This window comes from Medicago sativa, chromosome 6 (assembly GCF_051527215.1).
Source record: "Medicago sativa cultivar Bolivia chromosome 6, Bolivia_mono, whole genome shotgun sequence".
NCBI classification, from domain to species: domain Eukaryota; kingdom Viridiplantae; phylum Streptophyta; class Magnoliopsida; order Fabales; family Fabaceae; genus Medicago; species Medicago sativa.
In genome coordinates, this window is record NC_140754.1 from 89,453,452 (window position 1) to 89,525,540 (window position 72,089).

Consider the following 72,089-nt stretch of genomic DNA (forward strand, 5'->3'; position numbering starts at 1 on the left):
CTGGTCCAAATAAATCAATATGGAGTAATTCTAAAGGTCTTGAGGTTGAAACAATGTCTTTGGTTTTAAAAGATGATTTCACAATTTTCCCTCTCTGACATGCACCACAGAATGCATCTGAATGATAGTCAATGTCTGGTAGCCCTTTCACAAGTTGTAACTTACTAAGCTTAGAGATTAACCTCCAGTTAGCATGTCCCAACCTTCTGTGCCACATCCATTTCTTATCATTCACTGATAGTAGGCAAACCACCTTCTGATCAGCCAGTTCAGAAAAATTGATTTTATAGACATTGTCAACTCTCTTTCCCTTGAACACAATGGATTTGTCTTCCTTGTTGATTACTGTACAGTTGGGTTTTTCAAAAAGCACATCATAACCATTATCACAAAATTGACTAATGCTCAAAAGGTTATGTTCAAGACCATCTACCAACCATACATTATTAATTGAGGTAGAGGAATTACCAATAGTTCCTGTACCTATGATCTTGCCTGACTGGTTGCCTCCAAATTTCACATTTCCTCCCTCTTTCATTGTTAGGCTGAGGAACATGGACTTGTCTCCTGTCATGTGTCTTGAGCAACTGCTGTCTAGGTACCATGATCTTTGCTTTGGCACTGCTCTTAGACATACCTGCATCATTGACATTTTTAGATTTAGGTACCCATTGTTCTATGGGTCCTGGAAGGTTAGTACTTGAGGCTTTACTCTTCACTTCTTGTACCTTGTGCTGTGAGTTGGGTTGCTTCTGATTAACCATCACCTTAGGTTTTGGTACTTCAGAAGCAGTAACTATCTTCTTCTGAAACTTAGACTTCAGAACCCCAGATTTTGGTTTCACCAGACTCTGAGGAATAGGTTCTGATCTTTTCAGGATCCTGACCTTTGAAGTCTTGGAATCAGATTTGATCATAGCCTTTGACTTAGAGTTCTTTGGCTTTGAAGTAACCTTAGCCTTAGAACTAGAAGCTTCAGGTTCTGATTGAACAACAGTTTCCAACTCAGCCCCTTCTGGTACAAAGAATGTTTTCAGACCTTCCTTGATGCATTCACAACAAGATTTTAGATTGGTTTTCTCAAGTTTCACTTCTGGAAAACCAATTCCTCTGCCATTGTTCTTGTAAATGCTATAAATCATAGAAGCCACTCTGCTTCTGTCAATGCCAGATATAATAAAATCTTCAAGAGCAATTTCATGGTTACTTAAAGGTTTTTCATTACACTTTTCTTGTAGCTTCTGACATAAGAACCTGAGCTGATCTTCATATGTTTTACACATGAAGTCAAAGCCCCTAAGTCCTTGTTCAGAAGCTTTCAGATCCAATAGAGTTGATTTTTGCTGTTGTACCAAATCAGCATATTTTTCTTTTAAATCCTTCAACTCATTGGTTCTTACTTCAAAATGTGTAAGAAGTTCTTTAAGTGACTCAACAAGTTCATTTCTGGGAATTTTGGAATATACCTCGTTTTCATCTTCTGAGTCTGAATCTGATCCAGCTTCTGAAGTTGCTGTTGCTACCAACCCAACAGCTACCTTTGCATCTTCATCAGCTTCCTCTTTATCAGATCCAGATTCACTACCCAAATCATCCCAGGTTGCCATTAAACTCTGCTTAATCTGCTTCTTGAGTTTGCTTGGTTTGAATGTAGACCTCTTTGACTTGTCCTTTGACTTTTCTCTTTGAAGATCAGGGCATTCAGCAATGAAGTGTCCAGGCTTCTTACAGTTGAAGCATCCCTTCTGATCTTCTTTCTTTGAGCTTCTGGAGTTACCCCTTCTGGAGAGAAACTTTCTGTTCTTTTTGGCCAGATATTGAAGCCTGTTTGAGAGCATGGCCATTTCAGCAGCATCTGGTTCAGAATCTGAACTTGACTGTTCTTCCTCTTCAGATTCAAGTACTTTGAGAGCTTTTGATGACTTGCCTTTGGATGGGAGAGCTATTGATTTACTCTTCTTAGTAGACTCATGTTCATTAAGACTTAACTCATGAACTTTGAGAGAACTAACAAGATCTTCGACACTTAAAGTGTTTAAATCTTTAGCTTCCTCAATGGCAGTCACCTTTGGTCTCCATCTGGCAGGTAAGCTTCTGAGTATCTTGCTTACATGATCAGAAGCAACATAGCTCTTCTTTAGAATCTGTAGCCCAGAAACTAAGGTTTGAAACCTTGAGTACATCTCCTCAATGGTTTCATCATCCTTCATCTTGAATAGCTCATACTGATGTACAAGCAGGAGAGCCTTTGCTTCTTTGACCTTCTTGCTCCCTTCATAATTTGAACAGAGAGAAGCAAACATAGCTTTAGCAGTGGATTTGTCACTCATCTTCATGTATTCTGCTTTGGGTATGGCAGTGACAAGAGCTCCTCTGATAATATGATGCTTCTTGTAGAGTTTCCTCAGTTCTGGAGTATGTTTCTTTCTATCCACAGCAGCTCCTTCTTCATCAAGGACTAAATCACCAACACCATCTTCCAGAATATCCCATAATTCTTCATCCAGGCTCATGATGTAACTGTAAAAGTTGGTCTTCCACCAAGAGAACTCTTCAGCATCTCCATTGAACTTTGGAACTTTTCCAACACTGGTTTTCTTACTATCACTATAATCATGTGAGACATGTTTATAGCTAGTATCACTAGAACCAGTAGGAGGAGGAGTAGACATGTTTTTCTCAGATCTTTGACTGTTGCACGGTTAAGTGTTACACAACAGACCAAGGCTCTAGATACCAATTGAAGGTGAGAAAAAACACAAGAAGGGGGGTTGAATTGTGTTTTTGAAAAAAATTCTTCGTTTCTCCTAAAAACTGAACACACTGATCAGAAGCTAAGCGAGACAGCTTCTGAAGTGATAATCAGAATCTAAATGCAGCGGAATAAAACAGAGAGAGAGAAGAAGAACGACACAAAGCAATTATACTGGTTCCTTCCACAATCCGGAAGTAGTCCAGTCCCCCTTGCACTTCCAAGGAGATTTCACTATGAGTAATATCTGATTACAAATGCTCAAGCACACAAGCAAGAGACTTCCAATGCTCAAGCACACAAGCAAGAGACTTCCTTTGCTCAAGAACACAATCAAGAGACTTCCTGCTCAAGCACAACTGCCAGAGACTTCCTAACTAAACAAAATTACACAGAAAATTGTTTAAGGTTGAACACTTGATATACAATCAGAGGTGCTCACAATACAAATCAGATACAGACTCAATGGACTTAAGAATTTCTAAGATATGACTTTGAGACACAGAAATTCTAAGTGAATGCAGAACAATTTCAGCAGAGGTTTGGTACTTGTGAAAATCTTGTGAGTCTTTCGTTCAGCGTTCTTGCATTACCAAAACTCTAATTCTTTACTCCTTTATATAGAGGTGTGAAAGAGACGTTGTGAAATTGCCAGCACACCAAAGAGTCGTTGTTGAAGCTTGATCTTTCACCAATGATCTTTTGCCTGATTTGGTTGTTGTCCTATGAAGAACAAATTTGAAATCCATTCCTTATCCAAAGGAACATCTATGCAGGCGAAGCTGTATTCTGGAGCTGTTTTCTTGTCTTGTAGCGTGGACACAAAACAGAGTAGTGGAGAACGTGGTTGTACAATTCGTACAAAGTACAATGTCAACGCTTTCGTCCAAATTGCAAGCACAAGCCTTCAAACACCTTTGAAATGACCGTTGCAAAACTCCACTAATCCTTCGTTTGCGTTTTCGAATCCAATAGACAGCTTTTGCATTGATAATTCTTCAAATCTTGAATCTTTTGTAAATTCAGTTGAGATTCAGCTTCTGGTGAAATAGCTTCTGATGAGGCAGCTTCTGATGATGCAGCTTCTGATGATATGATTTCTGCAGCTTCTGGTGACGCAGCTTCTGATGATGTGGCTTCTGGACCTCTTGTCTTCAGAAGCACTATTCTTCAGGAGCAGCTTACTTCAGGAGCGCTATTGCCTTCAGAATCATCTAAGCTTCATTTCCTTTGCTCTTTATTTGCTCATTCAGAACCAATGATGATGTAACTTTATAATTATGGTCCTGTACACTTGAACAAATATTAGCTAGTCCAATTTACAATTTTTTAATACCTTGTTATCATCAAAACTTTTTAAGGTTCATTGTTAAGCACATTTTGTTCCAACACATTATATTGTTCACTGAGCCCTTTAAGAAACCTAATCATCTGATCACATTCTTTATACTCACTCATCTTGGTCACATCATTACAATTATCAACATAATTATTATTATTAATTGGGCTTAAATTATATAATTCTTGCCAAAGTTGCTTGATTTTTGTATAATAAGAAAAAATAGAAGAATCATATGTCTTCATAGTGTAAAATTCTTCCTAAATATTAGAAATCCTAAAGATATCACCTTAAAAGGTATGTTTTTCAGTTCATTCTAGATATCAGAAGCATTATCCATCCATAAGATACTGAGTTAATGGGCCATGACATGATCATGGTGTTTCACTTACTCCCTGCTATATAGTGTTATGATCTTCATCTGGAGGTCTTGGTAAGGCACCATCGACGAAATGAAGTTTGTACTTTGATATCAAAGCAACTATCATAAAATGTGACGAAGAGTTATAATTGTTTCCAGATAGAAGAGGTGTAACAACTAACAAGAACAATACCATGTTTTTCATTTGAATGCATGAAAAAGAGGCTAATAGTTTATTTAGAATACGCTTTGTTCTTGGTGTTTGTGAATCCACCATTAACACTTTCAGTAGAACTCACAAACATCGTGGTGAAGAAAATAGAAAGAACATGTAAGAATGTTGATCAAGATAGAAGGTGAATGTGAAAACAAAATTTGTCTTTAATAAAGAGAGATAGACATAAAAGATGAGAGACACAGATCAAAAACAATCAGAATTCATGAATCAAGAATCAAATAAAAAAACAATTTCTCCGAATTGTTATGAAGAAGATGAATACTCATACAGATAGAGGTATCAAATCCAGTTGTGACTGATACCATGTAAAGGGATGAATATGAACCTCCATGTGCACCAATTTCTCTTCTTGAATGTTCTATGATTCCTTGCTTCAGCTATTATTTGCATGATACAAACAAACACACCCCGCACCTTTTAAAGCTTTGAAAGCTTTAAAATGTATTTTTTTTTTTTGACAAGCTTTAAAATGTATTTAACACAAAATAAAAATAAGTGTGTTTTCAGCCAAAATTGGGTAAAATTTGTCCCTTGCACTTTTTATTAAATTTGAACTACGATAAAACATTAAAATGGGGCAGCAAGCCCGTGCGTCACGCCTTGGTCATGTACTTGCATGATAAGTACAAAGTTTGCCTCCTTTCCTTGCATTCTGTCTACGCCCTCCATTGACTTCGTTATGAATTGGACTAGAGCCTCATTGACTCTCCTAGCATGTGCCCTTGTCATAGGACCTCATAATCGTCGATTTGTATCTTTTATGTATTAATGACTTGTGTCTTCATCGTAAGCTCAAACTATTGTCTCTCTAAATAGTACATGAACAATATGGATTGTTGCGCCTGAATTTTTATATCCTTGCGATTACAATATTCAAATCATTTGCAATTGGGGATTCTTTATATTAACGCAATCATGACATCAGTGGTCGTTTGATCAAGAACAAACAATCTATATTCAAGCTTTGTTTTAATTGTAAAACATTAAAATTTGCAATTTTTTTGTATCGTCCGATCTTAACCAAATAGCTTCTGATGTCACGAATGGGCAAATGCATAAGTCAATCGGTGTAGGGAATCTCGTGACACAATGGAGGGCTCATAAATCATATTTAATTTCAAGTATATCTATCTATGATTGCGACCACACCAGATTTTATAACATAGATTCTTTTTTTAAAAAAAAAAAATTATCAACATTTCAATTTTTAGAATATTTAAATAATAATATTTAATTAAGAAAACAATTTTACACTAAAAACTATGAAAATAAAATTAAGAGGCATCAACTTACACATTAAATGTTGATTAATTAAAATCATAAAAAAGCTGATCATGTGAATGAAATTGTGCTAAACATAAATTGATCATATTTAGACAAAAAAAATAAATGTTTAGACATAAAAAAATAAATTGATATTTAGACATAAAAAATATATTAGTTTAATAAAAGGCTTAACAGAAGATCAGAATAATGAATCATCAATCTATTCACTAATTAATACTCCCTCCGTTTCAAAATGAGTGTCGCTTTAGCCAAAAAAAATTGTTTCAAAATGAATGTCGCTTTCAATTTCCAATGCAATAATAACTTTTTCTTTTCAATTGTACCCTCCAATTAATACTCTGCACACTACTTCCAAAGTATTACTTTTAAAACTAACCAATAGTTAATAAGGATAATTTGGTAAAATAACCATTCTCTTTCTTTTAATCATTGCATTTCTTAATATGTGTGTAAACACCTAAAACGACACTCATTTTGAAACGGAGGGAGTATTTCATTACACCCATCTGAACAAGACAATTTATTGATGCACCTTTGCATATTTTAAACAAAATGATAGTACTCCTTTCCATCAACGTGGGCCTTTTCAGTTGCCCCCGTTTCTTTAAATTGGTTGCCAAGGGTTATAAAAGTGTCAGAAATGAAGGTTTTGCAGCAATCAAGACAGCAAAACCTATCACAATTCACAAAGGCAACTAAGGTTTTCCAATTCTGGTAGGCAATGTAGCCGTGAGATAATGAATTATGTGATTGTGGATGCTTATAGCATCGGCAAATACTTTGTATCTAAAAAAGTCATAATTTCAAAATTCTATCTTTGTTCTACATTCAGTTGATTTGTAGTGTCTACTAATTTGTGTCAATTGATGTATAAATTTTCTCACTAAAGAATAATCTATAAGCACTACATCTACTATCATATGGTTATTTTTTTCCAAGAGATCATTGGAATATCATTGAATAAAGAAAGAGTGATGTTTTGTAGCGAACAAATACATTACGAAGGTATGGCGAATTAATGGAAACCATTGGATCTTTTGGACAGGTTGGAATAGATAGGATTACACTTGTATGTTGTGATGTTTCCTTGAATTATATTTTCGGAACAAGTAGCATTTTCCATAAATTATACCTTTTCTCTTTGAATCTTTTCATTTTATAGCAATGGAGACAGGTCCAAATGTGTTTGCTAAAAAAAAAAAAAAATTTGGTTGCTATTCAAATATAATCTATTTTGTTATTATATAAGTTCATGCCTTCAATATTTTTTCTTTCCAGTATTTCTAAACTATAGTACACTTATTTCAGAATTATATGTTGCAGATAATGACAATGTTGAAGATTTGATAGCTGACTCGATATGAATCAAAAGGGAGAAGGATATTGATGAATTTATTGACCAGTTCATGGGTAATATTATAAATTCTACAACCAAAAAGTACCACATGTCAGATTTTTGTGTGAGTGTTAAGGGGTGTATTGCCACCTAAGAGTATCTATGTATCATAACTCTATGTAAAAACTACAAACAAAAATATCCTTACGTAGAAGAAGTAATTACGGTCAAGAATTTTGTCGTTAGCAGTAATTTTATTTTTGTATAAGTCAATCAATTTGTATCAACTTATTTTTAATCATATTCAAAACCCTTATTATTTCACTCATCCATCCATCTAAATTCATTACTTAATCAATTAACAACTAACTATAAATTTCAGACTACCTTCAACAATCTATCCATTCAATTGTATACAAATAATCAACTCAAAACGAAAAACAGTTGCTATCGGAAATACAAAGCAAGGTACGTGAGGATGTGACCAATCTCATAAATTAATCTAAAATGTCATATTAAATTAATCAACCCGTTGAAAGTATTAATCATGTTATGTAATGTGTTAATAAATCCTCTTCAACCATCCAAAACAACTTTCTTATATTTCCACACCTAAATAATGCATTAGATGATCTCATAATCAGTGACGGATCCAGAAATTTTAATAAGTGAGGTCAAAGTTATATCATAAAAATTTATATAAAACTTTATAAACGCGTAGCGTGCGAAAATTATACAAGTTATATTTATAATTGCAGTAAAATGTTGATTTTTTTAAAAAAATATTTGTCCATTTCTAGCAGAGTATAAAAAATATAATCATAATTAATTATTTTTCACCACCAATGTAGCGTCAATCACAACCTTTTTCAACAAATATATATATAAGAATAGTTTAGATTATAATAATGGTTTTATGGTCTTGCTAACAATATACTCTAAGATAATTGGTTAAAGATTTCATAAAAGAAAATTTTATCTAAAAAATAAACGTTATTTTTATCGATATAATAATTATAACAACTTTTTATAAAATTTAAAAAAAAAATTATTTTTGATTTACTAACTAGTGCTCTTAGAACACTCATTAGGATCCTTCTTAATTTTGTAATTTTTTGTAGTGTAATAAATGAACTTTGTGAAGACAATAATACTATATAAGTAGGGTCAAACTCAATAAATATCTAATTTTAAGTTAAAAATACAATACACAATTGGAGGCAAGTGGGGTCCGCTGACCTATTGCCCCATCTTTGATTTGTGCATGCTCATAATGGAGAGCAAAAGAGATCAGATGATCTCATGATGGTCGTAGGTAGAGCTTTTCGATCGTCGATCGGACTCCTTTGACCCACTATTTTTAAATAATAAATAATTTTGAAAAGGGTTCCAAATGGCATGTCTATAAAACACTAGCCTAACCTAAATACACTAATTTTTAATCCCAAAAGTTGGTCAATGTGAATTAGATTCATTAATTTTATTTTTTTTAAAGAATGGACTTTCATGAAAATTTAATCATTGGTTAAAAAATAAGCACTTGACAAAAAAAAACAGGGGGGTTAAAAAATAAGCACTTGACAAAAAAAAAACGGGGGGACTATCTTTTAATTTTAATAAAATATAATTTTAATAAATAAATAAAATAAATTATCAAAAGATGGATGGCTTAAGATGGCTTGCAACCTGTGTAAACAAGAACATACTTACACAAGCTACTTACCGCTCCCCATATAAAATTAGACACTTTCAAGTTTATAAACATCATCATACTTTACCATTTGGCCGATGTGGGACTATTTTTAGTGGCTATTTTTTTGCTTAGTGGTATGTATGCCTAATACAATGCGTGGAACTGTTTAACAATTTGAAAGTTAATGCTTGTTACATGTCATTCTCTATGAACTCCACAATGACTTCATGTTCTTATCATTGCAGCCAACAACTACGTAAAAATTACCAGTAAAAAATTCCCAGCTCCGAAGATTTACTTACAGCAAGAATTTTGTAGTGTTATAGCATTAATTTTATTTTTGAATAAGCCAGTCAATTTGTATCAACTTATTTTCTTAGTTATGTTAAATAAAATAATAGTAAGTTAAACTGCAAATAAAGTAAATTAAAATTATAATAAACAGAATAAGTTTGATATTTCTAATTCTGACTTTTTTTGTAGTAAAAGGAGAAAAGTTCAAGTAGAGAAAAACTAACTAATAAACTGAAATCTAAAATCACTGACAGAAGCAAGAGAACACACCAAAATGACCAACAAACATATAAGATTGATATGAACATTTTTTTTGATGGGAGAATTGATATGAACATTTAAAAGTGCAACTGAAATCAATAGACCTGATAGCCCATAATTGTTTCGTCTTCTTTCTTCTTATTGTGTGTGGTTTAAAATTAAAAATAGAGATTTTTTTGGCAACATATATGCATGTGAAGCAAATTTCCTAACATAAAAAATGTATTAAATGTATCACAAATATGCATCCTGTTATTAAAATGTAGGACAAAGTACGTAGCAGAGATCAAATAATGGTTGGTACCTTTTCCTCGACGAGAATCAAAGGATGAATTGTGAGTATTAGTGCTACTTTTGATTGTTGCATTGTGATGCCATTTATGAAACCGTTTTTCTATTATTCTTGCATAAGCATGGATATTTTATGCTCAATATTGAAGTAAGGAATGACTTTGGTATGTAAACAAAGTGGTAGTCAGTTCAAATTCGAGCGAAAGTGTTCGGTCTAACAATATCGGCATTTGCAGCTTTATAATATTTAAAACTTAAGATTTGATTTGCATCTTAGTTACCACTAAGGTGTTTTTATGAGGGCGATCTTGAAGAGGATGAGAGAACTTGTTTTTCTTTACTAAGTCAAGCATTATTAATAATGAGATATGGCCTTCACACATCTTATATTTCTCATGATGCAAGTACATAAGGGAAAGGTAAACATTGTGCTCGTTCGAATCCAAGTAACGCGCAATTGTAAGTATTATAACGTATTTTTATCAATAAACTTTTGCCATTGATCTAAATACAAGATTTAAATGAACACACTTGCATGGAAGATCCAACAAGTTTTAAGTTCTTGTACTAATCTAGACGAACTGGTCGCATATCATGGTATAGAGATAAACGATGTGTAACGTTACAAGAAATCAGTAACATGGATCACATTCACATGTAGTAACTTTTATAAGCAACACATGTTATTTTCCCTCCACGTTACATTAAAAGATGTATGCCTTGCCAATACACTAAGAAAACTAAACAAAAAATCTCATTCTTCATGAGACTAAGCTCTCTGTTGTTATTGCATTATAAACTCTATCAGTAGCTTTCTTTGCCTGAATAAACAGAATTTGAAAAAGTAAAGGAATGTCAATATCTAAGAATACATGACAAGATCATATTTTTTAAAACGATGAAAGAGATCATTAAGGAAACATGAAGAAATTATTCACCTCTTTCTCCCAATCAGTGCGTACGTACTGTAATGATCGTTAGAGAAACTACTTGAACTACGAGTGCACATATGATCCCCAGCCACAATCCCTACATTATAAGTATTACTATTAGCATGTTGAACCGAATCATATATTAGCATTTTTTTGCAAAAAAAAATGGACAATATGTAATAACCTTCCCACCAACATGCAATACAAAAGCTAATACAACGGCTGCTGGAATCCCAACTAAATAGTATGACCCGAGATTGACATATGCGCTGATTTCTTGCCAACCAACTCCTCTAGCAGTGCCTGAATCATAGTTAAGAAGGATATTATTTGCATTATTAGAAACAGCCCAGATTAGAAGTAAAAGATACGAAAACAACGCCAATAGAAGCTTCATAATTGTTTTTTACTCGGCCACTATGAAGACTATAAATTAAAAGTTATAAGGAAGAAGAGAAACCTGAAAGAACACATTGTAGTCCATTGAGAAAGTTGGATACTGCAATAATAGGCAACATAATTGCTACATATTTGACAACTTCTTCTTCATTGCTATAAGCATATCCCCATATATTGCGAATTAGTATAATCACAGCTCCAACTACGATGCTCTCAATAATGGCTATCACTACAACGACATACACTGCCAAACGTGCGGCTCCTGGATTACCAGCCCCGAGTTCATTCGAGACACGAATGCTGCAAGATTCATTCAAGCACTAATGAAACTACTTACACAAACTAAAGCAACGGAATTTTTTTTAACGTGCAAATAAGAAAGAGAGCAAAGCTTTTGAGATATTTGGATTAAGTAAAAATAAGAGACTACCACTGAATACAAAACTGCATGAAAATTGAGAAATACTAATCTTATAGCTCCACTGAGGCCAAAGGGGATCATCCAAACAAGTGCTGATGTATTCAAACTGACAAAACAAAGTCACCAACAAAAGGTTAATGAAAATCATAATAATAAAGTCAAAATAATATTGAAGAGGATCTTGAATATGAAACCAACCTGATAGAAAGCACTGATGTTTCCAACTTTGGATTTGGAAGAAGACCGGAAAGGAGAACCATTAATTCAAATGACCACATTTCCAAGCTGCTCACCAAGTTGTCGGAAATAAAAATAGAAACAACATTAGAATCTCTCTAAAGAGAAATGAAACTATAATAGTGTTTAGGAAAGTAACTAAATATTACCAAACCATTACAGCTGAAGGAATGGCAAGCTTCAGGAAAATTGGGATATTGTTCAGTGCAAATGCTTCTTTTGAAAAACCGTTCCATGTTTTTTTACATGAAGGAGAAAACTTGACATAGAGTGCGAGCATGGTAACGTTGATCCAATAGGATATAGAACTTGCTATGGCAGCCCCTCTGCTACCTAATCCAGATTTGTATACCATAAACCAACAAATAGGAAGATGAAGTAACGTCGTCATCGCAGAGCAAAACATCATTGGAAATACAATATTTTGAGTCTGTAAGAATCTGTTGAGGCATTGTAGAAGACCATAAGCAAAAAGGCATGGAACCATTAACTTTGCATAGTTGCCAGCCTCTATAGATATTTCAGGATCTTGGCCAAGAAAAAATGAGAATTGATCTCGTGTTTGCCCAAATCATCGCGAGGGGAACAGCAACAATCATGAGAATGAACATTGCTCTCTGCATGTGTACGCCTAACATGCGGTATTGTTTCGCGCCGTATGATTGTCCACATAATGTGTCCAAGGCACTTGCCATTCCTTGCTATAAACAATAAAATAAACCACATTAATTTTGGATGAAGCGACAAGAGCTAAATCTCAGCAAATCATGGCAAAAAGACATAAAACTTAAAATATCATTTATCCTATTTAAACTTAACTAATAGTTTGAGTAAAAAAAAAAAAAAAAGTAACCGACAAACAAAAGATATTTATGCATTATCTTGGTTTCATTGTAAAACTATGCTTAATAATTAATGAGATACATGGATTATTCTACTAACTATATGAAATGAAGTTACTAACCAACTATGGAACCAATTAACAGAAAACTAACCAACTCTAAGTGGATATAATCTTGTAACATTAAGTTGGAATCATAAAATTCCAAAGACACTAACCAACTCTGATTGGATCAAGGAATAATGTGAACATTGTGAAAAAATCCTCATGCAGTGATTATGCTATGAAAATCATTTCAAATTTGTATTGTAATTTTTCATATTTTAGTTTTTTATAGAAAGGTAAGCAAAACTTTTTGAAGGGGAGTCGGCTTATTCAAATAGAGTATTGAAAACATGGTTTAAGAATGTAGAATGTAGTTTGCAATCATAATTGCAGTCTCAATATAAATGTTTTTGAGCATTACAACTGCGGCTGCATCAAACATATTTATGGGTGATTTTCTGCTGGAAAAAAAATCACGATGTAACCATAATCACGAAGACAACATGACAATGACGACAGTTGAAAAACTTGGTTGAAAATTTAGTCCATGAAACTCAACTATTTCCTTAAAAAGACATTTTTGTAAATTGTTATGTGGACCATAAGATAATTCTCATTCAACCATTTTTCCAGATTTTGTCATCTATATATCCATCCTTCAACCCTTGTGAATCAGTGTCGTACCCTAAGGATGTGCTTGAGTTTAGAGAGAAGGAAAAGGGAGAAAACGGTCTACCACTAATGATTTAATTAGTAGTATTATTGAGAAAAATATCATCCAACCTAGTCTATTATTTTTGAATTTTTTAAAAGTGATGATAATCCGCAGCGTCTTAATGACTTTCGCCCCATTTCATTGGTGGGTAGTTTGTATAAAATTTTGGCGAAGGTTTTAGCTAATAGGCTCCGGTCGGTGATTGGGTCAGTGATATCGGATTCTCAGTCGGCTTTTATTAAAGGTCGTCAAATTCTTGATGGGCTTTTGGTGGCAAATGAGGCGGTGGACGAAGCTCGAAAAAGGAAGAAGGAATTGTTACTTTTTAAAGTTGATTTTGAAAAAGCTTATGATTCTATTGATTGGAAATATTTGGCTGAAGTGATGGTGAAAATGGGGTTCCCGACACTCTGGCGAAAATGGATAATTGAATGTATAGGGACAGCCACTGCATCTGTATTGGTTAATGGCTCTCCAACGGATGAATTTCATCTTCAGAGGGGTTTGAGACAGGGAGATCCTTTGTCGCCTTTCCTTTTTCTTTTGGCGGCAGAGGGATTTAATGTGTTGATGCTCTCTTTAACTGTTAATAATTTATTTACTGGGTACAAGGTAGGGAGGTGTGATCCGATGTCGGTAACACATCTTCAATTTGCTGACGACACGTTGATTTTGGGTGAGAAATCTTGGGCTAATATTCGGGCTATTCGAGCGTGTCTCATTCTTTTTCAGGAATTATCTGGTTTAAAGGTGAATTTTTCGAAGAGTAGTTTGGTTGGTGTGAATGTTTCTGGTTCTTGGTTATCGGCAGCAGCGTTGGTTTTAAATTGCAAAGTTGGTACTATCCCTTTTTTGTACCTTGGGTTGCCCATTGGTGGTAATGCGCGAAGATTGGCTTTCTGGGACCCCCTTCTTAAGCGTATTCACTCTAGACTGTCGGGTTGGAGTTCGAAATTTCTCTCTTTGGGTGGCCGTCTGGTTCTCTTGAAGTCTGTCCTGTCATCGTTGCCTGTTTATGCACTTTCTTTTTTCAAAGCTCCATCAGGTATCGTTTCCTCTATCGAATCTATTTTTAATAATTTTTTTGGGGGGGGGGGGGGGGAGTGTAGACCACAGGAAAATTACTTGGATTGATTGGCAATCTATTTGTCGAAGTCAGGAGGTTGGAGGTTTGGGGGTAAGGAGATTAAGAGATTTTAATATTGCCCTTCTAGGGAAGTGGTGTTGGAGATTGTTGGTGGATAGAGATAGTTTATGGTTTAGGGTGTTGTCCGCTAGATATGGGGTGGAGGATGGTCTGGTGAAGGAGGGTGGTCGTGAGGCTTCTGTTTGGTGGAGGGACATATCGTCCTTGCGTTCGGAAGAGTGGTTTCAGGGTAATGTCAGTCAGGTGGTGGGGGATGGGAGAAATACTCTATTTTGGTCAGATGTGTGGGTGGGTGGGATGTCTTTTAGAGATCGTTTCACTAGATTATATGACTTATCTATGTTGAAGTCTGAATCGGTTTTTAATATGAATGTATTAGGATGGGGGGATGGAGGGGGGGCGTGGAATTGGAGGCGTACGTTATTCGTGTGGGAAGAGGAATTGTTAGAGGAACTTAGGCTGTTATTACTAACGGTTACATTGCAGGTAGGTAGGGATGACCAGAGGGTGTGGCGGTTGGAAACTACTTCCGTCTACACAGTTAGAAGCGCTTATAACTTCTTTAATGATAATTTTCCTGCTGTCTCTGCGGTGCCTATCGATTCCTTATGGCATAAAGATGTTCCTTTGAAAGTGGTGTTATTTGTTTGGCGTTTGTTCCGTGACAGGCTCCCCACAAAAGATAATCTTTACCGTCGTCAGGTGATTGATATTGAGGCTCAGTCGTGTGTTGGAGGTTGTGGGGAGGTGGAAACTTCTTCTCATATATTATTACATTGTGCTATTTTTGGTTCCGTTTGGTATTACATTCTCAGGTGGATCGGCTTGTCTGCGGTGCTACCTTGCGATGCTGCAAGTCACTATTATCAGTTCGGTTACATTGGTGGTGTTTCCAAGACACGGCGTTCAATTTTACAGGTTATTTGGTTTGCAACAGTGTGGGAGATTTGGAAAGAAAGAAATAATTGTATTTTCAACGATAAAACTTGTTCTATACCGCAGGTAGTGGACAAAATTAAGTCTCTAACTTTCATGTGGCTGAAGGGGAAACATGTCAGTCTTCCCCTCAATTACCATGGTTGGTGGCTTAGTCCCTTCTCCATTCTAGGCATAGGCTAGTTGCTTATCTATTCTTTCTGGTGGGCTTTTGGTGCTTTGGCGTTTGCCTTGTAAATATTATACAGACTTGTTTTCAGGTGTTACTTCCTTTGCACACCTTGTGCTAGGAAGGCCTTTTTGATGTGGTAATATATTTCATTTTAGTTTTTTCAAAAAAAAAAGTGATGATTTTTTTTAAAAATAAAATGGTTTTTTCTTAAAAAAGTTATAACAAATGAGCTCTTAATTAGTAGCATATATCCTGAATATCTTCCCCCTCGTGAGCTTAGCTCAGTTGGTATGGACAGTGCATAAAATATGCAAGGTCTGGGGTTCGAACTCCGACCACCACAAAAAAAAATATCCTGAATATCATATCTTCAAAAAAAATATATCATATCTTCAAAAAAAATTGAATAATAATTATACTATACTAATTATAATACAACGAAAAATTGAATAATAAAATAATTATACTATACTAATTATAATTTATTGTTAAATTTATTATATAAAATAATTATACTATACTAATTATAATTTATTGTTAAATTTATTATGTTTCAATCCCTACAAAATTTAAACATTTCATTTTTAATCTTCGTAAAAAATTTAAACATTTCATTTTTAATCTTCGTAAAAAAACTGTTTCAATTTTAGTATATACAAAATTATACTTCAAAAATTGAATTAAAAATTAGATTTCAGGTCTAATTTTTTATTACTTTATTTTCGGACATAATTTTTTGTTACTTATATCCTGACCTTTTGGTTTTAAAAAATTGATATTTAATTCATCTTATTTTAAAAAATTCTAAATTTTGCAGAAAACTTTTATAATATTATAAACATGACTAAAAAAATTTAACGTTCAAGAATATTTTATATGATTACATATACTATCAAATTTTCAAAATAAATAAAAATATAAATAAAAGGCCAAAAGCATAGAAAGATTAACCTACATATACAAGATTATGTTTACATATGTCATCCTCCACGCTACAAACATAATTAGACACTTTGAATTTTATAAACATCATCATACTACATCTTTTGATCGATATGGAACTATTTTTAGTAGATTTTTTTTTTTTTTTTTTTTGAAGGAAAGTAGATTTTTTCTTGTTTAGTGGTATGTATGCCTAACACAATGTGGGGGACTGTTTAACAATTTAAAAGTTAAGGTGATACAACCTACAAGCAGCTGTATCCTTATTATTTCAGACTACATTCAACAATCTATCCATTCAATTGTATACAATTAATCAACCCAAACAGAAAAACAATTGCTGTCGGAAATGCAAAGCAAGATACATGAGGATGTGACAAATCTCATGCTCATGAATTAATCTAAAAAGTCGTAATAAATTAATTAACTTGAAAGTATTAATTATTTTATGTAATGTGTTAACTAAATCCTCTTCAATCATCCAAAACAACTTTCTTATCTTTCCACACATAATCCAAAAATCTTCTTTCTGCAACAATTTTAGTCGTAGTAAGCATAGTCATTTAGTTTCTAAATTATTTGTGGGTGTCAAGACTGTCCAAAGGTCATAGTATATCTTCTTTGTTATACTAAATAAAATAATAGTAAGTTAAACTGCAAATAAAGTCAATTAAAATTATAATGAACAGAATAAGTTTGATATTTCTAATTTTGACATTTTTGTAGTAAAAGGATAAAAGTTCAAGTAGAGAAAAACTAACTTCTAAACTGAAATATGAAATCAGTGAAATCAATAGACCTGATAGCCATTGTTGGTAACTCACAAATATATTGTCAAGTCCTAAGTTTGAACCCGAGTAACAGTGCTCGGCCTAACAACATCAGCATTTGCAGCTTTAGAATTTTTAAACTTAAGGATCGTTTTGCATCTTAGTTACCAACTCGTGGTATAGGGATAAACAATGTATAACGTTACATGATATCAGTAACATATGGATCACATTCACTTATAGTAACTTTTATAAGCAACACATGTTATTTTCCCTCCACATTACATTAAAAGATGTATCCCCTGCCAATACACTAAGAAAACTAAACAAAATCTCGTTCTTCATGAGACTAAGCTCTCTGTTGTTATTGAATCATAAACTCTATCAGTAGCCTTCTTTGCCTGAATAAAACGAATCAGAAAGAAATAAAGGCATGTCAATATCTAAAAATACATGACATGAATATTTATTAAAACGATGAAAGAGATCGTTAAGAAAACCTGAAGAAATTATTCACCTCTTTCTCCCAATCAGTGCGTACTGTAATGATCGTTAGAGAAACTACTTGAACTACGAGTGCACATATGATCCCCAGCCACAATCCCTACATTATAAGTATTATTATTAGCATGTTGAACCAAACCATATGTTAGTAATTTTTGTGAAAAAATGGACAACATTTATTTACCTTCCCACCAACATGCAATACGAAAGCTAATACAACGGCTGCTGGAATCCCGACTAAATAGTATGACCCGAGATTGACATATGCGCCGATTTTTTGCCAACCAACTCCTCTAGCAGTGCCTGAATCATAGTTAAGAAGGATATCATTTGCCAACCAACAAAAGCTCCCATATGTCTCTATCATTGTTTTTGACTCGGCCACTATGAAGAAATAAATTAAAAGTTATAGGGAAGAAGAGAAACCTGAAAGAACACATTGTAGTCCATCGAGAAAGTTGGATACTGCAATAATAGGCAACATAATTGCTACATATTTGACAACTTCTTCTTCATTGCTATAAGCATATCCCCATATATTGCGAATTAGTATAATCACAGCTCCAACTACGATGCTCTCAATAATGGCTATCACTACAACGACATACACTGCCAAACGTGCGGCTTCTGGATTACCAGCCCCGAGTTCATTCGAGACACGAATGCTGCAAGAGTCATTCAAGCACTAATGAAACTACATACACAAACTAAAGCAACGGAATTTTTCTTAACGTGCAAATAAGAAAGAGAGCAAAGCTTTTGAGATATTTTGATTAAGTAAAAATAAGATACTACCACTGAATACAAAACTGCATGAAAATCGAGAAATACTAACCTTATAGCTCCACTGAGGCCAAAGGGGATCATCCAAACAAGTGCTGATGTATTCAAACTGACAAAACAAAGTCACCAACAAAAGGTTAATGAAAATCATAATAATAAAGTCAAAATAATATTGAAGAGGATCTTGAATATGAAACCAACCTGATAGAAAGCACTGATGTTTCCAACTTTGGATTTGGAAGAAGACCGGAAAGGAGAACCATTAATTCAAATGACCACATTTCCAAGCTGCTCACCAAGTTTGTCGGAAATAAAAATGGAAACAACATTAGAATCTCTCTAAAGAGAAATGAAACTATAATAGTGTTTAGAAAAGTAACTAAATATTACCAAACCATTACAGCTGAAGGAATGGCAAGCTTCAGGAAAATTGGGATATTGTTCAGTGCAAATGCTTCTTTTGAAAAACCGTTCCATGTTTTTTTACATGAAGGAGAAAACTTGACATAGAGTGCGAGTATGGTAACGTTGATCCAATAGGATATAGAATTTGCTATGGCAGCCCCTCTGCTACCTAATCCAGATTTGTATACCATAAACCAACAAATAGGAAGATGAAGTAACGTCGTCATCGCAGAGCAAAACATCATTGGAAATACAATATTTTGAGTCTGTAAGAATCTGTTGAGGCATTGTAGAAGACCATAAGCAAAAAGGCATGGAACCATTAACTTTGCATAGTTGCCAGCCTCTATAGATATTTCAGGATCTTGGCCAAGGAAAATGAGAATTGATCTTGTGTTTGCCCAAATGATCGCGAGGGGAACCGCAACGATCATGAGAATGAACATTGCTCTCTGCATGTGTACGCCTAACATGCGGTATTGTTTCGCGCCGTATGATTGTCCACATAATGTGTCCAAGGCACTTGCCATTCCTTGCTATAAAATATAAAATAAAATAAACCACATTAGTTTTGGACGAAGTAACCAGAGCTGAATCTCAGCGAGTCGAAGCGACAAGAGCTGAATCTCAATGAATAGAAGCGACAAGAGCTAAGTCTCAGTGAATCATGGCAAATAGACCTAAAGCTTACAATATCTTGTATCCTATTTAAACTTGACTAATAATGTGAGTAAAAACAAATTAACTGACAAACAAACGATAGTTATTCATTATTTTGAATCGAGAAAAATATCAGACAACCTAGTTTAATTTGAATTCCCCAAATTTGGAGGGTTTTAGGAGAACTCATAAAATGAACTATTATAGGATTTTGAAAGCTAGTTCACCTCCACATTACTACGGAATTATTAGTCATAAGTACTCTCTTCCATTTCTGTTTCCTCCAAACTCCCAAACACACCTCAATGGTTTTACTTCGATTTCACTATATATTCTCTTATTAGAGCCGATCACTATCGATCAAACGCTATATTTTGACACCTCTCCCAAGTGAGGATTCAAATATGGATTCGTCATAAATGACTATTACCAAAGTAAAAGTCGATAACTATCAAACATTACACATAAACACATCTTTCTAATTAGGATTTCAACACTAATGATTCATCACAAACAGATATCAATCTCTTACACTATACCCAATCTCTAACCATACTTCTCACAAACAGTGATTCATCACATGTGACTTTTACAAAAGTGAGTCACTATCAGACACGATACGTTAAAACCTCTTCACAGTAGAGATTCAAACATTGATTCGTCACAAGTGGTTAGTACCATAGTTAGTCTCTATCAAACACTATATTTAAAGACATCTTTATTCAAATAATGATTCATCACAAATAGCTATCAAAGTCAAACTCTTACACTAGACCAAACTGTACTCTCCACACAAAAATTGATTTGTCATAAATGGCTATTACCATCATCAATCACTCTCACACACTGCATGTGGACAACTCTTATTAGCAAATATTCAAACAAAAATTTGTCACAACACAAATATCTATTAGTCTCGTACGCTAGACCCAAAACCTCTAACCATACTTCAAACACAAACTCGCATTAATGTTTCCTAGGTTCATGAATGTTGTGCAGCTGTGCTTAGCAGCATAGCATTTTGTTGTCACGTGTTCCACTCATGTGTAAGTTTCATACATACATACATAGATACACACACATAGATACATAGACACACACACACACACACAGATATATATATGTATATATATATAGACACACACACACACACATATACATATAACGATGAACAGAAGAAGTTTGATAGGGAAGCAAAGAAAAACATACCAATAAACTGAAACCAGTAACAGAAGCAAAAGAAGTAGCCATGGAAGCACCAGAGAGAGGTAACTCACCAAGATGACCAACAAACATAACTGAAATAAGATTGATACCAAAATTTAAAAGTGTAACAGATATCAATGGCCCTGATAGCCATAACTGTTTCTTAACTTCTTCAACCAAATCCCTTCTATCTTCTTCTTTCTTGTTGTTTTGTTTTGTTTCTTCAACAATCAATGGAGAATCAAGAGACATGTTTTTGTTTTGGTTTTGGTTTTTTTCTCTCTCTCACGGTTTCTTTTCTCTTCTATTATGAGAGAGAGAGAGAGATAGAGAGAGAGAGAGAGAGAGAGAGTCTTGTGTGGTTATTAAAACCTTGTCACAAATGAAATCTCAGAGTTTGTTTGGTTTTGATTAAAAAAACATGGAAGAGTTAAGAAACATATATATAGCGGGAAAAAGGTGTTTTACTGTTTTTTTGTTGTTGTTTGTGGGGTATCTAGAATTAGGTGAATTAAAATTTGATTTGGAATATACAAGAATTAAAAAAATGGATTGGGAAGAAGAAGAATTGCGGTGGCTAAGTGGATTATCAATTATAAACTGCAATTCATGGTTTGTGTTTTCTCCTTTCTATGGGAATAAAATCACAATGAATGAATGAGCACAATGGATTTGATATAGTAGGGTCACGGATTGTAATGCAACTACCTTTGATGGTCAGGATAAGAGGTAGACATCGTATATGGTCTAAATGAATTTAAATGATTTTCAAACTTTATATTATATTTCTCTAGTAACAAAAATTATACTAAAATAAGAGTATTAATGTTTGTTCAACAAAAAAAAAAATTTGAATGTGTCGATCCGGACTAGTCCAATGGACTAACACATAAATAAGTTGGATAAGACTGATCGGTTATTATATTTCTCTAGTAACAAAAATTATCCTAAAACAAGAGTATTAATGTTTGTTCAACAAAAAAAAAAAATTTGAATGTGTCGATCCGGACTAGTCCAATGGACTAACACATAAATAAGTTGGATAAGACTGATCGGGTTACAATACCAATATACATCACTCACATAAAACAAAAAGAAAATCAAAACGCATAAAAAATTATCGGAACTCCCTCCTATTTCGTGTGACTTGATATTTTCTCTAGTCGGTAAATCCGTTATGCACACATTGTGAATTTTCTCCTCCCAACCAAACTTTCTTCCTGCAAGAGTAAAGTAGAAAATCTAACCACGTGGCTCAAATCTCTTACCACCTCCATCATTTTCATTGATGTTATAGACTCAAATTGATATACTAATATCATACCGGTTTAAAATAAGCAAGTAATTTAATTTAATAGTAAAAATATATATATATATATATATATATATATATATATATATATATATATATATATATATTCCTGTCAAAAACCAAAGATCAACCAACTACTTGTCAAATGTTAAATAAACAATTATACAGATCAAATTATAATAATTGAGTTTTTACCGTCAAAATAATAATAATAAGTGAGTTGTAATATTGGCCCCTCATGAGCTTCCATGTGACAAAGAAGGTGTGGACTGTTTGAGCACGTCTGATGTGTAGATATGAAAGGAATATAATATGCCATCGATTTTGAATAGACAAAAGTTCTCACACTACAATCCAAAGAGCACAGTCTGCAAATTTTTAGTAAGAAAAACTACAAATTGACAATGATCACTGAATCATTTCCCTTCTCCTTCCATTATTTTGTTCACTTTTTTATATTTTTCTTTGAGTGCCAAAAGTCATTGTGAAAATAATTAATTAAAGTTGTGTGAAAGAAATATATTGGAAATGATTCACAGCTGTCCTAAAAATTGACATGTATATTAAGATTATGTCGAGTTAAACTTTTGGTCAAGTTTTAACTTTTTATTTTAATCAAGTATACTTTAATTTTTAACTCGTTGTCATCAAAATTGACACATTGGCACAACATTTCAAGTCTAAAAGACTAACTTGGTAAAATAATACATTTTTTTGAGGAAAGGTAAAATAATACATAAAATAGGATCGAGTAAAACATAGAACTAGCTCATAGATATCCTCAAAAGAAAATACACTGTGGCTAGATTTGATTCTGACTCCAACTAATAAAAAAATGATTTTTCTTTTTAAGGACAATATAAAATCGAAAAAATATCTTTGGATTTGTTTTTTGCATATTTTTTGTTTTCCTTGTTAATGACAAGAGATAAGTACGTAAGCTAAAGGAAAATAGTGAGAACACTCGAATATGCGAACTAGGAGTAGAGTCTAAGTTGCCAATTCTAACTTTGCATCTTACTAATTATTACTACCAATCAATACTTAACAAACCCACGTTTCATTCTAAATATAGGGAAATAAGTACAAAATAATGGAGGGAGAAGGGAAATGATTCAATGATCATATAGTCATTTTAACAAGTTCTCTCGAGACACTCTTTAAGCGTCTTAAATGTTATGTTTTTATGAAAATTTGTGTATTCTTTTTATTTTTTGTTAAAAAATTCGTGTATTCAATACAATGTATATGTAAATTGTAATAGTTGATTTTTTGAAAGAATAATTTCTAAACTTAGATGCTTAAAGAGTGCTTCAAACACTCGTTAGCAAAACGCTTAAATATAAGTAGTATGAACATATATATCAAACACCGACTAAACATGTGTATAATTTCAAGTAAAATTTTAGTTCTTTATCGTTTATTCCAATTTTAATCCTTTACGTTTTTAAATAGATCAAATATCTCTCGCGATTTCTTAAGTTATATGTTTAAAAGAAGTTAGGAATTTAAGTTTTCTTTTACAAATTGGTCCTTTAAATCATAGAATATTTACACTGTTACCCATTTATTCTTAAATTAAATTCCTAATACCTTAGGTGGCCTAAAATAAGAACGTAATTAAGAGCAGAAACTCTCAATTGGTACCAATCATGAATGACTATTCCTAGACTACAAAAACATGATCTTGAATTATTTTTTTAGGGGGAGAGATCATCATGGTAGCTTGCTATTGGGTCTCGCAAGCATTGTCTTTGCATTGCACCATTTCATTGGTCGGGCGCGCCCAGAATAAACAAAGTTCAAAAAAATATATGTTGGAAATCAAGTGTGATGATTAAGTCTCACATCGACTTGGAATGGAGGAAATGTTGATATATAGGATAACTCATGACGCCTTAGAATTTTGGATGGAGATGTGCTGCAGAGTCTCTTGGTGGTCATGGACGCTTAAACCATTGATGTTCCCCAACATTTTATTCCTTTTCTACTACGTTATTATCAAAGAAAAAAAATTACTCTTCAATAATAAGTTGTTTGCCAAGCCAAGCTGATCTAATAGCTTGACTTTATTGCAGTTAATTAAAAATTTCTTATATGCATCAATATCACTAAGGAAACCAGCTTATTTCGAAAAAAAAGATATTAAACATAATCATGATTTACTTGTCAATATTATACATGTTTTTTTTTTTGGTCAGTAACTGTACATCACATATGCTTAGCCAACCCAGCAAATTTCCTATTTCAATAGAAAATGCACCAGCATGCTTTATTCTTCAATCAAGCTTAGCATTGTTCCTTGGACTCTGGTATTTTATATCTTAATACATTACAAGAAAATCATTTTTGTTACCTTACACAACATGATTAACTGGTTGTTCATGTGTTTCACCAAAGCTAGTAATTACGGATTCGGATTTTCTGCGGTCACAATTCCACACATTTGCAGAGTCCGCACATTGGTAACCATTTGGATTGAGATCAGGCAGTCCAGATTTCAATGTAGATTTTGATTTTTTAAAAAAATATAAAATACTGAGTTTGTGTGTCAAAAAATAAAAATAAAAAAATACCGAGTTTGAAACATAGACCGTCCGACCTTGATACAATAGCCACCGATGTGCGTGAATGTGTGCATGGAATTGCTGATTCCAGGCAATCCATATCCAACATTCTGTCTCTTACAGCAAATATACATGTTAAGATATGTCTTTTGAAGCTGCAAAAGGAACTCATTGTTTTCTTCATCTGAATCAAACAAGGGCTTTGTTAATGAAGTCTCGCCAAACAGGATCTCCAACCATTGGATTATCGTACAAGTTTTAGATCTTTTTCAAATAATCCAGGCTATGACAAGTTGACAAATCTATATCCGCTATAAGAACTACAACTAATTCAACCAATACCAAGTTGATAAAAAAAAACTAGAATCTCAACATTTGGAAATAGCTCATTTTATAATTTGAAAGAAATCATGATTTAGTAGCACCACCTGCAGTTTGATTTGACCTGCAAATGATGCAGGTTCATAGCAACTTGACATATCTTTTATGTAGCACTAGGTATATCCGATGTCCAATATGTGCTAGTGTCGGACATTGACAAATATAGTTTACATTCAATTTCTTACATTTTTAAATTATTATCAATTTCTCAGTTCTTAAACGAGCTTGAACCTCATTCCCGAAAACTAGCATGTAGGATGAGGGTAACCAAACACATAAATAAATCCAATGACCTTGAAACCTTGGTAATTATGTGAAATTCTAATTCAACTTAACCGTAAAACCAAACATACATGTAATAGTACAGTATCAAATTTATATCAAGCTATTAGCTAACCAATAAAAGTAGACAACATATCTTTAGGTGATTTTCAATATATGTAAGCTGAAATGTGTTTACTTGTCAATATTCATGCCTCAAACATTATACATATTTTTAAGGTCATTGAATGTACAGAACATGGAGTGTTGCATACATCTTTTGAAATAGCACAACATGGAATGCTGCTAACTAGTAACCATATTTTGGTGGTTAACTGGTTCTTCACATGATTTACCATAAGTAGATATTCTCATATTCTGTCTCTTGAAATAGAAATGTCAAGGTATGTCTTTTGAAGCTGCATCAATAACTTTATCCTCTTCTTTTGAATCAAGCAAGGGCTTTGTTAACGACGTCGCCTTTTTTTCGTTTGTCTTGCCCCATAAAACTAAGTATAGACCAAGCACAATGAGAATTGCACCAATGATCCTGTAATAAAATTGAATAAATCAGTTTAAAACAATTCTATAATATAAAGTTGAAAGTGAGAACTAAGTAGTTATTCAATTTCGTGCATACCCTCCAGAGTATAACTGATCTCCAAGAATTAGGGCTGCCATGACAGCAACTAGAAACGTTTGTATTGGTTGGAAGACAGCAACAAAGACAGGACCACCCTTTTGAATACACCATGTTTGGAGAGATATCACAATGCCTGATGCTACAATTCCCTGAAATAATCACACACAAGTGAATTAAAATCACTTTATAATCATTAGCACTCCTTGTTACTATCTGCATTTTATAAGGTCTGTTTAGATTGGTATATTTGAGCTTATCTACGAGCATAGGCACTTCTGAGACATTGAGAGAGGTTATGGAAACAAACATCTTATGATATGTTCAAAAGCCGTTTTTAGTTTATTTCCATAAACTCTTCAGGATAGCTAATAAAAACAGCTTATAGTTATATGAATGAAAATAGTTTTATTTTATTTTATGTTCTGTTATAGAAATAGCTTATGTCTTAAGCAGTTAATTAAGTTGTTTATTCAAATAGGGCATAAATCAAATATTTGAGATTTGAAATGAGGGGCATTACAGCATATAGGATAGTAAAAAGCTCCTCTGACGATTGTATCTTCCACTTTTCAAAATCATTTTCTGTGAAGGCTGCTATGATCAAGAATTGTATCAATCCAAAGAAACATGTAAATGATGTCAGTGTGAGTTTTGCTGGATACTTCTTCACCACTGGAGCCTGCATAAGATTATTCACTTTGCTTTTCAGATTATTCACTTAAAAGTTATTTGTAAAATGGACAAGAATTATGGATATTTTTTGCTATAACCGAGATCAGATGGAGTAATGATTTGACTGTGTAACACCAACACTTCAGATTAAAAGTGTGTCTCGTGTCCGACATGTGTTGGTGTTGGATACAAGAAACAAAACCGACATACGTAGTCACGTTCAATTATTAATTTTTTTCAACGTGCCAGTGTCGTGTCTGGTGTCTATATCAATGTTACTACTATAACTAACTTGTAACTTGAGGTTTAAGTAATCTTCATAAATCATGATCAATGAAAATACCTGAAAAACTATCCAACCAGCCCATGATAAACAATGTCCAAGAAGTAAATGCAACCCCAAGTCCAATTTTGCATTTTTGTTGAAGACTCATCTACTTGTAATAAGGTACTGTCTCCTTGAATTTGATCCATTTGAAGATGAAGAAGAGGAGGACCTTTGTAAAGAGTGATTATAGTGGCACCTCCCACACTTGCAATGGTTCCTACAACTTTTGCTAATCCATCTCTTCTTGCAATGTTTGTTTCCTCAAGTCTGGCATAGAAACAAATTCAACTTATCAAAGTTGTAATATGAGATTAAAATAGAAACTAATAAAGAATGTTACTAACTGTTTGGATAAACAACTTATTAAGCACTTATTGTTGTAGCATAAACGTTTATCATATAAGTGCTTATGTATAAGTTATTTATACAAAAAATGATAAAATAAAGTCAAACTTTCTTCATAAGATTTTTTATTAGGCTATCCTAGAGAGATTAAGGAAATAGGCTGAAAACAACATATGAATGTGTCGCGAGTTGTTTCCATAAGCTCTCTCAAATAGTTTTACAAGTGTTTATGCTAATAGATACGCTCAAATATGCCAATCCAAACCGTTGCTACATTTCTGAATAAACAGCTTAATTTAGTGCTTCTAGCATAAGCGCTTATCATATAAGTACTCAAGTATATCCTATTTTTATAATAAATGATAAAATCAAACTTTTTACTTAAACTTAAATAAGTCAATCCAATCCGAACCTAAAACTCTAGTAGACATGATTCATAATTACCTTAAAACTGAGGCCAAGATAAAAGTGATGGCAGGAACTGAGTTTTGCATTGCAGAAGCAAAAGTAGGAGAAGCATAATATAATCCCAACAAGTAAAATCCTTGGTTTGCAGTGATCCTACATTGACAGCAATAGAAAGGTAAGAAGAAAATATTAGAACTAATAGTAAGTGGTTTCATTGGTTCTATGGTGGCTAAAAATTTTTTTGGTTGAATTGATTTTCTAAAACTGATATTAGTTAAAGTGACTTTAAGATAAAATGATTTATACTTGAATATGTTCACGTGAAAGCTATTTGAACGATAAATTTTAGTTTAAAAATACCACTTGGAGGCAAAAGTTACAAATTCTAGCTTGAAATTATGATCAGTTATAGAGGTTAAAACAATTTAGTCGAAAACCTCCAAACATGTTAATATCAACTTTTAGTCTTCAGAATCACTTTTAACTCTAAAAAAGTGAATCTGAACATTCACCAAGTGCATGTTTGGATTCGCGGTGAGATTGACAGAATCACGGTGACCTACTGTCATTTGGATAAAAATTACATCAAGGAAGTTTAACAAAATCACGGTGCCACCTTGTAAAAATGATTGTCCATTCAAATGTATAATAAGAAAATGAGTGTGAAGGAGTTTTTCAGCTTATAAACTTTCTTACCCCAGTAATGCCAAGAGGAAGAATTGAACCAATAAAGATAGAGTAAGGGGTGGTCTTTGATTCCTGATACAATAATATTGACAATGTTTTCATGTTAAAATGTATTTTATTCCACTAAGAAAAATGAATTCAAAGGAAATAACAAAAAGGTAAAAAATGTAAAAATAAAAGATCAAGTTTGTTGTGGAAACTCACTTTTCTAAAAAGTAAGCAAGTGGACTCAACAAAAGCAATGCAATTAAATTTCTATAAATAGGATAAACAACTTTGCTAACACCCATGTTTAGTGCAAGTCTAGAAACAATGTGAAATCCTGCAAAACAAAATTGTAGAGCAAGTAATGCTACAAGAAGCTTCACTTTTTCTGTCATTATACTTCCCATTTTTTGTTTACAAGTTTGAATTGGTTATGAGAGTCAATAGCAATGAAAGGTGCTTATATAGAGAGAAAAAGAATAATCTTGAGGGAATATTAAAATTATTAGGCTTTTGTTAATGTTAGTATTATAAGTAGGTAGTTGTATAACTTGTATTATTTAGTTCCTTAGAATAGAAGTTACAAGTATATTGTAATCGTAAATGTTTAACTACTCTTTTTTTACCAATGTGATAGATGCAAAGTATTCATTGTTGTTAACAATAAGTAATATTTTTGAGAAACTCGGAGTAACAGAAGGTAAATATTTTCCTCCCAATCAAATTTTTTTCATAATCAAATTCAAACCTCTCACCAAATGCTTAAAATCTTTAGTTGGAGTTTCTTAAAACCTCTACCCAAATTTTTTTTAACTAGAGCATGTGGTAGCACTTTCTTACACGTAATTAATTTCTTTTTGTTGCACCGCTGCATTATAGGAGATGATTTGAATTTCTCTACGAGAACATCAAAAGCGATCTCAATAAAAAGGGATCATTCACGTTTTCTCACGAATGATCATAACATCATAATAAAAATTCATAGATAATTATGATAAAAAAAAATTGACATTCGTAGTTTTTTATCGTTAAATTTTGTAAATAATAAATCAACATTTAATGAAAAAGAATCATTGTTGGAAAACTAAGAATGTCAAATTCTCAATAGGTTACACCATAGACGGTTCATGTTGCATAGGGTACACCTTTTTCAAACATGGACCGTCTATGGCTGGAATGATTCATTGGTGTACCTTTTTCAATAAGGTACACCATAGACGGTCCATGTTTAGATTGGTAAATAGGATAGAATTGAGTAACATGGGTTGAAATGAAATAGCATACATTTTTTCAAAATTTAATTAACTTTACTATTTCATTCCACCTAATATCAGTGATCCAAACATATAACTTATTCATAGTCATAGACTACAAAATCTTAGACATAATATCAATTTCTTGGTGTTTGTTGACTTTAATTAAATAATGTATGGAGACAAAATCAAGTTGAATCATGTTAGCCAGGTAGTTAAAGAGCAACCAACCTATATAGTTTTGTGATAATGTTCTCACCATCTCTTATCTTAATATATATCCATTGAGACTCTTGTCCCAATTATCAAGCTATGTACAAATTGATGATTGCAGATTTAGTTTTTTAGCCATAAATATAATCTAACAAGGAGTTAATTATTATTGACATAAAATTTTGAAGCCACATATTAATGATTAATAACAATGATGATTGGCTGCTTGAGACTCAAGGGATTCTTTTGAATGTATTTCATTGGGGGGAAGAACAAGAATATGAATCAAATATGCATGTGCTGATGTTTATAATTCATGCATATTTTATGATGTAGAGAATCATAGATTATTTATAAATTTTAACACTACTATGCAACATGTGCTTTGCTACTTCTAGAGCCTCCTTTAGAAAGTGAGAAGAAAAAAAATTATCATCCTTTCAAATCTCACTTTTTGTTGTTAGTAGATTTATATTGTTGCCTATATTTTTTTCCCTCTAAATTTTCATCACTAATTTAACTTTTTTGTAGTAAGAGATTTAAACTATGAAATGTTCATCGATCTTTTGACTTATATTGTCAAAAACTTAATTTATATACATCAATCTATAGGGTTTTTTTACACCGTCAATTATAATTTTTGAAAATCATTCAAAGTCTCAAATAGAATAAAGATAAGATCTGGTTACAATTTATAAAGAGTATCACTCTTCATCTTATAAACTATTTTTGTAAGTAAGAATGTGTTTACCCAATATATGGTATTAAAACATATCGATCTAGATCATCCATCATTTATATTCATGCAACAAGGGTGCTCCTCTCGTGTTAGAAAAAAAAAAAAAAAAAAGAGAGGGAGTCGTGTTTGTAACCTTAACCATTCGACCCTCCATCTCTATTTCAAAATACACTCTCTCACTCAAGACATTAGATAAATGGTAAACATGAGAAATTATATTCTCGAAGACCACATTCATCCAAAACAACACAGGAAGATCCCCTGTGACATCTTTAGTGTCCACCAGTGGTGGGTCCTCTCCTAAAAATCTTAGTCGACTAATCAACTAGATTATAGGAGGAACATTATATTATTGACTTGATATGCTTATTTATGAGGCTTATTGATTATGATTGATACAATTATTCAACAATAACAAAAGGAGATTATTGTCAATTGCAAAAGTGTGAAAATTGTTGAAGTTGATTTTGAAATTGTTTGTAGTTGTTATTTGTTTCACATTACTCAGGTCTCTGGGTTGTTGAGCATATAAATATGTTTGAATGCCCTCATCCTTTGAGCTAGTTTTTGGGATGAGATTCAAGCATATTTAACAAAAAGTCAATCCTCTGAGCTACTTTTTGGGATGAAATTCAACCATATTTAACAAAAGAGAAATGATATTTGAACATCCATTTAGTGACAACTTTTGCAACAACTTTTTCTCTCATACTCACATTACTTTTTACTTTATCTCTCTATTGCTATATTTTCCGTGCCAATACCACATTTTTTCTTTGTAAAATATGGTTGTCAAATAAGTTGTCACCAAATTGGTTGTTCAAATAACATTCCTCCTAACAAAAATATATGTAATCAAAATGAGAATGCTTGTCAACTACACATTTTGAGTCCCTCAAAAAAAAAAAAAAAGCTACACATTTTGAGTATCTATCGGTTGCATCACAAAAGAAGTTACAAAATTTGTTTACGTAAACTATAAAATCATCAAGGTTTGTTTTCTTATAAACATGTGTTGATACCATTTTTTGTCCGATGTGGGCTCGTTAAATTGTTTCTTACAAAGTCAATTTGTTTTGTTGTGATTGATACATCTTCTGCTCCTTTTAAAAAAATTCACCATGCATGATTTTGTCCTACTCTAGTTGGCCTTCGTATTATTCATCTAGCTAGTTCCATGAATCCACCACTTTGACTGGGAGGAAATGGCTATCGAAATGTACTTTTTTTTTTTGGTTTAAAAAGAAATAATCCTAATGAGTAATGACTATTATGTGAGAGAGAAAATGTCAAAACAAGAGAATTATTGCGAATAGAAATAATAATTGAGTCCTCAACCATAAAAGAGCACTATAACTTTGTTGCTTTTAGACAAGATATTTGTCTCCTTTCTACTTGTTTATGAAAAATATTTGTCTCTTTCCATTTCCATTCTATAATGTTCATGTGCCCAACCAGCGTCAGCAATTAGAAGAGCCATGTTATTTTTCTTAAAAAAACAAAACCACGTTGTTTTATTAAATTAAAAAAAAAATTATTCCAATTGTAAACTTATTGCAATTTAATCAATTTTAGGGCTCTCAGCAAAATTAATTTAAGTAGGTGCAAAAGGGCAAAAACTGCTTGATAGTTGGATCGATAAAGAAATCTTGTAAGTTGAACCTTTTTTTTTATGACTTCTGCATGTCGTTAATTAATAATTTCTAAAGGCACTTAACATTCATTAGTGCACCATATATACATGCATAACATATCATGGATAACACTTGACATTCATAATTGCACCATATACATGCATAACATATCATGGATCACAATAATCTCTGGTTCATCATATATATCAATTAATCAACCATTCAATCTACTACTGCTTCAACATCAGCATGTACTACAATTACAACAATCATGCAAGCACGCCATTACCAAATAACTCTACCATCCGTTCAGTGTTACCACTTGTTTGCAGTGATTGGAAATTCATGAATTGCTTATAGAAAACAATTAAAACAAAACTCATTTCTATTGATAGCCAGCTAGTATAACACATGGTGATGGTTTAATTTTGCTTGAAAACAATGACAATTGCAGTGCAGTTATCTTTGCAGCGACGCTCACGAACAGCTTCCTTTACAAGACGGCGGCTCACAGTTGTTACAGATAGTCCCTCCTACAAATGTTTATCAGAGCGTTAGTCATTCACGTAAAGCAACCTCCTCAGGAAAAACGAATTTATTATTTCTTAAAATAAGTTGTGACAAATTTTTTTTACTGAAGTGAAAAATGTTAAAATATAATTGGGTGTCTATGTAAAATATGTGTATCGGTGTATAACTACTTAACTCAAATGACATTTAGCCTAGTTTTGTCTTAGGTACAAATTCACTGGCATGTCCTACCTTAGAATTCTTCACTGAATGGAAAGTAATATCAACCCCTAAGGATTAAATTTGAGTCTCAATATTGAACCTCATGAAACCTTCTCATACTCTCCATTTCTCATGAAGACCCGTTTCATTTTCATATTATAAGATAATCTAGAGTTTTTATATTCAAACAAAGCAAAACAGTTACTTTAACTTTCTTCCAGTCTATGAAAATGCACTACCCAAAGTTAAACCAAGACACCACAGTAGTAAGAACAAAGCAATGATTAAACTGAAAAAATGTATTGGAATAATTATTCAACAGAGGTTAAAAAAAGTGCACATAGTTCGACTTGCAAGAGCAAAAAGACGGAAACAAGCTCTTACATTCAATAACTTCTGAACAAAATCAACAGCATCACTGGGACCAAATACCTGACACAAACCCAAAATGTCAGTTTCATCCTAGAACAGTAAACTCAAACCAGAAAAATGAGTTATGGTCTAATCTATGGATAAGGACATACCGCCCACAAGCCATCACAACCAAGAATGATGAAACGATCTCTATCAGTGAGGTCAAAAGAATGGATATCCGGGGTTGCAACAAGTCCCACCTGCATGACATATTATTCCTCAGAATTACGAAGGAAAAAAATCATTGGTCTGCTAATGCTTTATTTAGGCCTAGTGTTGTCAATCGCGGATCGAAGAAAATAGCGGTTTGTTAAAATTCTGCTATGCAACAATGCTATAGCCGTTAATTGACATTTTGTACTAAATAGCACAACACCTAATCAATAGCATTTGTTCAAATTCCCCTACACTACTGAGCTATAGTGCCGCTATAACTGCTAGTTAACAACAATGGGCCTAGTTGATGCTTATCGTGACTTTCTTTTGCTAACTGAGAGAATGAACAAGTAATCATTTAGAAAAGTTTAGAGGCAAAACCTTTTTGAACTGGCGATCTCCAAAAGCCCTAGATACTTCAAGACGCCCTTGTAATCGTCCGTTTGAGCTCACAATACCACCAGCCTATAATATGTCAGGCTAGAGAACTAATTGAGGTGATGACTCCAACAACACAAATATACATATAGATTGTCATAATTTCACTCTAAAGTCACCAATTATAAAATGAAATGCATCACAAAAATATGAATATTTCAATTACTTCTGGGTTCTGGTAGACCTGAGTTAGTTAAGTTGTTGACAAGATAAAGTGATGGTTATAGGCTTCTAGCAAATAGTAATAATATGTGTGCATAACTTAATTTAAAACTGTTAAATTTTGCTCAACAATGAGAGTGGAAAACATGTTACAGAGAGAGCAGTTAAATGTTCTATATAGAGGTGAAAATGGCAACTTCAATGGATAGCAGGGAGTTAAGGTCTTATTTGTTAACAGCATGCACAAAGAAATATCAAGTAACAGGTATTGGTAAATAATTTTGGTGATATAATCGACCATCATTGATGCATCTTAAACCTTCTGAATGCGTGCACGTTCCTGTGGGAATATAGGTTTATGTTCTCTTGTCAAAACAATGGCCTTGAGAGCAGGGACTCCATCTGAGTTATCTTTGGATCCATCAGGTATAGTTGAGCGAGCTAAAACTGCTTTGGCGTCTCCTACATTTGCGATAAAAACCTAACAAAAATTCAGCAAACAAAAAAAGCCAAAATTTAGCACTTTTACCTGACTTGAGAGAACACTAAAACAAACCAAGAGCAAAGGAAAAAATCATCGCAAAAGTAAACAGCTCATATTCTAGCCCAATTGGTGCAAGATTTATCGACAAAATATCTAACACTATATTAGCATATTTCCCAACAGATATGTTATTCCTGAAGCAAGCAGCACAAACTACTTATATACAGAGTAAATAAAATAACTAACTGTAAACTTACTTTTTGTCCCAATACCCAAACACATACGGCTGTAGCACCATCCTGCCACTCTCCTGGAAAAGTACTTAGACTTCAGCAAGAAATAAATAACAACAAAATCATCCCTAAAAAATATAAGCCATCAACTTGTATCCAATCTGAATGCTAAAATAGTATAGAGAAATATGAAAATTTCAAGTGACATGTTTTTCTACGCTGTTATCAAAGCATGCTGGAAGGAAAGAAGAAAAAAACCATATGTGCAACACATTCAAACTTGACGAAGAGAAGATCAACAAATTCAAAGCGTTCAAATTGTACCTTCAGCACTTGCTTGAAGAAGAGACTCATCAGTTTTACGAAAACCTAAATCAGAACAAAAAGCACAAAATTAAAATTCTATATAAAAGAAAATAAAGAATAGAAGTATTCCACACAAGACTCCATTTGGCAGCTAACAAAAAGGGGGAGTCGATAAAGATGGTACATGGAATGCTTACCATCAAGTATAGATCTTTTAGCAGTCTTTACATCCAACTGAAACACAACACAGTCAAGAGAAAAGATGAGAAGGCAAATATAAAAAATAGAGAGCAAGAGACAGGTGAGATAAATAAATCAAGTTTGAAACAAATCTCAAGAGAAGCCCATAAAAATTCATTTCAAAGTTCAAACATTCCATTTTTTATATGATAGGTCATCATCTATTTTTTATCTATAATAAAATTGGATTTTGGGTTTAGTTACTTCACAAGCAACATTTAGAACAGTGTTGTCAATTGCGGATCACAGAAAATAGTGGTAAGTTCCCATAAATAAGCATATTACTCTCTGAAGTATGGCTGAACAGTTCTCTTTAACTGGTTTTTCAAAAGGACCTAATAAGTAAATTGACAACAGCCCAACATAGTGACAAAATGTGAAAACAAAAGACTTTTCAGTCAGCCATAGCCTTAGGAGTTTAAATGATAAAATGCACATGGAATTAGACCAAGCAAACACACCAACTCACGTGGTAATCCTGCTGCGAGGACGTTCCCATGCAAATGCTTTTGAGCATATTCTGCAGCTAACCGGCCCCCATGCCCATCATAAATTGCAAAGTGAGCACATCTAAAAACAAAGAACCCAGTATTACAAATCAATGCACTAGAAAGCTCCAGAAGCAGACACTGCTATTAAACAAATGTTACATATCGTATCACTCTAATAATCAATTTCCTAAGAAAAGAAACCTAACAAACAATGAGGTAAAAATGAGAGTTTAAATCCTTTAAAAGTAAGAATCAATGATTGAGATTATATTATAATAAGATACATCTATAATATTAATAATAATCTGTATAGCTGTTAGGAGTTGTCTGCATAAACAGCTGAATTAAAAGCTTGTTCAATAAACGCTTATAATCAACTATTGAGATTATGATAAGATACATGTACAATAATCTGAAGAGTTCCTAGGAGTTGTCTGAACTCTGGATAAACAACTTACTGAGATTAAATTATAGATGAGACATTATTGTTGTATCTTTAGGAGTTGGCAGCAACTAGATGTGAGCTAGGCCTGATCTTGCTTATTTTGAACACATTTTGTATCAATTTATGCATGAACCTCGTATATAACATTGGGAGGCGGCCTTAAGGGTTGTTAGATACTTGAAGAAAAATACGGGCCAAGGAATTCTACTTCGGTCTGATTCTAGATTGACATTAGAGGCGCTAGTTGTCCAGTTACGAGGCATTTTTTGACAGAGTGCTTGGTATAACTTGGTCTTCCCCCGGTGTCTTGAAAAACTAAAAAGCAACCAACTGTCTCACGTTCTTCTGTAGAAGCCGAGTATGGCTCTATAGCAGCAACTACATGCAATCTAAAATGGCTTAAACAGTTACTTGGCGATTTGGGAGTTAATCATCCCAAAGGGATGCGTTTATATTGTGACAGTCAATCTGCTTTACAATCGCTTAAAAATTCGTTGTTTCACGAACGAACGAAGCGTACTGAAGCCGATTGTCATTTTGTTTGGGATGCAATGACAGTATTATCAGTCCCTCGTATGTTCCTACCTACAACGGTACAACTAGCGGACATCTTTACAAAGACTTTGGGAAAGGCAAAATTCGAGTTCCTCCTTCGCAAGTTGGCCATTCATGATCTTTATGCTCCAACTTGAGGGGGGTATTAAGATGAAATTATCGATGAGACATTATTATTGTATATTTAGGAGCTGGCAGCAGCTTACTTCTAGGGACTGCTACTTTTAGCTTAATTAATACACTAATTATAGGTGTGCTTAGTGGCTGGAATTCAGTCAGCCTTCTAACTTCGGAGGTTCTATGTGTATATATTGATCAGTTGATGAATGGAAATAGAAAAAAATTTGTGGTGAATCTTATCACAACTTGATTAATTGTTTATTCAATAAATGCTTAGCATACGAAAGCTTGTGTTATAAGCGCTCAAATTCAATATGTTGTTTGCTTTGTTGAAAAGCTATTTCTTTTCAGTTCTCAATATTTTTTTCTGCAGTAAAATATAATATTTGGTGGTTGATATAGGATTCAAAGAGAGGACGCATGTAAGCTCAATGTAAATAGTTTTCATCAGCTAACTTAGAGAGAGCCTATTAAAATAATCTGAAAACAGTTTATGTGCTTGTCATACACTATTTTCACAAGTTCTTCAAAACACTTGAAGTAAGTGTTCATGTCATATTCATATAAACTCCAAATACAAGCTAAGTTCTTCGAACACCAGATAACATTCACTAAGTTGTTCAACCAAGGTCCTCTTTGGATAAACAACATAATTAAACACTTTTACCATTAGCGTTTATAATTTTATAAGAAAATATAAAATGAAGTCAAATATTTTCATATAGGTCGCAAGCAGTTTTCATAAGCTATATGGAGAACTTATTAAAACAACTTATGGGCATATCATAAAATATTTCTATAAGCTCTCTTAAACGATCTAACAGGTGTTTATGTCAAAAGATAAGCTCAGATAAACCAATCCAAACAGCCATAAATAGCATACATTCTATCAATTCAAAAAGAAAAGTGTATATAATAGGCAAAAATAACATTGCAACATAAGTACGGTACAAACAATAAATCACATTGAGTACACCATCAAGTTTGTCCCTGACTTTGTAGGGTGCCCTCACATAGATCCCTAAGATTATGAATATTTCAAAAAAAGTCCCTGATTCTATCAATTTTTAATCATTTTAGTCCTTCTGAGAGTCAAGGGGAGACTAAATTGATAATAAATGGTGAAACATATGGACCAAATTGATAGTAAGTGGTTGAAATACACTGCAACAGGAATTAAGTATTGGTTACTATCTTATTTTATTGGGTAATGCTAGTTTTACTCTATTATTTTACCCTACTAGCCTGGAGGGTTATATTTAAACTTGGCCTTGTGCCTCATTTGCAATCAATCAACAAAGTTCTTCTCTCTAAAACTCTAAAACTCACTATCTACTTTTGATCCAAAAATTTCTCATTTGTATCAGATTCTATTCTAAATCATTAGAATCTCTAACTAGTACGACTTAGATTTTATAGGTTCATCCCTAAAATCCATTATTCCTGTCTCAACACTTGAACTCTCAACTTTTAACTCTTCAACTCGTTTAATCCGTTAGCTCTAACCAGTTGAGCTACCCAATCCCCCCATTATACGAACCTAATTGATCGTTTAATAGAGTTAGAGACTTATTTGAGATACTCAAAATCTCACAAACCTATTTGAGAGCGTCTTACGACTAGTTTCATGGTTTACTGAGATAACAATGAAACAACATTGCAAAAACACAATAAAACATAAAACATTATACACAAATACAAGTTTTTCCTCATTGCATTGCAGCATTTGAACAAATTAACAGAGAAAATGGTGATAAATCAATGTGAAAACAAAAACCTCAAATTTCCAGGGTAATCTTTAACAGCATCAATCAGAACAACCCATTCATCTTCCATGCTCTGTCTCAGCCCTTTATCTTCAGCAGCATCCGCTTCAATGAGGAAAGTTACTTCCTTTGAACCATTCTCTTCCGAAGATTCAACCTTTAACTTCTTCGATGCAGAAATTTCTTCTTTGTTTTCTGAATCGGATTCGCGTTTTTGGGTTGTTATCAATTCGTTCATTTTCTAAGATCTTTTTTGAAATGAGGATTTGGGGAAATTGATGGAAACCTAGAAATTTAGGACTCTCTTTACTCTTCTTTCAACAAAAAAAATTAGGCAAATAATTTTCTTTCTTAACCAAAAATATTAACTAAAATATAATATCGGGTGTCCAAAATTCAGAAATTGTCATTTATTCACTTTATTACCAAAAATGTATAGAAAATCCCTAAAAAAAAAATTATGGACAAGACAATCTTAGTTATACTATGGGTGGGGTTGGTCTATGTTATCGACCAAATACATGAAATAATCAATCAATCTAAAAAATAACTTTTAGTTTATTTTATATTAGTGATTGTTGGGAGTATATTTTATGAGACATAATTTATTTTGGTAAAACGAAAGGTCTCTTCTTAAAGTTTGATTTAGGTCTTTAAGTATTTTGCCCGGCCTGGATAACAATGTATTAATCTCTTTCATCATTTCAATTTCAATTAAGAGTGCATAGAGACTCTCCACCGACCTAAAGTTTGAATAACTTTAAAAACATGATCGATTCACATGTCATTAGATAAAGCTATCAATTGCAAACAAGTTAATGAGATCTAAGTGGTGGAGATAAAATCATTGGAAATTGAACTCGCCATAAGTACTAAATGTAGAGAGTGAGTTTATTTCTTAGACTTTTCGTTGCTCGAGTATACAATTTTTTCAAACAAATGCTAACAAGTGTCATAAGGTTTTGTTTGGGAGTTTGAAAGGAAGGATGGCTTTAAGGAGAGTATGGAATATATGGAAAAACTGGTCACATTTTTTGAAAGAGTATTTTTGTAAAGAAGGACAAATTATTGCTTGTGATTAATATAATTTTAATTTTGAGAATATTATAACAATCTAGATTAAATTTTAAAAATTCATTTAAACCCTCCAAAACCCTTTCGTCAATACAGTTTTTGAATTCCCTCAAATTAGGAGAATTTTATATTATGAATAAAAATGAACTTCAAACCCTCCCTCTCTCAAAGTCCTTTATTTCTTTCACTTCTTCCTTTTTTGCAAAACCATTCACTCCTCTTCAGACTCCCAAACAAAGTCTAGGAGTATGTAGTAAAGAAGGTTTACAGCTCATTCTATTCCAATTAACAATTGTTAGGGTTACACATGAACATGAGCTAATAAAATTAATCATAATTACCATTAAAACTGTTTTTTTTAGTGAAATAATACACAGTCTTTAATTTCATTGGACAAATTTTTATGAGATTAATATTTTAGCCACATCAAAACATTAATTTTGGATCTACCCCTCTATAAGTTTTTTCTCTTTCGAACTTTATTAGTGTTTTTTTTTCCTTCCCATCTTTATCATGCTTTGATTTTCACTACCTTGATTAGATTCCCTTCTTTCATTGAGTAAAAGAAAACTTGTTGATACTCCAAATACCTATTGAGATAAATTCAACTAATTTTTAAAAGTATAACATTTTTTTAAACAACATGCATACTTTATAATTTTAGTTACAAAGAACATCCGTATATTTGAGGGTAATTCCATGAAAAATAATGAGCTTAAATCAGGGCCGTCTGATCTAGATCAGATAATCACTAACACTTAATTGCATGTCTGCATAGATATTTTGATTGTAAGTAAACCCGATCCAATTCCACGTTGCATTGGTAAGATAGGTTTCACATCTTGAACAAGTTAGTTTTCACCATTGAATTAATAAATCTCACTATCAGATCAAATAAAATACGATGTGACTTATTGATCTAAGGACGAAAAACATACTTATAGATTATAGTAGAAGACTAATTTATTTATTATGCACATTAGACCCAACCTTAATATAAACATGTTACATACAACATACTTTTTCTTATATTTTTGTGTTATTTTTTTTTTATAGACAAATGCTAGTTGTTAAAATATATTGTTAGATGAAAAGGGAGGAAATTAGCGAGATCCAACCTTATACCTCTTTCTTAAACTCTTTCAAATACCTACCTACCCTTTAACCTCTCGACTACACCTTCTAGGGTATTGTATTTTCCGTTTTGTAGATGAAATAAGAAACACCACCATAATCTCACACACAACAACGAGATCTTAGATTCAAATTAAGTAAAAATATTCAATCTAGTATTATCAATATTTTTAACTGAGTTAGATTTTACAAGCTTATTTCTATATATAAATTAAACTTGATTATTCCAACGATTCATGTTTAACTGAAATTCATTCATCATTTAAGTCTAATCACTTTGTTTAATACATGGTCCTAAGATAAAATCAGTTGAAAAACATTGTTGTAAGAAAATAAAACACCAATAATGTTTTTTTTAAGGAAACACCAACAATGTTATAATTTCAACTTAACTTTATCATATCATTTTCATCACATTTTTCTATTATAAAAACATAAGAAGCTTTCACTTCACTCTTTCAACAAAACCCTAACACATTCATCTCTTCAAACCAAACACCATTTTCATTTCCAAATCAAACAAAACCCTAACCCTAATTTCCTTCAATTTCCCCAATTTCATGAAACCACCATAATTTCACCCCCAATTCCGAAAATGCCCCCACACGGTGGCGATTCCACCACCGCAACCGGAAACGGAACAATGGCGAATTCGAGAATGAGGCTGAGATTGAACCCTAACAAGGATCACAAACCAGAAGGTTACGATGATCTTGAATTGGATTTCAGTCCTTCCATTTTCAGCTCGTTGGAGAAACATCTTCCTCCGAATATGCTCGTTTTTTCGCGTGAGGATAAAGCTAAATTCATGCGTGAGATTTTGCTTAAGTATCTTCCTAATGGTGAACGTCACAGAGTATGGTTTTTTCAATTTTCACAATCATTTTTTTTTTTTTTTGCAAAGTTTGCATTTTTTATGATTTTCTATGAAGCTCTGAAACAAACACCAAATACGACACTGACACGTCGACACCGGTAGTGATTTAAGAAAATGACACAGCTGAGCGTAATCACATGTCTCGTATTGGCACGGGAGAACTCGATCAACATAACATAGGGCATGTTTGGATAAACAACTTATTTACAGCTTATAGCACAATGGCTTATCATGATAAATGTTTAATGTATAAGTTTGCATAAGCTATTATTATAGCAAATGATAAAATAATGTTAAATTGTTTTTGTATATTTTACTAGCCTTTTTTTGGGTACATTTTACTAGCTGTTTTTATTAGCTATATTGGAGAATTTACGAAAATAAGTTGAGAAAAGCTTATGAAAATTGTCATAAGCTATTTTCATAAGTCCTCCCAAACAGTCTCACAAAACTTATGCTAGTAGATAAGCTCTAAAAACAATTTAACGTTATTTTGTCTTTTGCTATAAAAATAGCTTATGCAAGCTTATACATAAGCGCTTGTGTGTTATTAGCTGCAAATAAGCTGTTATCCAAAGAGGCCCTTAGTATGTTTATGTTTTGATTATGTACCTTCCAAGTGGAGAGCGTAACATAGTATGTTTATGTTTTATTTTGTTGTGATTTTTTTTGAAGTGTTTATGTTATGGGGAAAAGGAAATCAAACAAGGGTCTTGTTTGGATTGGCTTATTTAAGTTTATGTACTTACATAGGCCCTTATGAGACTGTCTAGGAGAAATTATTTCATAAGCTGTTTTTAGCTTATTTTAATTTCTCCAGGATAACTTATGAAAACAAGATCTTTTAGCTTATATGAAAACAAATTGATTTTATTTTATCTTTTGTTATAGTAATAGCTTATACTAAGTGCTTACATATGATTAGTTCTTAGGCTATAAGCTGTTTATCCAAACAGGGCCAAGGTGAAAGGTTTTAATTTAAAAAAAGTTGAAATATTTTATTTTATTTTTTTAAAATTTTGGATGAATTTGATGAGCTGTGTTTTATGCATAGGCGTAATTTGATCCATGTAGCCGACCCCACTTAGTTGGATAAGCTTGGTTGTTGTTGTTTTATTCATTGCATAAGTGGAAGAATGTTGTTAATTTGTTAGGTTGTTGATCTAGTGATCTGGTTCAAACTATAAAATGTCATATTTACCTCAATTGCAAGATTGTTGTGTTGTGTGGTGGATGGGTAGTCATGCAACTGACTTAATGAACTCAATAATTAGAGCGGCACAAACACTGGACATGACATTGACACATTGACACCGGTAGCAATTTAAGAAAATGATATAATTGAATGTTGTCATATGTGTCAGTGTCACGAACACACCTTCAGTCAGAAGTATCAGTGCTGGAGAAGATTTTCTTAGGTGTTTATGTTCTGATTTGAACAATGAAAAAAGTGAAATTTAACTAGGTGATTAATTTTAATTACAAAAAAACTGAAAGATCTTTATTTTTTAAATTTTGGGGATAAATTTGATGGGTTGTGTTTATTCATTGCATAAGTGGAAGAATGCTGTTAACTTGTTAGGCTATTGAGCTAGTGATTTGATATTTTATCTTTCTTAAGTGTCTTGTGTTTTCATTTTTCAATTTAATTTTATTTTGCTTAAGTATCTATCGAGTGGAGATCGTAATAGAGCATGTTTATGAATTTGGTAACTAATGTCTATTTATTGTACAATGTAAGATTGTTCTTGACTTGTTAGGTTGTCTCGGGTGTTGAATTGCGTTTCGTTCAACACCCTCATTTGATGCTTCGCAAAGTTACAGTGAAAACTGAAAACGTTATTGTACGATGAAAATTTTATTGGATGTTGACGCGCGTTTGGTTTAACACTCCCATTTGTTGCTTCACAAATTTATGGTGAAATGTTATTTGGTGTTGATGTATTGGTGCAGTAACTTCCCTTTGCCTTTTCTTTTTGAATGGATGGTGGGCTGGGGTTGAAGTGCCTTTGAAAAATCTTTCATTAATTCTTGAAAGTTGCTATGGAATTACAATATCATTATCAATGATATTATTGCCTCACTTTTATGGTCTTGAATATTTTCCAACATAATTTTAAGATGTTTCCAATGCTATTTGCAGACTCAGAAGCATAAAGAATACAGACAGAAGATAAATTCACATTATCAGGTATGTAGTAACCAAATATATATTTTTATACCATTATTTCTGGATGCTTTTGTTTGTCCGTATTACAACTCTAGGTTGGAGACATGTATAGAGAAAACATAAAGTGCTGTAAGAAAATGTAGATCTGAAAAGAGAAAATTATATGAACGTGTGAGAAAGTGCAGAGTATCATATATATATAGACAAGTAGGTTACAGCATGGAGCTGGTAATACTTTTACGGTTTAACCGGTTCATACAGAAAGCTGATTAAATGTTGTATACTGATTGTACAGAGGGCTAAAGCTAATTCAGTAATTCATAAAATTCTGTGTGTTAATGGAGATGGAGAGAAAATGAAAAGGGATAAACAATACCACTAGCACAGATCTGTATCAATAACCAACAACAAAACTAAAACAAAATAACAAATAAATGAAAGTGATATACGATTAGAGAAAGGGATGAAATAGATCTGAATGGTGGTGAATTCAAGCCGCCATCGTGTAGTTTTTAGCTTCGATCTATGACGAAATCTGAAGAGGTGAGGAGATGAGGAGTTAGGACATTGAAAGAGATGAAGGGAAGAAGAGAAAAAGGTGTAAACTTTCTAAAAGAGAGAAAGAAGAAGCTGTAATGTAAACTTTCTAAGAGAGAGAATGAAGTGACAAAAGTGGAAGAGTAGTTTTGGTTTACCCTCTCGTGTGATTAAATATTCAGATAATAAAACATAATTTAATGGTACTGTATATATACATATTCAGGCGGGTAGGGGTACCGCTGGGTCCAAAAATTTGAACCGCACCCGTATCAACCTGTAATTTTCACCTGTTGTACTGCTAAAACCCGCCCGGCTCGGTTTTTCTCTTCGGTTTTTTGTGGGTTGGGCTGGATCACGGGTTCTTGTCCAGACCTAGTTCAAAGCTTAAGAAAGGGTAAAATTTGCAAGTAGTACTCAATTATCCTGACATTAATGACGAACCTGGTAGATACTGTTTGCAAGACAGTGAGGGATGAGGGAAAGAATTATTATTAGGATTAAATTCTTAAATAAAAAAGGTAGAAAAACCTAATAATGAATCCTACTTCCTGATTTTGACATTTAACCCAGCGAAATCTCGAATGCAAATAATGTGTAAAACCTGAACCAAACTAAAAACCTTCATCTGCTGTTATTTGTCTAACCACAATATGAGGTTAACAGTTCTCTTTCACTGTATATCTAGCCTTTAGTATAATATGAATTCTCTTAAAGGGCGGGGATTTCTTTGAAAAAGAAAAGAAAGTAATATCTGCAAGAATACAATCTATTAAAAACTCCTACTCTAGTCACAATTACATGGGTTATCCCCTCTCCTTCAAGGTCCTTTTGTACACACCAGTCCTTCATTGAGACAAAGTTGGGACTTGGGAGCATTCAGTTTGAAGAATATCCAGAAATATGTTGATTGTTACTTTGGAGATTCATTCAAATTGGTGCCAAAATAGTTTTTTTTCTTCATTTTTTAAGCCGCTGTCCTTGTGGTGGTCTCATTTCCAAGACTTACAAGAATTCTTATAACTTTTTGCAGCCTTTACATCACGAGTTGTACACTTTGAATCCTACTGCATTCTTTGTGCCGTCATTTCTGAAAGCAATAAGTGATAATACAGAGCAAAGCTTTAGAAGCATAATATCCGAGCCCTCTCCAGACATTTATGTATTTCAAATGTTTCAGCCAGAGTTTTGTGAGTTGTTGCAAGCTGAGGTACTTATCATTTTAATTATCATTGTCAATAGTATAAGCGGTTTTCTGAACCCAAAGTTGTAAGTGAATTCTTGTGAATATACTAATGTTTTTTATATGCTAAAATCACTTTTGATCTACCTAGATTGAAAATTTTGAGAAATGGGTGGCTGAAGCAAAATTTCGGATCATGCGTCCCAATAGAATGAATAAATATGGTGCTGTACTTGATGACTTTGGCCTTGAACCAATGCTTGACAAGCTTATGGATGAATTTGTTCGTCCTTTATCTAGAGGTAAATGTTATGTAAGGGTGATCTGATCAAACAAATTTATTTTATTAAAATGATTTAGGGGGGCTTTTGTTTTTCACATAAAAATTTCTGATGATTTGTTCTGTTGATTGATTATTGTTTGTCATTCAGTCTTCTATCCAGAAGTTGGAGGAGCAACCTTGGATTCACATCATGGATTTGTTGTTGAATATGGTGAAGATAAAGATCTTGACTTGGGTAAGATTTCGGTTTGATTAGCTTTTCTAATAATTCCCATAGCTATATTCATAATACCAGATGTGTAGGGCTAATTTCTTTACATGAACTATACAACATTGCATCGTTATTGCTATGCAGCTTTTTGATGAATATGAATTTTGACAACTTAAATGCTTCCTTTTGATTGAGGCCATGTGTGTTTTATTATCATTGACCGATATTTTGATGCTGTTGTATTCATATACTGGTTAATATACACCTGCATTCCTGATTTTAATATTTCTGATTATTTACAATCTAGAGTCTTACTTCCGTAGGTTTCCATGTGGATGACTCGGAAGTAACCCTGAATGTTTGCTTGGGTAAGGAATTTTCTGGAGGGGAGTTGTTTTTTCGAGGCACAAGATGTGAGAAACATGTAAATACAGGAAGTCAACCAGAGGTAAGTCATGGAGATCGGAACAATTTGGCACCATTAACTACTTTTGTCTATAAACTTATTGGCCTAGATAAAAGTAGAATATATATGTATAGAAAAAGGTAATCTGATTTTAAAAATTTAGAACTGCATTTGAGCTTAATGAAATGTTGGCTTGGCTTGATTACCAACCCAGGCCCTTATAAAATCATGCAAAAATAAAATAATGCTCCTCAGGTGTGTTTTGCAAGTTGGACCGAGTTTGTGTATCTGTTTGTATTTCTGTCTTGATAGTGAAAACACATCCACATGATGCAATTATTCAATCAGGAAACATGTTTTGTTCCGGGGGAGTTGTTTAGTGTTGTCTATTTACTATTGTAAAAAGATTTATGTGCCATTCCTTCTTGCTATTTCTCATAGGTGGTTGTACACTTTTTTTACGGAGTCCATTATTTGAAAGCAGGAAGTCTTTGATTATTCCCATGTCCCTGGACGGGCTGTGCTCCATCGTGGTCGACACCGTCATGGTGCCAGAGCGACAACATCTGGGCATCGAATGAACTTCCTTATGTGGTGCAGAAGGTGATTTCATCTGTTTGGTTACCTTCAATTGCTACATCAGTTTGTCTTAATGTTTTTGTATCCTTTAGTAGCTAATCAAAGATAAAATTTTCATTATTTCATTGCAGTTCTGTCTTCAGAGAGATGAAACTGCATCAAAAGGATTTCTCCAGCTGGTGTGGTGAATGCAACCGCATGAAAATGGAAAGACAACGCTCCACATGCGCTGCTACCAGATTGGTAACTCTTTTTCTAGTCTGAATTCTTCATCCATCTACATTTCACTACTTTCTAGGAAAGCATGTTATAAGTTTTATTTACCTTGTGATTAGTATTTGTAGTTTCCTGGTACAAAATAATATTATATTTTACATTACTTGAAGATTAAAGAATCTTGGAAAACTTGTGCTGGAATTGGAATATACTAGTACAAGTGATGTTGAATAAGAAGAACTTGTATTCATAAATTGAGTTTTGTCCTTTCAATATATTTTATTTTTGGAGTTATGTATTGTTGAGTTTAACCAGATACTGAAATTTCAGTTTTCAAGAAGTCAAAAAAATTGAAACTGTTCATTCATGGCTTTTCAGAATATAACCATATGATTTCTACGATATTCCAGGAGTTGATCGCGAAGGAAGGAGAATCCACTGCTTAGTTTCTTTTGCTCAGTGGATTGTTGTAAAATATTATAGCTGAAATTATTAGTCAAGTAACTTATGATTTAAATAAGCTGTGATATTTCCTAAAACATTGTAATGGTTTCTCTGAAGCCTATTTATCGTCTTTCAGGGGTGTATGTAAGCTGGTTTAATGCTCATCGATACTGTCATTGTCATTTTTTGATGCATGAATGATGAAACCATAATAACAATGCCAGCAATATAGCTTTAGCTGTAATTAACTTTTCCTGAAGTTTCTCAGGTTCATCGACTATTGCAACATCTAGTTTTATATTTTAAAAAACGTAACTATTGTATTTTTTTTGTGTCTTTAATTTCAACAAACGTAGCTATTGACCATTTTTTGGAGGAAAGTTTGGTGGCAGTATTAAACTTGTTCATGATAGACCATATCTGATCAATAGTAGTTAGATTTTGCAGTATTAAATCTTATTTTACATCCTCTCCATCATAGACGGATAGTAAATTAGATTAACTTATTTATATGTAAATTGACGTTAAAAAATTAATTAAGGAAGTAGAAATTTCAGTAGTGGGTTACTTTTCTTAAAGATATAGTCGACCACAAACACTCACGTGCTATTCATGATTGGAGTGCTTCTCATCTAGAGTTCAAAAAAAGGTTTAAAGTTAGACCCTAAATTTTTTTCTTACCTAAATAATGAATTTGTAAATAAAAAAGGGTATAATATATTAATTTGATTAAAAATGACGACAGTCTACACCTGGACTCTTTTTTTTTTGGATTCACTTTAGGAACACCCTCGTAGTCGTGGTTTCTCACCCTTTCCCCTAATCACAATCATACAAAACCACCTTAAATAGTAAAATCATTGAGCCACCTGTTAACAAAGTTGTAAAAACAACATATCTAGTTCTCTACTTGCTATATTTGTTTTTCAAGATCAGAACTTAAGTTGTGTTTAACAAATTAACCTTTTCAGATCTAAATATTCTGCAACTGTTAACACCATTTGTTTGGGACAGCACTTGGGTGACATAATGTCACCGTGACATTAAATCTGGGTCACACAACACACATTGCCATTTGCATCTGGGCCACACAACACATCCAATGAGTACATTTGTGTGGCCCAGATTTAATGTCACGGTGACATTATGTCATCCAAGTATTTTCCGTTTGTCCAGGCTAAAATATAAGATAACACCATTTGTCCAGGCTAAAACATAAGATAAACCACTTTCTAGTTTTTGAGACGGGTTCTATAACTCTTTTCGAAAGAAAAAAGGTATTATGCAAAGATATATTATGATTTTAAACCACTCAGTTTTGCACGTGGGATTTCTAATCCGACATGATCATTTTAACACGAGATCTGAATTTGTGTCTTTGTAACAAACACAAGATCTAAATTTGTCTCTTTAAATAATGAAAAAATTCAAAAGATCTAAAGATCTACATGGTTTTACATACGATAGAAATAATATTTGGAAAAAAAAATCAAAGTGTTAATTTGAGATTCATTAACAAAGCAAAATTTATGAGAAACGAGTGGTCATGGCTACCTTTTCCATCAAATTATTCTTCATGAAATATCGAATTTTAATCAAATCGACGAAGTACCAAATAATATAAAATCAAAATGATTTCTATCTCATTTGATACTTCGTTGATTGATCAAGATTCGTCTTCAGTTTCAAACAAGCATACACGACTCTCGCTATCACCTACTGCCTCTTTGTGCTTTTATGTGGTAGATAGTGATATTTAGGGATGGCAATTGGCCCCATGCCCGATGGGCACCCGCAAAAAATACCCGCAATGGGTAGGGTAAAACCCTGCTTTTATGGGTATGGGCTCGGGTACGGGCATTTTTTACAAACGCGGGTATGGGGAAGGGTACTATAGTACCCTACCCATTGGGTACCCATTGCCATCCCTAGTGATATTTATAGGCCTTTACGGTTAGAAAGGTCCTTATTTTAAATATTTTTTATTTGTATTTTTTTTTCCTTAATTTACTCAACATAAGGAATTGTAACAATGTACACTGAGTGTAATGGTTTTTTCGTGGTCAGTCAATTATAGCCGTTTCATCATTAAAACCGCTTAATTTTAGTCATAACTATCTCTAACCTTAGAAATATACGTGATTGTGTTTATTGACGGTGTAAACCTTTTACATTGGCAATGTTTCAAAGTTAAACTCTTAATATATTAACGGCCACCAGACATTGGAACTATAAATTTCAGAAAAATTAACTTTATCTCAATGCATTCAAACATAATCTTTTTTACACCCAACTAAAATAATTCAGTAAAAATTAAATTTGATCTCAATAGAATTAGGCATGAAAAGGTAACTCACACTCGATAAATCTGACAATAACGCGCCTCTTCATCGATAGAGAAACCTCATTTTGACAGGGATTGTGCAAGTTTTGTTCGATGTTCTAAATTCTGCTATAGGATGAGGGTGGGAGTTTACATATCTACCCTACCACAAACCTACCTCATTATTGAACGAAGTATTTGTAAACAATTTATATACATATGCTTATTCATTTTATAGAATATTTAATCATATATTTCAAATATTAATCTTCTCTCAATAGAAAAACATATTTTATTTTTTATTATTTAATAATTATTAGAATACTCGGTATCCGGCTTAAAGACCAACTAATATGAAGGGTCGAATTTTACGTTCCACTTGCGGGAACCCCATTTAAAGCCAGAGCGAGGAATTATATAGACTAACCCAATAGAATAGACACCGAAGAGAATCAAACCTAAGACCATGAGAGAAACACACTGAAAAGCGTCAAGCCATGTAACATTTTACAAGAGATACCATCATTGACGACAATCCTCACAATCCTTCTCTAAAATGATAAAAAAAAAAATTGTCATTTCTAATGCAATATATGATTTTGTGATGAAAAAAAAAATATGACATATGTACAACCTGTTATAAACAAGCTTAGCGGTGGAAATAAGAGAAATGATATTAGAACAAACATTTTGTGACAACTATCTCTCTCACTTTATCCCTCTCTGTTGCGTTGGTTTTTGTGTCAATACCTACATTTCTTTGTATTATTTAGTTATACCATAATTTGTCATAAAAATGGTTGGTCAAGTAACATGCGTCTTAAAATTATTATGAAGAAAGTGCAAATCTTTAGTTCAATTCTTCAAACCACCGCTGGTTTATTTTTTGAGCTTTCAAATGTTATCAAGCAAATGGAAATTAGAACCATGTATTCCTAATAAATAAAATTATGATTATGATATGATGGATCACTCAAATGTCTTCTATTTGGTTAGAAAGCATCATAAATAGTATACACTATGAAAAATGTTACGCCATGTCAGCATAAAAGAGAGCTCATTGGCGTTTGATTGCAAAATCTTGGCTCTATGGTGCAAATCAAGAAATTAAGGGGGTCAAAATTCAAAGAAGTTGAAATATTAGCACTAATTTTCAATGTTCAGAGTGTGCAGACAGTTCCTCACCACACACAGGATCCGCCCCCGTCCCTTACCTAAAATTATGTTGGTCAAATACGGTTTGACCATATTTTGGGTTGGTTTTTATAATGAAAATCATACGGAGTCCAGGAGCACATACTCACCTCCTGTTGGATCTGCGCATGTTCCAAACTTAAAATTATTTGAAACTTTTACATTGTAGGTAATATATTAAAAAAAAATGGGTCATACAGATTGATTGGTTAACTTAGAGGGATAGTAAGTAAGATTAATTTATTTATATGTAAATCGATTTTAAAAAATTAATCAAGAAAGTAGAAATTTTGGCAGTGGGGTAATTTTCATAAAGATATATTAGACTACAAACAATCAAGTGCTATTCTTAATCGGAATACTTCTAATTTAGATTTCGAAAAAGATTTAAAGGTGTACCCTAATCTTTTTATATTACTTAAATAGTGAAGTTTGTAAATAAAAAAGAAAATAATATATTATTTTATTATAACCGACGATAGTCCACACCTGGACTTTTTTTTAATCATATTAGGAGCACCCTAATAGTCGTTGTTTATCACCCCCTTCGCCCAATCCCAATCACAATCTTCCAAAACCACCTTAGAGTAAAATCATTGAGCCATCTGTGCTCCGTTAACAAAGTGGTAAAAACATCAGATCTAGTTTTCTACTTGATATATTTGTTGTTCGAGATCAAACCTTAGGTTATGTTTCAAAAATTGGTTTTTTTAGATCTAAATGTTCTGCAACCATTAACGCCATTTGTCCATGATAAGCATTAAGATACACCAAATTCCAGTTTTGAGACTGGATCTATAACTCTTCTTGAAGAAAAATGTGGTGTTATGCAAACATATATTACGATTTCAAAACCACTCAGTTTTACATGTGGGATTTCTGATCCCACATGATCATTTTAACACATGATATGATTTTTTTTGTCTCAGTAAATAATAAAAAAAATCAGAAGATCTGAGGATGTAAATGGTTTTACATACGATAGAAATAATACTTGGAAAAAAAATAAAAGTGTTAAATTGAAATTCATTAACAGAGCAAAATTTATGACAAACGAGTGGTCATGACTACCTTTTCTATCAAATTATTCTCCATGAAATATCGAATTTTAATCAAATCGACGAAGTACCAAATAATATAAAATCAAAATGATTTCTATCTTATTTGATACTTCGTCGATTGATCAAGATTCGTCTTCAGTTTCAAACAAGCATACACGACTCTTTCTATCACCTACTGCCTCTTTGTGTTTTTATGTGGTAGATAGTGATATTTATAGGCCTTTACAGTTAGCAAGGTCCTTATTTTAAATATTTTTTATTTGTATTTTTTTTCTTAATTTACTCAACATAGGGAATTGTAACAATATACACTGTGAGTGTAATGGTTTTTTTTCGTGGTCAGTAAATTATAGCCGTTTCATCATTAAAACCGCTTGATTTTAGTCATAACTATCTCTAACGTTAGTAATATACGTGATTGTGTTTATTGACAGTGTAAACCTTTTACATTGGCAATGTTTCAAATCTAAACTCTTAATATATTAACAGCCAACAGACATTGGAACTATAAATTTCAGAAAAATTAACTTTATCTAAATGCATTCAAGCATAATCTTTTTTACACCCAACTAAAATAATTGAATAAAAATTAAATTTGATCTCAATAGAATTAGGCATGAAAAGGTAACTCACACTCGATAAATCTGACAATAACGCGCCTTTTCATCGATAGAGAAACCTCATTTTGACAGGGATTGTGCAAGTTTTGTTCGATGTTCTAAATTCGGCTATAGGATGAGGGTGGGAGTTTACATATCTACCCTACCACAAACCTACCTCATTATTGAACGAAGTATTTGTAAACAATTTATATACATATGCTTATTCATTTTATAGAGTATTAATCATATATTTTAAATAATAATCTTCTCTCAATAGAAAAACATATTTTATTTTTTATTATTTAATAATTATTAGAATACTCGGTATCCGGCTTAAAGACCAACTAATATGAAGGGTCGAATTTTACGTTCCACTTGCGGGAACCCCATTTAAAGCCAGAGCGAGGAATTATATAGACTAACCCACTAGAATAGACACCGAAGAGAATCAAACCTAAGACCATGAGAGAAACACACTGAAAAGCGTCAAGGCATGTAACATTTTACAAGAGATACCATCATTGACGACAATCCTCACAATCCTTCTCTAAAATGATAAAAAAAAATTGTCATTTCTAATGCAGTATATGATTTTGTGATGAAAAAAAGAATATGACATATGTACAACCTGTTATAAACAAGCTTAGCGGTGGAAATAAGAGAAATGATATTAGAACAAAAATTTTGTGACAACTATCACTCTCACTTTATCCCTCTCTGTTGCGTTGGTTTTTGTGTCAATACCTACATTTCTTTGTATTATTTAGTTATACCATAATTTGTCATAAAAATGGTTGGTCAAGTAACATGCGTCTTAAAATTATTATGAAGAAAGTGCAAATCTTTAGTTCAATTCTTCAAACCACCGCTGGTTTATTTTTTGAGCTTTCAAATGTTATCAAGCAAATGGAAATTAGAACCATGTATTCCTAATAAATAAAATTATGATTATGATATGATGGATCACTCAAATGTCTTCTATTTGGTTAGAAAGCATCATAAATAATATACACTATGAAAAATGTTACGCCATGTCAGCATAAAAGAGAGCTCATTGGCGTTTAATTGCAAAATCTTGGCTCTATGGTGCAAATCAAGAAATTCAGGGGGTCAAAATTCAAAGAAGTTGAAATATTAGCACTAATTTTAAATGTTCAGAGTGTGCAGACACAGTTCCTCACCACACACAGGATCCGCCGCCGTCCCTTACCTAAAATTATGATGGTCAAATACGGTTTGACCATATTTTGGGTTGGTTTTTATAATGAAAATCATACGGAGTCCAGGAGCACATACTCACCTTCTGTTGGATCTGCGCATGTTCCAAACTTAAAATTATTTGCAACTTTTACATTGTAGGTAATATATTACAAAAAAATGGGTCATACAGATTGATTGGTTAACTTAGAGGGATAGTAAGTAAGATTAAATTATTTATATGTAAATCGATTTTAAAAAATTAATCAAGAAAGTAGAAATTTTGGCAGTGGGGTAATTTTCATAAAGATATATTAGACTACAAACAATCAAGTGCTATTCTTAATCGGAATACTTCTAATTTAGATTTCGAAAAAGATTTAAAGGTGTACCCTAATCTTTTTATATTACTTAAATAGTGAAGTTTGTAAATAAAAAAGAAAATAATATATTATTTTATTATAACCGACGATAGTCCACACTTGGACTTTTTTTTAATCATATTAGGAGCACCCTAATAGTCGTTGTTTGTCACCCCCTTCGCCCAATCCCAATCACAATCATCCAAAACCACCTTAGAGTAAAATCATTGAGCCATCTGAGCTCCGTTAACAAAGTGGTACAAACATCAGATCTAGTTTTCTACTTGATATATTTGTTGTTCGAGATCAAACCTTAGGTTATGTTTCAAAAATTGGCTTTTTTAGATCTAAATGTTCTGCAACCATTAACGCCATTTGTCCATGATAAGCATTAAGATACACCAAATTCCAGTTTTGAGACTGGATCTATAACTCTTCTTGAAGAAAAATGTGGTGTTATGCAAAGATACATTACGATTTCAAAACCACTCAGTTTTACATGTGGGATTTCTGATCCCACATGATCATTTTAACACATGATCTGATTTTTTTTGTCTCAGTAAATAATAAAAAAAATCAGAAGATCTGAGGATGTAAATGGTTTTACATACGATAGAAATAATACTTGGGAAAAAAATAAAAGTGTTAAATTGAGATTCATTAACAGAGCAAAATTTATGACAAACGCGTGGTCATGACTACCTTTTATATCAAATTATTCTTCATGAAATATCGAATTTTAATCAAATCGACGAAGTACCAAATAATATAAAATCAAAATGATTTCTATCTTATTTGATACTTCGTCGATTGATCAAGATTCGTCTTCAGTTTGAAACAAGCATACACGACTCTTTCTATCACCTACTGCCTCTTTGTGTTTTTATGTGGTAGATAGTGATATTTATAGGCCTTTACAGTTAGCAAGGTCCTTATTTTAAATATTTTTTATTTGTATTTTTTTTCTTAATTTACTCAACATAGGGAATTGTAACAATATACACTATGAGTGTAATGGTTTTTTTCGTGGTCAGTCAATTATAGCCGTTTCATCATTACAACCGCTTGATTTTAGTCATAACTATCTCTAACGTTAGTAATATACGTGATTGTGTTTATTGACAGTGTAAACCTTTTACATTGGCAATGTTTCAAAGTTAAACTCTTAATATATTAACGGCCAACAGACATTGGAACTATAAATTTCTGAAAAATTAACTTTATCTAAATGCATTCAAGCATAATCTTTTTTACACCCAACTAAAATAATTAAATAAAAATTAAATTTGATCTCAATAGAATTAGGCATGAAAAGGTAACTCACACTCGATAAATCTGACAATAACGCGTCTCTTCATCGATAGAGAAACCTCATTTTGACAGGGATTGTGCAAGTTTTGTTCGATGTTCTAAATTCGGCTATAGGATGAGGGTGGGAGTTTACATATCTACCCTACCACAAACCTACCTCATTATTGAACGAAGTATTTGTAAACAATTTATATACATATGATTATTCATTTTATAGAATATTTAATCATATATTTTAAATATTAATCTTCTCTCAACAGAAAAACATATTTTATTTTTTATTATTTAATAATTATTAGAATACTCGGTATCCGGCTTAAAGACCAACTAATATGAAGGGTCGAATTTTACGTTCCACTTGCGGGAACCCCATTTAAAGCCAGAGCGAGGAATTATATAGAATAACCCACTAGAATAGACACTGTAGAGAATCAAACCTAAGACCTTGAGAGAAACACACTGAAAAGCGTCAAGGCATGTAACATTTTACAAGAGATACCATCATTGACGACAATCCTCACAATCCTTCTCTAAAATGATAAAAAAAATTGTCATTTCTAATGCAATACATGATTTTGTGATGAAAAAAAAAAAGATATGACATATGTACAACCAGTTATAAACAAGCTTAGTGGTGGAAATAAGAGAAATGATATTAGAACAAACGTTTTGTGACAAATTTTGAGACAACTATCTCTCTCACTCTATCCCTCTCTGTTGCTTTGGTTTTTGTGTCAATATCTACATTTCTTTGTATTATTTAGTTATACCATAAGTTGTCAGAAAAATGGTTGGTCAAGTAACATGCGTTTTAAAATTATTATGAAGAAAGTGCAAATCTTTAGTTCGATTCTTCAAACCACCGCTGGTTCCTTTTTTGAGGTTTCAAATGTTATCAAGCAAATGGAAATTAGAACCATGTATTCCTAATAAATAAAATTATGATTATGAAATGATGGGTCACTCAAATGTCTTCTATTTGGTAAGAAAGCATCATAAATAATATACACTCTATGAAAAATGTTACGCCATGTCAGCATAAAAGAGAGCTCATTGGCGTTTAATTGCAAAATCTTTGCTCTATGGTGCAAATCAAGAAATTCAGGGGGTCAAAATTCAAAGAAGTTGAAATATTAGCACTAATTTTCAAAGTTCAGAGTGTGCAGACACACATCCTCACCACACACAGGATCCGCCCCCGTCCCTTACCTAAAATTATGATGGTCAAATACGGTTTGACCATATTTTGGGTTGGTTTTTATAATGAAAATCAGACGGAGTCCAGGTGCACATACTCACCTTCTGTTAGATCTGCGCATGTTCCAAACTTAAAGTTATTTGCAACTTTTACATTGTAGGTAATATATCAAAAAAAAATGGGTCATACAAATTGATTGGTTAACTTAGAGGGATAGTAAGTTAGATAAATTAATTTATATGTAAATCGATTTTAAAAAATTAATCAAGAAAGTTGAAATTTTGGCAGTGGGGTAATTTTCATAAAGATATAATAGACTACAAACAATAAAGTGCTATTCTTAATTGGAATACTTCTAATTTGGATTTCGAAAAAGATTTAAAGGTGTACCCTAATCTTTTTCTATTACTTAAATAATGAAGTTTGTAAATAAAAAAGAAAATAATATATTATTTTATTATAACCGGCGATAGTCCACACCTGGACATTTTTTTAATCATATTAGGAGCACCCTAATAGTCGTTGTTTCTCACCCCCTTCGCCCAATCCCAATCACAATCATCCAAAACCACCTTAGATTAAAATCATCGAGCCATCTGAGCTCCGTTAACAAAGTGGTACAAACATCAGATCTAGTTTTCTACTCGATATATTTGTTGTTCGAGATCAAACCTTAGGTTATGTTTCAAAAATTGGGTTTTTTAGATCTAAATGTTCTGCAACCATTAACACCATTTGTCCATGATAAGCATTAAGATACACCAAATTCCAGTTTTTGAGACTGGATCTATAACTCTTCTTGAAGAAAAATGTGGTGTTATGCAAAGATATATTACGATTTCAAAACCACTCAGTTTGACATGTGGGATTTCTGATCCCACATGATCATTTTAACACAAGATCTGATTTTTTTGTCTCAGTAAATAATAAAAAAATCAGAAGATTTGAGGATCTAAATGGTTTTACATTCGATAGAAATAATACTTGTAAGAAAAATAAAAGTGTTAAATTGAGATTCATTAACGGAGCAAAATTTATGACAAACGAGTGGTCATGACCACCTTTCCTATCAAATTATTCTCCATGAAATATCGAATTTTAATCAAATCGACGAAGTACCAAATAATATAAAATCAAAATGATTTCTATCTCATTTGATACTTCGTCGATTGATCAAGATTCGTCTTCACTTTCAAACAAGCAAACACGACTCTTGCTATCACCTACTGCCTCTTTGTGTTTTTATGTGGTAGATAGTGATATTTATAGGCCTTTACAGTTAGCAGGGTCCTTATTTTAAATATTTTTTATTTGTATTTTTTTTTTCTTAATTTACTCAACATAAGGAATTGTAACAATATACACTATGAGTGTAATGGTTTTTTTCGTGGTCAGTCAATTATAGCCGTTTCATCATTAAAACCGCTTGATTTTAGTCATAACTATCTCTAACGTTAGAAATATATGTGATTGTATTTATTGGCGGTGTAAACCTTTTACATTGGCATTGTTTCAAATTTAAACTCTTAATATATTAACGACCAACAAAAATTGGAAATATAAATTTCAGAAAAATTAACTTTATCAAAATGCATTCAAACATAATCTTTTTTACACCCAACTAAAATAATTCAGTAAAAATTTAATTTGATCTCAATAGAATTAGGCATGAAAAGGTAACTCACACTTGATAAATCTGACAATAACGCGCCTCTTCATTGATAGAGAAACCTCACTTTGACAGGGATTTTGCAAGTTTTGTTCGATGTTCTAAATTCGGCTATAGGATGAGGGTGGGAGTTTACATATCTACCCTACCACAAACCTACCTCATTATTGAACGAAGTGTTTGTAAACATTATATATACATACGCCTATTCATTTTATAGAATATTTAATCATATATTTTAAATATCAATCTTCTCTCAATAAAAAAACATATTTTATTTTTTATTATTTAATAATTATTAGAATACTTGGTATCCGGCTTAAAGACCAACTAATATGAAGGGTCGAATTTTACGTTCCGCTTGCGGGGACCCCATTTGAAGCCAGAGCGAGGAATTGTATAGACTAACCCACTAGAATAGACACCGAAGAGAATCAAACCTAAGTCCTTGAGAGAAACACACTGAAAAGCGTCAAGGCATGTAACATTTTACAAGAGATACCATCATTGACGACAATCCTCACAATCCTTCTCTAAAATGATAAAAAAAATTGTCATTTCTAATGCAATACATGATTTTGTGATGAAAAAAAAGATATGACATATGTACAACCAGTTATAAACAAGCTTAGTGGTGGAAATAAGAGAAATGATATTAGAACAAACGTTTTGTGACAAATTTTGAGACAACTATCTCTCTCACTCTATCCCTCTCTGTTGATTTGGTTTTTGTGTCAATCCCTACATTTCTTTGTATTATTTAGTTATACCATAAGTTGTCAGAAAAATGGTTGGTCAAGTAACATGCGTTTTAAAATTATTATGAAGAAAGTGCACATCTTTAGTTCGATTCTTCAAACCACCGCTGGTTCCTTTTTTGAAGTTTCAAATGTTATCAAGCAAATGGAAATTAGAACCATGTATTCCGAATAAATAAAATTATGATTATGATATGATGGGTCACTCAAATGTCTTCTATTTGGTTAGAAAGCATCATAAGTAATATACACTCTATGAAAAATGTTACGCCAAGTCAGCATAAAAGAGAGCTCATTGGCGTTTAATTGCAAAATCTTTGCTCTATGGTGCAAATCAAGAAATTCAGGGGGGTCAAAATTCAAAGAAGTTGAAATATTAGTTCTAATTTTCAAAGTTCAGAGTGTGCAGACACACATCCTCACCACACACAGGATCCGCCCCCGTCCCTTACCTAAAATTATGATGGTCAAATATGGTTTGACCATATTTTGGGTTGGTTTTTATAATGAAAATCAGACGGAGTCCAGGTGCACATACTCACCTCCTGTTAGATCTGCGCATTCCAAACTTAAAGTTATTTGCAAATTTTACATTGTAGGTAATATATTAAAAAAAAAATGGGTCATACAGATTGATTGGTTAACTTATAGGGATAGTAAGTTAGATAAATTTATTTATATGTAAATCGATTTTAAAAAATTAATCAAGAAAGTTGAAATTTTGGCAGTGGGGTAATTTTCATAAAGATATAATAGACTACAAACAATAAAGTGCCATTCTTAATCGGAATACTTCTAATTTGCATTTCGAAAAAGATTTAAAGGTGTACCCTAATCTTTTTCTATTACTTAAATAGTGAAGTTTGTAAATAAAAAAGAAAATAATATATTATTTTATTATAACCAGCGATAGTCCACACCTGGACTTTTTTTAATCATATTAGGAGCACCCTAATAGTCGTTGTTTCTCACCCCCTTCGCCCAATCCCAATTGCAATCATCCAAAACCACCTTAGAGTAAAATCATCGAGCCATCTGAGCTCCGTTAACAAAGTGGTACAAACATCAGATCTAGTTTTCTACTCCATATATTTGTTGTTCGAGATCAAACCTTAGGTTATGTTTCAAAAATTGGGTTTTTTAGATCTAAATGTTCTGCAACCATTAACACCATTTGTCCATGATAAGCATTAAGATACACCAAATTCCAGTTTTTGAGACTGGATCTATAACTCTTCTTGAAGAAAAATGTGGTGTTATGCAAAGATATATTATGATTTCAAAACCACTCAGTTTGACATGTGGGATTTCTGATCCCACATGATCATTTTAACACAAGATCTGATTTTTTTGTCTCAGTAAATAATAAAAAAATCAGAAGATCTGAGGATCTAAATGGTTTTACATACGATAGAAATAATACTTATAAAAAAAATAAAAGTGTTAAATTCAGATTCATTAACGGAGCAAAATTTATGACAAACGAGTGGTCATGACCACCTTTTCTATCAAATTATTCTCCATGAAATATCGAATTTTAATCAAATCGACGAAGTACCAAATAATATAAAATCAAAATGATTTCTATCTCATTTGATACTTCGTCGATTGATCAAGATTCGTCTTCACTTTCAAACAAGCAAACACGACTCTTGCTATCACCTACTGCATCTTTGTGTTTTTATGTGGTAGATAGTGATATTTATAGGCCTTTACAGTTTGCAAGATCCTTATTTTAAATATTTTTTATTTGTATTTTTTTTTCTTAATTTACTCAACATAGGGAATTGTAACAATATACACTATGAGTGTAATGGTTTTTTTCGTGGTCAGTCAATTATAGCCGTTTCATCATTAAAACCGCTTGATTTTAGTCATAACTATCTCTAACGTTAGAAATATACGTGATTGTATTTATTGGTGGTGTAAACCTTTTACATTGGCATTGTTTCAAATTTAAACTCTTAATATATTAACGGCCAACAAAAATTCGAACTATAAATTTCAGAAAAATTAACTTTATCTAAATGCATTCAAACATAATCGTTTTTACACCCAACTAAAATAATTCAGTAAAAATTTAATTTGATCTCAATAGAATTAGGCATGAAAAGGTAACTCACACTCGATAAATCTGACAATAACGCGTCTCTTCATTGATAGAGAAACCTAACTTTGACAGGGATTTTGCAAGTTCTGTTCGATGTTCTAAATTCGGCTATAGGATGAGGGTGGGAGTTTACATATCTACCCTACCACAAACCTACCTCATTATTGAACGAAGTATTTGTAAACAATTTATATACATACGCCTATTCATTTTATAGAATATTTAATCATATATTTTAAATATCAATCTTCTCTCAATAGAAAAACATATTTTATTTTTTATTATTTAATAATTATTAGAATACTTGGTATCCGGCTTAAAGACCAACTAATATGAAGGGTCGAATTTTACGTTCCGCTTGCGGGGACCCCATTTGAAGCCAGAGCGAGGAATTGTATAGACTAACCCACTAGAATAGACACCGAAGAGAATCAAACCTAAGTCCTTGAGAGAAACACACTGAAAAGCGTCAAGGCATGTAACATTTTACAAGAGATACCATCATTGACGACAATCCTCACAATCCTTCTCTAAAATGATAAAAAAAAAATTGTCATTTCTAATGCAATACATGATTTTGTGATGAAAAAAAAAAGATATGACATATGTACAACCAGTTATAAACAAGCTTAGTGGTGGAAATAAGAAAAATGATATTAGAACAAACGTTTTGTGACAAATTTTGAGACAACTATCTCTCTCACTCTATCCCTCTCTGTTGCTTTGGCTTTTGTGTCAATACCTACATTTCTTAGTATTATCTAGTTATACCATAAGTTGTCAGAAAAATGGTTGGTCAAGTAACATGCGTTTTAAAATTATTATGAAGAAAGTGCAAATCTTTAGTTCGATTCTTCAAACCACCGCTGGTTCCTTTTTTGAAGTTTCAAATGTTATCAAGCAAATGGAAATTAGAACCATGTATTCCTAATAAATAAAATTATGAATATGATATGATGGGTCACTCAAATGTCTTCTATTTGGTTAGAAAGCATCAGAAATAATATACACTCTATGAAAAATGTTACGCCATGTCAGCGTAAAAGAGAGCTCATTGGCGTTTAATTGCAAAATCTTTGCTCTATGGTGCAAATCAAGAAATTCAGGGGGTCAAAATTCAAAGAAGTTGAAATATTAGTTCTAATTTTCAAAGTTCAGAGTGTGCAGACACACATCCTCACCACACACAGGATCCGCCCCCGTCCCTTACCTAAAATTATGATGATCAAATACGGTTTAACCATATTTTGGGTTGGTTTTTATAATGAAAATCAGACGGAGTCCAGGTGCACATACTCACCTTCTCTTAGATCTGCGCATGTTCCAAACTTAAAGTTATTTGCAACTTTTACATTGTAGGTAATATATCAAAAAAAAAAAGGTCATACAGATTGATTGGTTAACTTAGAGGGATAGTAACTTAGATAAATTTATTTATATGTAAATCGATTTTAAAAAATTAATCAAGAAAGTAGAAATTTTGGCAGTGGGGTAATTTTCATAAAGATATAATAGACTACAAACAATAAAGTGCTATTCTTAATCGGAATACTTCTAATTTGGATTTCGAAAAAGATTTAAAGGTGTACCCTAATCTTTTTCTATTACTTAAACAGTGAAGTTTGTAAATAAAAAAGAAAATAATATATTATTTTATTATAACCAGCGATAGTCCACACCTGGACATTTTTTTAATCATATTAGGAGCACCCTAATAGTCGTTGTTTCTCACCCCCTTCGCCGAATCCCAATCACAATCATCCAAAACCACCTTAGATTAAAATCATCGAGCCATCTGAGCTCCGTTAACAAAGTGGTACAAACATCAGATCTAGTTTTCTACTTGATATATTTGTTGTTCGAGATCAAACCTTAGGTTATGTTTCAAAAATTGGGTATTTTAGATCTAAATGTTCTGCAACCATTAACACCATTTGTCCATGATAAGCATTAAGATACACCAAATTCCAGTTTTTGAGACTGGATCTATAACTCTTCTTGAAGAAAAATGTGGTGTTATGCAAAGATATATTACGATTTCAAAACCACTTACTTTGACATGTCGGATTTCTGATCCCACATGATCATTTTAACACAAGATCTGATTTTTTTGTCTCAGTAAATAATAAAAAAATCAGAAGATCTGAGGATCTAAATGGTTTTACATACGATAGAAATAATACTTGTAAAAAATATAAAAGTGTTAAATTGAGATTCATTAACGGAGCAAAATTTATGACAAACGAGTGGTCATGACCACCTTTCCTATCAAATTATTCTCCATGAAATATCGAATTTTAATCAAATCGACGAAGTACCAAATAATATAAAATCAAAATGATTTCTATCTCATTTAATACTTCGTCGATTGATCAAGATTCGTCTTCACTTTCAAACAAGCAAACACGACTCTTGCTATCACCTACTGCCTCTTTGTGTTTTTATGTGGTAGATAGTGATATTTATAGGCCTTTACGTTTAGCAAGGTCCTTATTTTAAATATTTTTTATTTGTATTTTTTTTTCTTAATTTACTCAACATAGGGAATTGTAACAATATACACTATGAGTGTAATGGTTTTGTTCGTGGTCAGTCAATTATAGCCGTTTAATCATAACTATCTCTAACGTTTGAAATATACGTGATTGTGTTTATTGACGGTGTAAACTTTTTACATTGGCATTGTTTCAAAGTTAAACTCTTAATATATTAACGGCCAACAGACATTGGAACTATAAATTTCAAAAAAATTAACTTTATGTAAATGCATTCAAACATAATCTTTTTTACACCCAACTAAAATAATTCAATAAAAAATTAATTTGATCTCAATAGAATTAGGCGTGAAAAGGTAACTCACACTCGATAAATCTGACAATAATTCACCTCTTCTTTGACAGATTGTGCAAGTTTTGTTCGATATTCTAAATTCGGCTATAGGATGAGAGTGGGAGTGTACATATCTACGCTGTCACAAACCTACCTCATTATTGAACGAAGTATTTGTAAACAATTTATATACATATGCTTATTCATTTTATAGAATATTTAATCATATATTAAAATTTTATTCTTCTCTCAATAGAAAAACATATTTTATTTTTTTATTATTTAATAATTTTTAGAATACTCGGTATCCGGCTTAAAAACCAACTAATATGAAGGGTTGAATTTTACGTTCCACTTGCGGGAACCCCATTTAAAGCCAGAACGAGGAACTATATAGACTAACACACTGGAATAGACACTGAATAGAATCAAACTTAAGACCTTGAGAGAAACACACTGAAAAGCGTCAAGGCATGTAACATTTTATAAGAGAAACCATCTTTGACGACAATCCTCCCAATCCTTCTCTAAAATGATAAAGAATTTGTCATATCTAATGCAATACATGATTTTGTGATGAAAAAAAAAAAAGATATGACATATGTAGAACCAGTTATAAATTGGTTAGTTGTGGAAATAAGAGAAATGATATTAGAACAAAAGTTTTGTGACAAATTTTGAGAAAACTATCTCTCTTACTCTCTGTTGTTTTCGTTTGCGTGCCAATACCTACATTTCTTTGTATTATTTAGTTATACTAAAAGTTGTCATAAAAATGGTTGGTCAAGTAACATGCGTCTTAAAATTATTATGAAGAAATTGCAAATCTTTAGTTTGATTCTTCAAACCACCAATGGTTCCTTTTTTGAACTTTCGCAAGTTAATAAGCAAATGGAAATTAGAACCATGTATTCCAAATATAATTATGATTATGATATGATGGGTCACTCAAATGTCTTCTTTGGTTAGAAAGCATCATAAAAAATATACACTCTATGAAAAAAGTTACGCCATGTCAGCATAAATGAGAGATCTTTGGCGTTTATTTGCAAAATATGTGTGTCTATGGTGCAAATCAAGAAATTCAGGGGGTCAAAATTCAAAGAAGTTGAAATATTAGTACTAATTTTCAAAGTTCAGAGTGTGCAGACACACATCCTCACCACACACAGGATCTGGCCCCGTCCCTTACCTAAAATTATGATGGTCAAATATGTTTTGTCCATATTTTGGGTTGGTTTTTATAATGAGAATCAGATGGAGTCCAGGTGCACATACTCACCTCCAGCTGGATCTGCCCATGTTCCGAACTCAAAATTATTTGCAACTTTTACATTGTAGTTAATATATTAAAAAAATGGGTCATTCTCATAAAGATATAGTAGACTACAAACACTCAAGTGTTATTCTTAATCAGAGTGCTTCAAATTTAGATTTCAAAAAAGGTTTAAAGGTGTACATAATCTTTATTTATTACTTAAATAGTGAAGTTTGTAAATAAAAATGGAAAAAATATATTATTTTATTAAAACTGGCGACAGTCTACACCTGGTCTTTTTTTTAATCATATTAGGAGCACCCTAATAGTCGTTGTTTCTCACCCCCTTCGCCCAATCACAATCATCCAAAACCACCTTAGCTCCGTTAACAAAGTTGTACAATCATCAGATCTAGTTTTCTATTTGGTATATTTGTTGTTCAAGATCATAACTTAGGTTATGTTTCCAAAATTAGGTTTTGTAGATCTAAATGTTCTGCAACCATTAACGCCTTGTCCATGATAAGAATTAAGATACACCAATTTCCAGTTTTTGAGACTGGATCTATAACTCTTCTCGAAGAAAAAGTGGTGTTATGCAAAGATATATTTCGATTTCAAAACCCCTCATTTTACATGTCGGATTTCTAATCCCACAGGATCATTTTAACACAAGATCTGATTTTTTTGTCTCTGTAAATAATAAAAAAAAATCCAAAGATCTGAGGATCTAAATGGTTTTACATACGATAGAAATAATATTTGTAAAAAAAATAAAAGTGTTAAATTGAGATTCATTAACAAACCAATATTTACGACAAACGAGGGGTCATGACTGCCATTTCTATCAAATTATTCTCCATGAAATATCGAATTTTAATCAAATTGACGAAGTACCAAATAATATAAAATCAAGATGATTTCTATCTCATTTGATACTACGTCGATCGATCAAGATTCGTCTTCAGTTTCACACAAGCACAGACGACTCTTGCTATGACCTACTGCCTCTTTGAGTTTTTATGTGGTAGATAGTGATATTTATAGGCCTCTACAGTTAGCAAGGTCCTTATTTTAAATATTTTTTATTTGTATTTTTTTTCTTAATTTACTCAACATATGGAATTGTAACTATATACACTATGAGTGTAATGGTTTTTTTTGCTGGTCGGTTAATTATAACCGTTTCATCATTAAAACGGCAACATTTTAATCATAACTATCTCTAACGTTAGAAATATACGTGATTGTGCTTATTGACGGTGTAAACTTTTTACATTGGTATTGTTTCAAAGTTAAACTCTTAATATATTAACGGCCATCTGACATTGGAACTATAAACTTCATAAAAGTTAACTTAATGTAAATGCATTTAAACATAATCTGTTGGGTTTTATATTCAACTAAAATAATTTAATAAAAATTTAATTTGATCACAATAGAATTAGGCATGAAAAGGTAACTCACACTCGATAAATCTGACAATAACTCACCTCTTCTTTGACAGAGAAACCTCACTTTGACGGGGATTGTGCAAATTTTGTTCAATATTTTAAATTCGGCTATAAGACGAGGGTGTGAGAGCACATATCTACCCTGCCCCGAACCTACGTCTTTATTGAAAGAAGTATTTGCAAACATTTTACGTGTAAAAGGAATACATGATTTTGGGGTGACTTTTCACATCCAATTATACTCATAAACATATTCATCTTTAAGAATGTTATATTATTGGTATTATTCAAAAACATAAAACATATATTATATTTACTATATTATTAGTGTCATTGAAAAGGAAAGATATAGTTTGTTACAATATGAAAGCACAAATTATCTATACATATAATTTTATCTAAGGCTTTGTTTGCGAGTTTTGAGGGAAAGGAGGGGAGGGGAAGGGAAGGAAAGGGAGAAAGGAGGGAAAACCTTCCCCTTGTTTGTGAGTTAAAAAACTAACAAGGAAAGGAAATGGAGAGCTTATGTTATAATTTTACTATATTACCCTTTTTCTCTTAAAAACAATACATTGTGTTATACTTTGTAATTTATCTTGAAATTTATTCAAAACAACTTATCTCATAAATAAATAAATTATTACGATCTATTTTTAAAAAACAGCTTATTTATAAAATAAAATAAATAAAAGCTTATTACGATATCTTTTTTAAAAAAACAGCTTATTCAAAACAACTTATTTATACAAAACAACTTATTACAATATCTTTTTCAAAAAACAACTTATTCAAAACAACTTATTTTACGATCTCTTTTCAAAAAACAACTTATTTAAAATAGCTTATTTATGCAAAACAACTTATTACGACCTCTTTTTCAAAAACAACTTATTCAAAACAACTTATTTATCCAAAACAGCTTATTACAATCTCTTTTTTAAAAACAACTTATTCAAAACAGCTTATTTATACAAAACAGCTTAATACGATCTCTTTCTCAAAAACCACTTATTCAAAACAACTTATTTATACAAAACAGCTTAATACGATCTCTTTTTCAAAAACAACTTATTAAAAATAGCTTATTTATACAAAACAACTTATTACAATCTCTTTTCAAAAAACAACCTATTCAAAACAGCTTATTTATGCAAAACAACTTATTAGGATCTCTTTTTCAAAAACAACTTATTCAAAACAACTTATTTATCCAAAACAGCTTATTACAACCTCATTTCAAAAAATAGCTTATTCAAAACAACTTATTTATGCAAAACAGCTTATTACAACCTCTTTTCAAAAAACAGCTTATTCAAAACAACTTATTTATGCAAAACAGCTTTTAACGACCTCTTTTTCAAAATCATCTTATTCAAAACAACTTATTCATCCAAGACAGCTTATTACGACCTCTTTTTCAAAAACAACTTATCGAAAACAGCTTATTCATCCAAAACAGCTTATTACAATCTCTTTTTCAAAAACAACTTATTTATCCAAACAACTTATTATGACCTCTTTTCAAAAAACAGCTTATTCAAAACAACATATTTATGCAAAACAACTTATTACGATCTCTTTTTCAAAAACAACTTATTTATACAAAACAACTTATTACCACGTCTTTTTCAAATCAGCTTAAGTTGTTTTTGAAAAAGAGATCGTATTAAGCTGTTTTGTATAAATAAGCTGTTTTGAATAAGTTGTTTTTGAAAAAGAGGTCGTAATAAGTTGTTTTGCATAAATAAGCTGTTTTGAATAAGTTGTTTTTTGAAAAGAGATTGTAATAAGTTGTTTTGTATAAATAAGCTGTTTTGAATAAGTTTTTTTTGAAAAAGAGATTGTATTAAGCTGTTTTGTATAAATATGGTGTTTTGAATAAGTTGTTTTTGAAAAAGAGATTGTAATAAGTTGTTTTGGATGAATAAGCTGTTTTCAATAAGCTGTTTTTGAAAAAGAGGTCGTAATAAGCTATTTTGGATGAATAAGCTGTTTTGAATAAGCTGATTTTGAAAAAGAGGTCGTTAAAAGCTAATTTGCATAAATAAACTGTTTTGAATAAGCTTCTTTTTGAAAAGAGGTTGTAATAAGCTATTTTGGATAAATAAGCTGTTTTGAATAAGCTGTTTTTGAAAAAGACGTGGTAATAAGTTGTTGTTTGAAAAGAGGTCGTAATAATCTGTTTTGGATAAATAAGCTGTTTTGAATAAACTTATTTTGAAAAAGACGTGGTAATAAGTTGTTTTGTATAAATAAGCTGTTTTGAATAAGTTGTTTTTGAAAAAGAGATCGTATTAAGCTGTTTTGTATAAATAAGCTGTTTTGAATAAGTTGTTTTTGAAAAAGTGATTGTAATAAGTTGTTTTGGATGAATAAGCTGTTTTCAATAAGCTGTTTTTGAAAAAGAGGTCGTAATAAGCTGTTTTGGATGAATAAGTTGTTTTGAATAAGCTGATTTTGAAAAAGAGGTCGTTAAAAACTGATTTGCATAAATAAGCTGTTTTAGATAAATAAGTTGTTTTGAATAAGCTGTTTTTGAAAAAGACATGGTAATAAGCTGTTGTTTGAAAAGAGGTCGTAATAAGCTGTTTTGGATAAATAAGCTGTTTTGAATAAGCTTATTTTGAAAAAGACATGGTAATAAATTGTTTTGTATAAATAAGTTGTTTTGAATAAGTTGTTTTTGAAAAAGAGGTCGTTAAAAGCTGATTTGCATAAATAAGCTGTTTTGAATAAGCTGTTTTTTGAAAAGAGGTTGTAATAAGCTGTTTTGGATAAATAAGTTTTTTTGAAAAAGTTGTTTTGAAAAGAGATCGTAATAATTGGATTATATCTAAAATTGTCAATTTGAATTATTATGAGGGCAAAATTGTCAATTTGTATGTTTAACCCCCCAAAACCCCCCAATTTGGGGGAACTTTAAAATTGAACAAATGAAGCCCTTCTAAACCCCCCAAAACCTTTCCCTTGTTTTTTTAAAACTCGCAAACAAGGGTTTACCTCTCCATAAGCCTTTCCTTCCCCTCCCTTCCCCTCCAAAACCCAACTCGCAAACAAAGCCTAAGGGTTTTGGTTTGATCCCCCCTCATATATATATTTTTCGCTTTTTTCATTAATATATATTATGAGTGAGTGGCAGAGGGTGAGAGTTTTTAGAAGTGTCGACCTAGTTGGGATGGCTAAAATTTTCTTGATGTTTTCTTCAGTTTTGCTTTTATCCAAAAAGAGAGCCATGGACTAGGGCCCACACCCACCTCTCTCGAATTCATCCATTCTCTCTCTCTCTCTCTCTCTCTCTCTCTCTCTCTCTCTCTCTCTCTCTCAACTCTCTAATCTCTTCTATCTCATATTTATCTCAGTATCTATATCCTATATTATCCTTTCATCTTAACTTTCCCCAACTTAATTTTACAATGGTCGGCTTGACTAGTTTTTTATTTTTTTATGTTTGGTTTATATAATGAGGAATCAAATTTTTTTTATAAAATAATTCTAAATTGAAACATCCTTCAAAAAAAAAATATTCTAAATTGAAACAATTACTTGGCTTTAACTTTTAAGTTAATATATTGAAAAATTTACTCATAGGTTAGTTGAAGTTGATGAATTTATTAAGGGACAATTTAATTTTTTTTTATTGGTTACTTTGCTTTAAGATATTGTAGACAATTAACAGTCAAATGTGATTCATAGTCGGTGTCGGTGGTAATTTTAATATGCATCTCAAAATAGTTTTAAAATTGGAGCTTCACATTTTCATTAAAATAATAAACTTTGAAAAAAAGGAAAATAATGTAGTATTTTTACCAAAAATGGAGAGGACCCACATTGAACTCTTTTTAAGGAGCCCTCGTAGTCGTGGTTGCTCACCCCAACCATAGTTTCATAAAACCTCCTTAGAGTTAAATCATCGAGCCATCAAAGCTCTTTTAGAAAAACGTCGTGCAAACCTCAAATCTAGTCCAATCGTTGTTCTCCCTTTTGTTCGAGATCAAAACCTTGGTTGTGCTTCATATATTAGGTTTTTTAGATCTAAATATTTCACAATCATTAACATCGCTTATCGTTGATAACAGTTAAGATTCGCCACTTTTAGGTCAGAATACCAGATTTTAAACGCTTCTTGGAAAAAAGTGTATTCTAATGATTTTTAGCCCATTGTTTTACAAGTAAGTTTTTTTTAGCCTTGCATGGTCATTTTAACATGAGATCTGAATTGTAGTCTCCATATGAAATCGTAGAATTGTAAGATCTGATGATCTAAATCGTTATTTACCTACCATAGAAATAATATATGGAAATTTTTTACAGTGTCAAGATTAAAATTCAATAATAAAGTTATAACCAACGAGTGATGATGGTTACCTTATATATCAAATTATCCTTCATGAAATATGGAATTCCAATCAAATCAACGAAGTACCAAATATATTGAATTTCAGTCGAATTGAATCCATTTCCTTGGACGGGATTTGTTTGATTGTCATGGTGATAGAGCTACTACATCGGGAGGTCGAAATCAACCTCCTTATGTGCTGCAGAAGGTGATTTTATCTGTTTGTTACCTTTATTGCTACCATAATTTGTTTAATGTTTTTGTATGTTTCATTGATAAGTTTAAAGATGAAATTTGCATTATTTTATTGCAGATCTGTCTTTAGAGAGATGAAACTGCATGCAAAGGATATCTCCATTTGCACCGATGATGCAAT

General features: G+C 32.3%; 3 protein-coding genes, 1 long non-coding RNA gene and 2 pseudogenes across 9 annotated transcripts; 2 read left to right on the plus strand and 4 right to left on the minus strand.

Moving 5' to 3' along the window:
* Positions 1 to 6,612: 6,612 nt before the first annotated feature.
* On the plus strand, positions 6,613 to 7,641 carry LOC146918038 (uncharacterized). The gene is made up of 2 exons (XR_015015952.1): positions 6,613 to 6,691; positions 7,301 to 7,641. It is a non-coding gene; the product is annotated as an uncharacterized LOC146918038 (long non-coding RNA).
* Positions 7,642 to 10,479: 2,838 nt separating this feature from the next.
* Positions 10,480 to 12,934, minus strand: LOC146918039 (protein DETOXIFICATION 16-like; annotated as a pseudogene). Its single transcript, XR_015016694.1, has 8 exons — positions 12,901 to 12,934; positions 11,991 to 12,597; positions 11,803 to 11,889; positions 11,650 to 11,710; positions 11,245 to 11,503; positions 10,969 to 11,087; positions 10,791 to 10,881; positions 10,480 to 10,673 (listed from the first exon to the last, which is right to left on the minus strand). The product of XR_015016694.1 is annotated as a protein DETOXIFICATION 16-like (transcript).
* A 4,490-nt stretch (positions 12,935 to 17,424) lies between these two features.
* LOC146918040 (protein DETOXIFICATION 16-like) lies at positions 17,425 to 21,380 on the minus strand. Its single transcript, XM_085719715.1, has 8 exons — positions 20,971 to 21,380; positions 19,087 to 19,637; positions 18,898 to 18,984; positions 18,749 to 18,805; positions 18,340 to 18,578; positions 18,098 to 18,216; positions 17,927 to 18,013; positions 17,425 to 17,810 (listed from the first exon to the last, which is right to left on the minus strand). Exons 1-8 carry the CDS (start codon positions 21,217 to 21,219, stop codon positions 17,751 to 17,753), a joined length of 1,449 nt encoding a protein of 482 aa, XP_085575841.1. The 5' UTR covers positions 21,220 to 21,380; the 3' UTR covers positions 17,425 to 17,750.
* A 4,249-nt stretch (positions 21,381 to 25,629) lies between these two features.
* On the minus strand, positions 25,630 to 28,995 carry LOC146918041 (WAT1-related protein At3g18200-like; annotated as a pseudogene). The gene is made up of 7 exons (XR_015015953.1): positions 28,776 to 28,995; positions 28,581 to 28,643; positions 27,921 to 28,037; positions 27,147 to 27,398; positions 26,652 to 26,810; positions 26,129 to 26,280; positions 25,630 to 26,038 (listed from the first exon to the last, which is right to left on the minus strand). The product of XR_015015953.1 is annotated as a WAT1-related protein At3g18200-like (transcript).
* A 3,575-nt stretch (positions 28,996 to 32,570) lies between these two features.
* LOC146918042 (Protein phosphatase 2C family protein) lies at positions 32,571 to 39,273 on the minus strand. Its single transcript, XM_085719716.1, has 10 exons — positions 38,949 to 39,273; positions 36,022 to 36,130; positions 35,518 to 35,554; positions 35,339 to 35,383; positions 35,039 to 35,091; positions 34,617 to 34,778; positions 34,079 to 34,162; positions 33,652 to 33,741; positions 33,512 to 33,559; positions 32,571 to 32,928 (listed from the first exon to the last, which is right to left on the minus strand). The coding sequence occupies exons 1-10, from the start codon at positions 39,173 to 39,175 to the stop codon at positions 32,818 to 32,820; spliced, it is 966 nt and encodes a 321-aa protein (XP_085575842.1). The 5' UTR covers positions 39,176 to 39,273; the 3' UTR covers positions 32,571 to 32,817.
* Positions 39,274 to 41,638: 2,365 nt separating this feature from the next.
* Positions 41,639 to 48,146, plus strand: LOC146918043 (2-oxoglutarate and iron-dependent oxygenase domain-containing protein CP2-like). Of its 4 annotated transcripts, none has more exons than XR_015015955.1 (9): positions 41,639 to 42,001; positions 44,166 to 44,213; positions 45,763 to 45,939; positions 46,064 to 46,214; positions 46,344 to 46,430; positions 46,730 to 46,854; positions 47,254 to 47,415; positions 47,523 to 47,634; positions 47,986 to 48,146. XR_015015955.1 is itself a non-coding variant. In XM_085719719.1 (9 exons), exons 1-9 carry the CDS (start codon positions 41,741 to 41,743, stop codon positions 47,998 to 48,000), a joined length of 1,095 nt encoding a protein of 364 aa, XP_085575845.1. In that variant the 5' UTR covers positions 41,639 to 41,740; the 3' UTR covers positions 48,001 to 48,146. The 4 variants fall into 4 exon arrangements, 2 of the variants coding, with proteins under 2 accessions (XP_085575845.1, XP_085575843.1); XR_015015954.1 differs by having other exon boundaries at positions 48,018 to 48,146; XM_085719719.1 differs by having other exon boundaries at positions 47,297 to 47,415.
* Positions 48,147 to 72,089: the final 23,943 nt, after the last annotated feature.

What these genes read in the sequence shown, in the direction of transcription:
- LOC146918040 (XM_085719715.1), bottom strand. Translation starts at nt 21,219, where the DNA reads ATGTCTCTTGATTCTCCATTGATTGTTGAAGAAACAAAACAAAACAAC. An exon ending in ACATCAGTGCTTTCTATCAG is followed by an intron (nt 18,806 to 18,897) that starts GTTGGTTTCATA and finishes TTGTTTTGTCAG; the next exon opens with TTTGAATACATCAGCACTTG. An exon ending in GGCCTCAGTGGAGCTATAAG is followed by an intron (nt 18,579 to 18,748) that starts GTTAGTATTTCT and finishes TGACTCTTGCAG; the next exon opens with CATTCGTGTCTCGAATGAAC.
- LOC146918042 (XM_085719716.1), bottom strand. Translation starts at nt 39,175, where the DNA reads ATGAACGAATTGATAACAACCCAAAAACGCGAATCCGATTCAGAAAAC. An exon ending in GTTGTGATGGCTTGTGGGCG is followed by an intron (nt 33,560 to 33,651) that starts GTATGTCCTTAT and finishes GGTTTGTGTCAG; the next exon opens with GTATTTGGTCCCAGTGATGC. An exon ending in TTGTTCAGAAGTTATTGAAT is followed by an intron (nt 32,929 to 33,511) that starts GTAAGAGCTTGT and finishes AAACATTTGTAG; the next exon opens with GAGGGACTATCTGTAACAAC.
- LOC146918043 (XM_085719717.1), top strand. Translation starts at nt 41,741, where the DNA reads ATGCCCCCACACGGTGGCGATTCCACCACCGCAACCGGAAACGGAACA. An exon ending in AGATAAAGATCTTGACTTGG is followed by an intron (nt 46,431 to 46,729) that starts GTAAGATTTCGG and finishes TTACTTCCGTAG; the next exon opens with GTTTCCATGTGGATGACTCG. An exon ending in ATACAGGAAGTCAACCAGAG is followed by an intron (nt 46,855 to 47,296) that starts GTAAGTCATGGA and finishes ATTTGAAAGCAG; the next exon opens with GAAGTCTTTGATTATTCCCA.